The sequence below is a fragment of the Pistacia vera genome, unplaced genomic scaffold (genome assembly GCF_008641045.1).
Source record: "Pistacia vera cultivar Batoury unplaced genomic scaffold, PisVer_v2 Contig584, whole genome shotgun sequence".
NCBI lineage: Eukaryota > Viridiplantae > Streptophyta > Magnoliopsida > Sapindales > Anacardiaceae > Pistacia > Pistacia vera.
The window spans coordinates 107,479-179,567 of record NW_022196428.1 but is presented as its reverse complement, the minus strand read 5'-3'; the positions used below and the strand labels follow the sequence as shown (position 1 = coordinate 179,567).

Sequence of the window (72,089 nt, the reverse complement as noted above, 5' to 3'; positions counted from 1 at the left end):
CTTATAAGACTAGGTGTTTGCACAATAGGAGTTTGAGTAAACATGAAACTCGTAGTGTTAATCCATATAGGAGTTGGAGTACTAGTTCATGTAAGACTATTAATCTTGGATGAACTAAGATATGTATGAGACTTAGAGTCCTATAGAGTAGGATCTCTTGTAGGACTAAGAGTCCTACTTGGTGAAACATCCTCATGAGACTCAGAGTTTTGTGGAGTGAGGAGTCTTCATGGATTTGGACTCTTGAGGAGTTTGACTCCTAATCAGACTCGAAGTCATGAATGGGCGTTGAGCCTAACTCTTAGATGGGCTTGAAGGATAGTGTGGCCCAAAATGTTTAGGTAGCCTAATTCATGGAGTGAGCTTAGCATGGGGCCAACTTGGGGCCGCCATTTAGGCTCTGAAGTGGAGCCATTTTACGAGATGGGCTTTCTTATGTGGCCAACCATAGTTGCGCTTTTAGCATGAACCCAACCAAAGTTGGGTTGAGGCATGGACCGGTAATATGGGACCAACGGAAGTTGGGTCGAGGCACGAGGCCGTCTATTGATGGTCTTCGAGGAGGAGTCAAGTACTATTGGGCCTATCAGAGGTCCAATACGATTTTTTGCCCAAATAGGTAGTATATATACAGTTAACTCCTTTGAAGGCAAGTAACTAACCTAGTTTGTTATTCCTAACCTTTTCTCAATTGAAGTGTATATCCAATTCAATATGCTTTGCTTTTCCATGAAGCTATGAATTTAGAGTAAAGGAAATGGAACTCTTATTATCACATGAAATTGTTGGTGTACAAATTAATTAAATCCAAGCTAAGCTTTCCCAGAACTAATCAATCCGTCAAATTTCAATAGCAATTTGTGCCAAAGATTAGTACTCTTTTCGGTATTTGATCTAACTATGGTTGGATTACGACCGAACATAGCACAATAGCCACCAACACATTTTTTGTCCTCAATGTCACTAGCCCAATCCATATATGAAAAAGCTTCAATTTCAATATTTCTACCATTAGTAATACTTAGTCCATAATCTAAGGTTCCTTTTAGATACCTCAACACCCTTTTGCAATTTTGCCAATGGACTTAAATAGGTTCCAACATAAATTGACTCAATTTGTTAACTAAAAAGCTCACTTTAGACCTAGTTAAAATAACATCCTACAATGCACTAATTACACTTTTATAGGTTATTTCATTTGCAAGAGATCTCTCTTCTCCTTTAACTAATTTGTGCCCTAAAACATGAGTATGGGGCAAGGCTTGCTCCATTTGTGTTGTTTTGAGTTCATCTAGAATGTACTTAGATTGAGACAAATGCAAACATCCTTGGCTTCTGTGAGCCTCAATACTTGAAAGTAAGATATAAAACCTAACTCCTTCAATGCAAATTAAATACTAAATTTAGAGATAACTTCATGAACTAATTTTCCATTACTCCTTGTGATGAGTATGTCATCTGCATAAAGAAGGAGAATGATGACTTGATTATCTTTATGCAATATGAATATAGAAGGATCAAGTTTTGAATTGTAGAAACCCCACAGCAACAAAGCTTCCTTGAACTTTTGGAACCAAGCTCTAGGAGCTTGTTTTAAGCCATAGGGGACCTTCTTCACATATCAGAATTCTCAACACTTATAAATCCTTCTAGTTGATCCATAAGCATTGCTTCTTTCAAGTCCTCATTAAAAAAAGCATTGTTGACATCCAATTGCTTTACATCCCACTTACACATCATGGCAGGCTAAGCATAATTCTAATTGTTGTNATAGTGTAACTACTCCTCCTCGCCCGTCGACATCCATCCGATTGCGTCCTCATCTAGAACCTGCAAAAACATAGAAAAACAACGGGGTGAACAAAATAATGCTTAGTAAGTAAATCCTCTACTCGTCTATCCCCGTAACTCTTTCTCTTAATTCTTTCCTTACTCTCTTCTCTTCTCTTCTCATTTTTGTTCTCTTTCTGTTTCTGTTTCTCATACTCTTTTCTATATACTCTCTAGTACATGTCACGGCCTCATCTTACCGGAGGCACGGCTAGGGACTCAACCCACTCTTCGTGACTCTACTCATTTTCTCTTTCTGTTCTTTCTATTTCTCTGTTTTCCCATTCTACTCATGGGAATGTCACGGCCTCATCTTACTGGAGGCATGGCCGGGAACTCTCTTGCTCTACATGACTTCTACTCATTTCTATACCGATCGGATTTGGTTATGCATGGATTCAGAACTTTGGCCATGTGAGTGTATATTCTTTCTCTCTATCTCTCGAATGTCACGTCCCCTTCTTACCGGAGGCACGTCTGGAACCTCATGTTCCACTCTTCGTGACGGTCATGGCCTCATCTGACCGGAGGCACGGCTGGCGATCACATGTCTTTTCTCTACACTTGTAAACAATAACACAATAAGACCTTAACACCTTTATAGCTAAATTTCACATCTAAAATAAAGGTCCTTACCTTAGGATGCTTTAGATCACCTCTCTACCCAAAAACTACTCAAAAGCCCTTTAAAATCCTTGAAGGATTGGATGGAAAGTTGAGAGAAAAGGATGAATGAGTATGGCGGTGGAAGAAGAAGAATGAAGGGTTTCTAAAGTTAAATCCTTAATATCTCATATTTTCTCCACTCTTTCCCATTTTATCCTTACTCTTTCTTAGGAATTCCACCTTTGCCCTTTTAATTCTTTGTAAATGCACCCCCATTTAAACTATTCTCCATGCAATTTCCTTGCATTTCACTCCCCACTTTTCCTACTAATTAGGGGTAGAATGGTCATTGTGCCCCAAAGGAAGAATTCTCTAGAAATTTATTAAATTTTTCAACTGACCCATCGCCGCGGCGGCAAAGAACTTCCCGTCGCCCCGACGAAAACTTATAGAAACAACTCACAACTCTCAAGCCAACATCGCCGCGGCGAAGACTGAATTTAAAAAATTCACGAAGTCTCAACCAAAATTAGGGCAAACACTTAACCAAATCAACTCACCAATCCAACTAAGGGCCAACCAATGGAAAATAACAACATGCAAGCTCAAATGAGAACAAATCAATAAACGTTCAAGCAATACAACACAATTGAACTACATACCTCAAGTGGGGCGTTACATGAGTATGTCATCTACATAAACAAGGAGAATGATGACTTGATTATCTTTATGCAATATGAATATAGAAGGATCAAGTTTTGAATTGTAGAAACCCTACAGCAACAAAGCTTCCTTGAACTTTTGGAACCAAGCTCTAGGAGATTGTTTTAAGCCATAGGGGACCTTCTTCACATATAAGAATTCTCAACACTTATAAATCCTTCTAGTTGATCCATAAGCATTGCTTCTTTCAACTCCTCATTAACAAAAGCATTGTTGACATCCAATTGCTTTACATCCCACTTACACATCATGGCAGGCTAAGCATAATTCTAATTGTTCTAGACTTAACCACGGGAATAAACGTCTTAAAATAATTGATCATGGGAGTTTGTAGGAACCCTCTTGCAACAAGCACTTACATATACTACCATTTGGGTAGTGTGACACCTTGAAAACCCACTGTTAGAGTCATGAAAGTGACTCTATTTTGGTGATAAAAATACCCCATGTGTGATTAAATTGAAGTATATTGAGACAATTAAAGAATTTATGAATTTATTCACGAAAATCGCTTTCTAATATTTTTCTTATGAATTTAACGTGTTTGGAATGATTTTGGAAAGTATATGAATTGATATTAGGTTGTGGTTTATGGATTAAGGGTGATTTTGTCTCATTTATGCTGTTTAGGGGGTAAAATGTCATGTTTTAAGGGGCTGATTTTGTCACTTTTCAATTATACAGGGACCAAACTGATATTTTGCAATTTATTCTATAAAAGAAAACCGCAGTTCGCGTGAACAGGGGGGCTGTTCATCATCTTTTCCGGAGACCCTTCGTCTTCCATTTCCGGCGACCTCCAGCGACTCTTCGGCTTCCTCGTGCGCAGATCATCGTCGTCCCATCATCCCGAAGCACCACCGCGAATCACAGAACGCAATCGCGGCGTTTCGTCTTCCACCACTATGACTGTTCGTCTTCCAGGCCAATTTTGACCGTTTTTCGGGGACGTTTCAGCTCCCCAAGGGTCGATGTCCCTTCTCCATGGCCGGATCTACACTTCCCTAGCTTCAGCCGCCGCAAAAATCGCCAGAATTCGTGATTTTGCTATCACGCCTCTTCATCTTCCAGGCCAGATCCTGCTCATTTCTGATGACTTCTCACCTCCTCAGGACCTGATCAGAACTCCCCATCACCAGAGCTTTCCATCGGTACCTTTGAATCCCATTTCCGCCACCGTTTTCTGGAAGACCCGCCAGAAAATTAATGTTTTCCGGCAAAGTGCAGCTATTCATATTTCGGGCTATCCGTTGGTCGTTTTCGCCCCTTCTTCGCATCATATCGCTGTCAGTTACCTCCTCTCCGCCATGGTCAGCTTCGTTTCCACCGTTTCGGCCTCCGTCATCACCACCATGAGCGGCTAAGTTCCCGGTTGTCTGTTACGGCATAGGCAAGATCGGGATTGACCTTCGACTCTCCTCATCAACTCTCGACTAGTTGGATGAGCCGATAATAGGACAATTTGGTAGTATTGTCCTTCGGATTATATTGTGTTTGTTTCATGTTTGATTTCGATACTGTAATATGATTGGACATAACTTGTGATGAATATGCTGTCCATATGATTTAATGTTTTCATAGAACTTGCTGAATGTAACGTTGGTTTGGAATAATTAAATAATGAATATGCTTTTCATTACTTCGCATCGATTGTGAATTGAGTTGTGTTCGGATTTATTTAATCTACTATTGTTGCGTTTATTGTGAAGTTGGTTGATTGGATATTAGTGTTGACAAATTGTATTTGTTAATCACGTACCAATAGTGGTTTTGCCTTGTAGCGTTTATCGACGTTCAATGATAGTCTTTGACCAATCGAACTTGAGTGATCGGGTGGACAGGATAGATTATACCTAGAGTGTCGGGAAGCCATTTCATTGATTTACCTTGCCTTGTAGGTTTAGGGGATCGTAGAGGTTGGAGGAGAATTGTGTGAGTCGGTCTCGTGTCGAACCAAAACTAACGGCAACATTTTTATTATAAAGTCTTTATTAGTTTAATTGCACTATTTTATTATGCATTTAGTCTATTAGTTTCTTTAATCAATTGCTAATTTCATTTCCGCTACTTAAAATACATTAGGTTGTTAGTCTTGCTCCCTGTGGATTTGATCTGCTTACCGCTAACTACGTATTAGGTTTAATTTTGGTAACGTGACGACTGTCTAACAAAATTTTGGCGCCGTTGCCGGGAGCAACGTGCTTTTGACTTGTGTGTTTGGGTAGCTTGAGTTTTTGTTTCTGGGTTGTTTAGTTTTATAGTCTTTGTTGTTTTGTTTTGTTATTTCTTTGTATATTACTTTTTTGGGTGAATTGTTTAATTTTTGTGTTCTGTGTAGTTTGTCTCTTTGCATGTTAGTTAATTATTTTCTTTTTAGGTTGTTTGCGTAATTTCATCTTTACATTGTTTTATTTTATTTTCATTGGAAAGTTTATTTGCTTTGTTTTGTTTTGTAGGAAAATTGCAATCGGGAAAACGCTTCAGCGTGTCGTGAGCATGAAGATCCTGCATGTCCCGATTGTGAAATTCTCTTACCTTGATTTTTTTTTTTTTTTATTCTAGGATTTTTTTTTTGTTCTTAGTATAAAATTCTTTTAGGTTGCATTGATAATTTAGTTTGATTAAACATATTTGTTGTGTAAATTTCGTTGGGTATAGTTTCGTTAGATTTTAGATTTGTTTTAGTTTTGTTTTGTGGCTTAGTAAAATTTGTTTTCTTAGGTTTGCATTTAGTTAATTTTCCTTGACATTATTGCTACGCTGTGTGTTAGCCTTTTGTGTTTTATTGGTGAATGGTAAACTAGAAGGTCTTGTAACGAAGAGTTATTACCTTGAATCTTGAAATTGAACGCACTTAAGAAGAATGAAAACAAGCACGTAGGATGGCTGACCAAGATGAACCCGCACATGTGCCCCGCCAACATTTCGCACCCACCACATACACTTCAGCCTCATGTATCCGTATCCCCAATGTTTAGACACACAACACTATGAGGTCAAAACTAGTGTCATCCAATGTTGCCAATTATTATGGGAATTTAAAATGAGGAGTCATACAACACTTAGATGAATTTTTAGAGGTTTGCTCCATAGTTAGACTTCAACATGTGAATGAAGATGTCGTGGCGCATATTTTGTTCCCATTTCACTTAAGGAACGAGCCAAACAGTGGCTCAATTCTTGTCTTAGACATGGAGTATACAAGCAGTGGAAGTATGCCACCGATTATTTTAGGGAGACCTTTTCTAGCAACGGCAAATGCTTGCATTAACTGTAGATCAGGAGAGATGGAAGTGTCTTTTGGAATAGGAAACTGAGACTTAATGTGTTTAATGCTGGTTTTGGACGATGCATGAGGACGATAATGAGTGTTTCATAGTTGTGCATTGATAGTCTAGTGGAGGCTCACGCCCCGCAGATGTTATGTGATGATGTAATTTACACTTTTATGAATCCATTTGTGAGGAGATATCTAGCTTGAGTGTCGTGTCTGAGATTCAGGAGGTTAGTGCGTATATAGCTAGGTCACCCACTCTAGAGTGTCGACCTTGGAACAGCAAGTATGAACCCTTACCACCTTGTCTAAGACGACACAACCGAGGTCAATTAGTCTCCACCAGTCTTAGAGTTGAAAGCCTTGCTGATACTCTAAAGTATATTTTCCTAGGACCCAACAGACCTTACCCATGATCATTGCCACCAACTTAGATAGTGAGCGAGAGGAGAGATGTGGCGATCTTGACAACACATAAAGAAGCAATCGGTTAGTCGGTAGCCGATTTGCGAGGGATTAGCCCTTCTTTGTGCATGCATCGCATATTTTGTGAGGAGAATGCTAAACCCATGCATGAAGCTCAAAGAAGGTTAAACCCGAACATGAAGGAGGTGGTGAAGCAAGAAGTGATCAAATGGCTTGATGCGAGTATCATTTACCCTATATCCGATAGCTAATGGGTAGTCCAACCCATGGTTGTACCTAAGAAGAGTGGCCTCACCGTTGTTGAAAATGAAAAAGGTGAGCGTATTCCTACCCGTACTCCCACAGGATGGAGAGTTTGCATTGACTATAGGAAGCTCAACCAGCCACTAGGAAGATCATTTCCCGCTCCCATTATTGACCAAATCCTAGGAAAAACTTGCAGGGCAAGTTTCATTGTTTTCTGGATGGCTATTCCGAATATACCAAGTACCTTGCCCCTGAAGACCAGGAAAAGACCACATTTACATGTCCTTTGGACGTTGCCTTTCATCGCATGCCCTTCGGGTTGTGCAATGCACCGACAACGTTTCAAAGGTGCATGTTATCAATATTTTCTGACATGGGTGGGTCATTCCTTGAAGTCTGCATGGATGATTTTTCGTGTTTTGCATCTTTTGATGATTTCTCTAAAAACTTGAGTTGGTGTTAAAACGTTGCAAAGAGACAAATCTTGTTCTTAGTTGGGAAAAGAGCCTTTCATGGTTCAAGAAGGAATTGTCTTAGGTCATGTAGTTTCCAAGGAGGGATAGCAGGGATAAGGCAAAGGTAGAATTGATTTCTCAACTACCACCGCCTTCGTCGGTCAAACAAATTAGATCTTTCTTAGGCCATGCAGGATTTATAGGCATTTCATCCAGAATTTTAGCAAATCTCCAAGCCTTTGTGTGATTTGCTGCTAAAGATGTCCATTTGTTTTTTATGACTCTTGTATGATTGCTTTTACCATTTTGAAGGAAGCATTGACCACTGCACCCATCATGCAACCTCCTAATTGGAACCTACCTTTTGAAGTGATGTGTGACGCGTCGGACTATGCCATTGGTGCAGTCCTGGCCAACGGGGGAATAAAAAGCCTGTTGTGATCTACTGTGCAAGCAAGACCCTCTCCGATGCTCATGTAATTACACCACTACGGAGAAAGAGTTCTTACAGTAGTGTTTCCCTTGATAAGTTCGGTCTTATCTTCTTGGGTCTAGGATAGTTGTCTTTACAGACCACGTTGCAGTTAGGTATTTTTAGCCAGAAACACTAAGCCTAGACTAATTCGATGGATTTTGTTTTTGCAAGAGTTTGATCTAGAATCAAAGATAAAAAGGTAGTGATAATGTGGTCGCCAACCACTTGTCTAGACTCTTTCGAGTATGTCCATGGTCAATGTTTGAATGAATCTTTCCCGGATGAGTAATGTTTGCGATCTCCCAATCCAAAGCACCTTGGTATGCCATATAGTCAATTACTTGGTCGTAGGACAATTACCATTAGGGTGGTACCAACTCAGAAAGATCATTTCTTTGCAACCTCAAACATTATTTTTGGGAAGACCCGACCTTTTCAGGGTGTGGTACAGACCAGATAGTTTAGGAATATGTTCCCGACCACGAGTTTAGTGGTGTACTTGCATTTTGTCATTCTTATGCTTGTGGTAGTCATTATAATGGCAGAGGACCGTTTAAAGGTCCTCCAGTGTGGTTTATATGGCCCTCTCTTTTTCGTGATGCATTCTTTTATTGTCATGCTTGTACTTCATGTCAAAAAGTAGGAATATTGGTAGACGATATGTGCCCTGAATCCTATTTTGATTGTGAAGTGTTTGATGTGTGGGTATTGATTCATGGGTCCATTTCCCTTATCTTTTTGCTTTGAATATACTTGCTTGTAGTAGATTATGTGTCTAAATGGGTAGAAGCCATTGCCACTAGGACCAATGATCATAAGGTGGTCGTCAACTTTGTTCAATCGCACATCTTTAGCCATTTCGGTCATCCGTGTGCCATCATCAGTGATGGTCTCACATTTCACCAATAGGCACTTTAGCACTATTGAAAAAGTACTCAATCACCCATCGAGTTGCACACCTTATCACCCTCAAACTAGTGGACAAGTGGAACGTGCTAATAGGAAATTAAGAACTCTTAGAGAAAATGGTACGGCCCGATCGTAAGGATTGGTCAATGCGTCTGAATGATGCACTTTGGGCCTATCGAACTGCATATCGTACCCCATTGGCATGTTTCCCCTATCGGTTATCTTTGGGAAACATGTCATTTTACCTGAGAACTTGAACATAGAGCATATTGGGCCACAAGAAAATTCAACTTTGATATGACCATAGCGGTGACCATAGGAAACTCTTACTTCGGAGTTAGTGAGCTAAGACACGAAGCTTATGAGAACTCTCGCATCTCTAAGAGAAAATAAAGCTTTTCACAATAACACATGTTAGGAACATTCCTCCTAATCAAAAGTGTGGCTCTTTACTCTAAGCTCGTCTCTTCCAGGGAAGCTTCGGTCACAATGGGATGGCCCTTTTATTGTTCTTAATGTTTTCCCTCACGGAGCTGTTGAAATCCGAAACCCAAAAACGGGACAAGTTTTTAAAGTGTAATGACCAAAGCTTAAACCTTATGTCGATGACATTAATGATGGAAGGTGATTGAGATGTTTTCTTATTAGAACCATATTAGCCATGTCAGTGCACTGAGTCTGGCTGAAGGCTTTAAACTAGCGCTTGTGGGAGGCAACACCACCTTTGTAAATATGTTTTACTGCTTTTATGTTTGTGTTGTTTTTGTGCTTCGCAGGATCGTCAGGTTTGGAAACTCATTAACTAGTCCAAGGCTACGCTTATGCATGCTCCACAAACTCTGTGATGACAACCCCACCATTGTTCCTGAGGTTGTATCTCTCCACCTTATATGCTATTATTGTTAGATTTCTTATTCTCAATATGTTGGAGGATTTTAATATTATTGATCATATTGCCTTGAGATCATTTGATGCTAAGTTGGGGAGGATATTTGTAGTTGTGGGTCATTGAGGATAATGACATTTTAAGTTGAGGAGTGTTGATTGATTTTATATTTGTGAAGTGTTGTTGATGATGCTTTTGTGGAGATTGTGATAGCTTTGTGAAGTGTTGTTGATGAGACTTTTGTGGAGACTGTCTTAAATTTTTGTGGCATGATGATGTTGTTTTTTTTCTTGAAAAATGTTGAATCTTACTCTTGTAAGTCCAAAAGTGGTTAAAGTGAACTAAAGCAAGTTATTTTTAATTTTTTCATGAATCTTGCATAATCACCATTTTGAAGCAATTGAGGTGCTAGTTGAAAGGTTTTGTGAGGTTTGTGAAATTTTTTTTTGTTGCAACATGTTTTTAAACATTGAACATTGGTTCTGTTTTGCGCTAGGTTTGTCCATAATTGTGGTTAAAACCGTTTTGTGTAAATGTCATGTGTTTTAGTGTTTATGCAAGTCTCCCACATACTTTACATGCCCATGGAGCAAAGTTTCATTTTATCTTGCGTGTGTAAGTGCTTAATGTGCTTGATGTTGGTTTGATTTGTAGCCTAGTTGACTCGAGTGATTACGCTCGAGGGGTGTTCTACACCTAATCCCTTAAAGCTATCTAGCTTGGGAGCGGTTGGCCTAAAGCTCGTTACATGGGTCATCTAGAAAGCTTAAGAAATCATTACATAGATCATGAGCTTTTATAAAAAAAAAAAAAGAATAAAGAAATAAAGTCTTGACGTACCTAGTTGTTCGGGTGATAAGTTCAGGATTTTTCACATCATGTGCCATAGCCCTTGGTTTAGAGCATTGACCTAAAGCCCATTACATGGACCTTCCAGAAAGCTTAAGAATTAAGATTAAAAAAAAAAAAAAAAAAATACAAGTGATGAATGAAAAAATATAGTCAAAATCTTGTGTGGAAAATGAGCATTGTGTTGCAGTATATAAGTTGGGGACTTTGCATGGCATTTTAACTTTGTGATATGAATATGAAATGTGTGTTGAGAAGCTTGAATGGAGATAGCAAATCTTGACAGAAACTTTAGTTCATTATTTAGGATTGGTGTTGTTTGCTTGTTATGTTCAAATTCTTCACTTTACCTTTTGATGAATATCTTTGTTTGATGAATATGTTGTGTATGATTTTGTGAGAATGTTGAAAGAGTTCTTTTACTTTACGTCGAGTGAGCAAGAGTAAGTTAGGGATGTGTTAGGGTCATGAAAGGACTCATTTTGGTGATAAAATACCCCATGTGTGATTAAATTGAAGTATATTAACAATAAAAAATTTATGATTTATTCACGAAAATCGCTTTCTAATATTTTTCTTATGAATTAACGTGTTTGGAATGATTTTGGAAAGTATATGAGTTGATATTAGGTTTGGTTTATGGATCAGGGTGATTTTGTCCTATTTATACTGTTTAGGGGTAAATGTCATATTTTAGGGCTGATTTTGTCACTTTTCAATTATGTAGGGACCAAACTAATATTTTCAATTTGTTCTATAAAAAAACTGCAGTTCGCGTGAACAAAGGTGTTCGTCATCTTTTCTGGCGACCCTTTGTCTCCATTTCCGGTGACCTCCGGGGACTCTTCGGCTTCCTCGTGCGCAGATCGTCGTCGTCCCATTGTCCCGACCACCACCGCAATCACGGAATGCAACCACGACATTTCGTCTTCACCACCGTGACTATTCATCTTCCAGGCCAGTTTTGGCCATTTTCCGGTGACATTCAGCTCCCCAAGGGTCGATCTCTTCCCCACGGCCGGATCTACACTTCCCTAGCTTCAACCGCCGCGAAAACCACTGGAATCTGCGATTTTTCCGCCATGCCTCTTCATCTTCTAGGCCAGATCCTGCTCATTTCTGACGACTTCTCACCTCCTCAGACCTGATCTGAACTCCCCATCACCAGAGCTTTCCATCGGTACTTCGGATCCATTTCCGCCACCATTTTCTGAAGACCCGTTGAAAATTAATGTTTTCCGGCGAAGTGTGGCTGTTCATTCCGGGCTGTCCGTGTGTCTTTTTGCCCCTTCTTCCACTCAATTCATTGTCGGTTACCTCCTCTCTGCCATGGTCAGCTTCGTTTCTACCGTTTCGGCCTCCGTCATCACCACCATGAGTGGCTAAGTTCTCAGTCGTCTGTTACGGCATAGGCGAGATCGGGATTGACTCCATGACTCTCCTCATCAGCTCATCTGACGTTGGATGAGCCCGATAATAGGACATTTGGTAGTATTAGCTTTGTATTATATTTGTTTTCGTTTCAGTTTGATTTCGATACTTTAATATGATTTGAGCATAACTTGTGATGAATATTGCTGTCTTTATGATTTATGTTTTCATAGAACTTGCTGAATGATAAACGTTGGTTTGAATAATTAAATGATGAATTGCTTTTCATTACTTCGCATCGATTGTAATTGAGTTGTGTTCGGATTTTTTAACTTCTACTATTGTTGCGTTTATTGTGAGTTGGTTGATTGATATTACTGTTGACAATTGTATTTGTTAATCACGTACCAACTAGTGGGTTTTGCTTGTAGCGTTTATCGACGTTCAATGATAGTCTTGACCAATCGAACTTGAGTGATCGGGTGAGACAGGATAGATTATACCTAGAGTGTCGGGAAGCCATTTCATTGATTTACCTTGCCTTGTAGGTTTAGGGGATCGTAGAGGTTGGAGGAGAATTGTGTGAGTCGGTCTCGTGTCGAACCAAAACCGTAACGGCAACATTTTTTTTATAAAGTCTTTATTAGTTTTAATTGCACTATTTCATTATTTGCATTTAGTCTATTTAGTTTCTTTAATCAATTGCTAATTTCATTCCGCTACTTAAAATACATTAGGTTGTAGTCTTGCTCCCTGTGGATTCGATCCTGCTACTGCTACCTACTTATTTAGGTTTATTTTGTGACCGTGACGACTGTTCTAACACCCCACTGACTTCATAGCGGATTTCTAGAAAAAGATGTTTTGGATAAGAGCATTATACTCTTCTATCATTGCTTTTCTCCAATGAGAGCTGTAAGGGCTTATTCAATTATGGTATGTAGGGTTGTGAAAGAGGAATCATGAGTGACAAATATATGAGCCTAAAAACACCTCTTTTCATAGGTAATCATAGGATGACCATTAGGGACAGTAAGGGTTGTGTTTCTGATAAAGAAGAGTAATAGTTAGGCCTTCACTACAGGATGAGCTGGGGAAAGGAGAAACAAATTCGTATTAGCAAGATTTCTTAAGAAAAGAGAGAGAGAGAGTTGTTCTCAAAGTGTGTGTTATGTCAATGATGTTTGAAGTTTATATAAATGAATTAAGGACTGATGAAAATTTGTTGGCTTACCTAAATTCAAACATCAATATTAAAATTAGCAGTTAGTCTATAACCCTGATTTATACTAAAAAAAAAATTCATAACGTGTATATATGCACAATTACCAAATATCTAATAACTGCATGCTTCCTTATTGAAGAACTTCGCGCATAAGCATTTCTTGTAGAAATCATTATTACTTTTTTTTTTTTTTTTTTTTTTTTTTTTTTTTTTTTTTTTTTTTTTTTTACTTTAATCAAGCCAAACTACGAGTGATCGGGTCTGGGTACCCGCCAAAATCCCATGGAATCAAAACCTATTGATTCGATTCCTAAATGTCTGAACCGAAACCTAAGATACAGGTGCTGGTTATTCACAAAAAAACAAATAAACCCTATGCAAATTACAATACACCCTCATTTGTTTACAAAAATACAAATACAACCCTACAATGACATCTTCTTAGGCCAACTGGCTAATTTCAACATCGTCGATCGCCCTTGACACAACCAACACACTCCAATTAGCCCCACAACAAAACCCTTATCACCCCCCACCTAATTGCACCCACATCGTCAGCCTTTGCCCACATTTTTGGTCTTTCAAGCTTTTTCGGTTGATCGTGGTGCCAGAAATCGCCTCCGACCCCACCAATCACTCACCAGTGTCCCCCCGCCAAAACCCCTAACCCCGCCTACCACTAGCCCATCGATCATCGTCATCACCTCCTTAAGGTTTGAACTATTTCGTGCCTTTCCAGCCTAATTCTAATCGATCGGCACCAGAAATCATCCCTGACACCACCAACTGAACCATTGGCATCCCCCCTCAAATTCCACCAATTGACCCCGGTTACTAGTTTCCGATTCCAATTCCTGAAGTGGTGGAACACAGGGTCGGTTCCAGTTAGGAACCGAACCCCGGGTACCCATCAATTCTATCATTTTGACTTTTATAATGATCAAACTATTGGCAGAGTTGAGTGGAGTAATAAAAAGAATATTGACCATAAATTGTCAGCTATTCAAATGCATGCTAGATTCAAATACTAATGATGAATATTTTACTTCTTAGATTTAAAATTTTAGTTTTAAAGAAATATTTACAAGGCTACAAAAACTAATATCTCAAGATTGACCTTGGTTGTGTGCAATTCTAGACGAAGTATTTTCTAACACATACAGAATACATGCACGAAATTATGAATGATCTCATTGATTCAATAATGCACTTAACATGTTAATTTGTCTATCATCTCCAGAGCACACAACACATAAAGGTTAAAAGACGTGAATACTAGTCTAGATACTCTTAACTGTTAAGAGTTACTTAAACTTTTTCTAAAATGATTTCAACATATAAAATAACCAAAAATGTCACTCTTTTATCAGTAGAATATAATACCTAAGAGTTTAATTTGTAGAGTTAAAACTTGTAGATTACTAACTATAAGTCGTAGCAAGAATAACTAAAATTTAGTTTGTTTTTAATGAACCAACATCAAACTATGTCCTTTTATCTTTGATTTGTATGTTTTTTCCAATTAAGGAGTGGTTCTCTTCATGTCAAGTCAAGGTTTTGAATGGTTCCTTCCTACTAAGCTACTTAGCTTCTTCAATGTTCGATCAATTATCGGTTTCTTGCAGAGCTTCAATCTATTTTCTTATATCTTTTTTAGATCCATAGAAAAAATGATGGAACTGAACGAATAAAGAGATATGAAAACCAAAATAACAGTAAACACACACACCCAAATAGTAAAAAGAAATAACATACGCGCGATTTTACACTGGTTCACCCAATTAACAGGCTACGTCCAGCTAAGTCAATATATTGATATACTGTCTCACCTCTCTCGTTTATAATGAATGTAGTTTGCCCTATTGTTTACTATCATTCATTACAAGAGAGTGATAATGTTGAAGTAGTCAACAACTCCAATGTGAACTATGTCCTAGTTGTATAATTAACATGAGAGTTGTTATATTAAGATTTTTTGTCGTCTCTTCAACTAGAGCTACTTTCATTTTATGACATATATATAGTAAAATTCTATATATGACATCGGGTTTTTTCTTTAAAACCGTTGTGGGAAAGGCTGAAGCGGTGTCGTTTTTTGGGTATTAAAGTGATGCCGTTTTGAGCAAAGGGTGAATTGATACTGATCGTTTGATAAATCAAGATCCAATAGCTACAACAAGTCTTCTCGATCAACAGTAAAAAGCACACCTAAAGTCAGAATTTCAGCTATTTATCTCTCTTTCTTCTATGTCGATCACAATGGTCTATTAGGGTTTTCCTCCAATTTGCGATTGAATCTTATAACTGTTTTGAGTGATTGGTTTTAGATCATTCGGTGTGGTTGAACACATAGATCATTAGGGATTCCAAGGAGAGTCTCTAGGTTAGTTACAAGATTATTGAGGTCTGAAAGGTTATTGTACCAAGTGTGAATCAGTATTGAATTTTGATCAATAATTGCATGAGCTCAACGTGGACAAATCTTGAGCAAGTGAACCATGGTAATTCTTGATATTCTTGTGTGTGTGTGTGTTTTCTTGACTTTTGTGTGCAATTGTTAGAGTTTGATTCTGGATTTTCCATAACAAAAACAATTATATATTATATATATATATATTATATATATAATATATATATTATATATTACAGAAAAAAAAGGACAACAAAATGAGAAACACAAAACATATGAAAACAATTCTTTCAATCAAACTGAGGAATTTATCTTTTTTTTTTTTTTTTTTCTTTTTTAATTAATAGCGTTTTATGACGGCTCACATGACTTCCTGATCTCCCCTTGATTGCCAGTAAGAACTTGTACTGCTCCCAACTTAATCATGGCCTCACCAAATTTAGAATTAAATCATATCCACCGCTATGCATCCACAGTAGCTTTGGTTAATGAATCCAAAGCTAGATCCTGATCTATTTGGAGAATCCCTCTATGAAATTGAATTTGCTTGTAGTAAGATTGTCACAAATGGAGCACTTCTTAAATTCTGGTCAAGAGTACGACACTAAAATCGCCTGAATTTTGAGGACAGCAGCGTCTCAACGTATGAAGTAATGATAAATCCATGGAAGGGTCAGGTTTCCTAGTGTTTTGTAATTGTAGAGACGATCCTGGAAGAGAAAACAATGTGCTACCCCAATAGTATGACCACTTGTGTGCATGAAATTATATATAACAAATATTAATTACTTGGACATTATCCAATTAAGTAATTTATGTTTGAATATATACGTGAACAGTTAATATATAATGACCTATAACCAAGAAGACACCATGTCTGTAACGTCGAGTCCTTCTCAGCAAATACCGCAATCGACTGAGAAACTGCAATATAGCAGGTGGGAGTCTCACGTTTTTGGCAAGAGATTCAAAACCATCCCTCTTCCTATTTCCACATTGTATCGCTCCCTCCACTCTGCATGAACAAAAGCGTATCAGTTTCGAATTACTAGAACATTTTGTAAGTCCTGGTTTAGATAATCTTTAATTGAAATAGTTGCATACAATAAACCTGTTCTATAGTTAATGGTAGGATCAAACATTTTATATTATGAGGAGGTTATAATTTAATAAAAGTGTAGTTACAAAAATTAATGATTTGATTTCTTATTTTATAATTCACGTTTTATTATTATGTATTAGGATTTCAATTCATTGTTTTAGTAGTTATTGCCATAATTAGACAAGATAAATGAAATATCTTGAAGATAATAGTACGGAAATACAAAAAGTTCTAGCTAAAAGTTCTAAAATGCTTCAAAAGCAAGAAATATTTTGACTTCAACAAGAAATATTCATGCTAGAGAGTTATTACGTACCCGCAAATTAAAAGATGTGGTAACAACTCTAAAGTATAAATCATATCTCAAACAACTTTAAATAAATATTTTATTTCATCTTAAACCTTTTGCAACATTGTATATATATTATTGTAATATACAGATAATAATACTATGTGACAACAATTTTTTTAATACGAGAATTAGAAATTATACTATTATAATATGGTTTAAATAGAGTATGCGAAACCAAAATAACAGTAAATATATAAACACAACAGTAAAGAAAAAAGTAATACTCATGATTTATCCTGGTTCACCCAATTAACAAGCTATGTCCAGCAGAGTCAATATATTACTATTATCTCACCTTTCTCGTTTACAATGAATGAATTTGACATATTGTTTGCTATAACTCATTACAAGAAAAAGTGTTTTTATATACTAGGTTTAAAAGATTAAACACTTATATAAGGATTCATATTCCTAATGCGTCTCGTATCCTTAATACTGAAGTAGTCAATAACTCTACCAGAGTTTATTCTTATTTTAATTATCCAAAGTTAGGATTGAAATTTTTTATGACATAAAGGTTTCTTATATAGAACATTATTATAGAAAGGTTTATTGAATATACAAAGGCAGGACTAGATATAACTTGAAGGGAGAGCCGCCCTCCTGAACTTTATTAAAATTTCCGCAGTTATAATTATAAGGTTAGATAAACATTTTGGTTATTTTGTTTCATTATTCGATTAACTCTTTGACCCTCTACATTAGAAAAAGATTAAACATATATAAGATAATACTAGATACATTAAATAGAAGTATCATCAATCTAAAATATTAATGGTTAACATTTCAATTTGGAGTGGTGTCTTTATCCCTTATTCTTCATCTTATAAAAGCCCTTTCTAAACATACCCGAGTTATATTTAAATAGTAACACAACAATTTACCTACCCTGTGCAATTATAATTTTTATATATATCGTAGAGGGAAATATTAAAAATAATAATAACAACTGAAAGAAAAACGTTGAGGTTATAAGGATGTTTTTTATTTTCTTACCAAGTAAACAACTCTCTGTTGCCATGGCAATGATATCCGCACAGGAGACGACTCCAGGGCAAATTGTCTCCATGCATATTTAGCTGCGTCAATGACCTTGTAACCCCTCACGCTCAAATTTGGAGGTGCAGTTTTCTCACTTGAGTCCCCATCCAGAAAAATCGAAGCATCACTTCCCTTTTTAACCAGAATTAAAATGAACTGATGCATCACACTTAAATGAAATGCTAATGCAGGAAAGAAGAGAACGTACATTGACAAGCAGTCATGAAACTGCATCCGAATAAGGGCGGGTGCAATAGTTGGGTCACTGAAGAACTTCGCCGTCACCGCAGCTCTAACAATAGACTCAACATCTGTAAACCGACATTTTCCTCTATAAAATCCGACCTCAAGTGCTCCATGGCAGCGCTCTTGAAGTTACCAAAAGGGAGAACGACATCCCCGGTTTGGCGAAATGACACTTTTCCACCCGTCAAGTTTCAAAATGACACTTTCCCATCCTCCGTCAGGTTCTGTTACTGTTTTCCGTTTTAAAGGAGGATAATATACTCAATCTACATCAAGCCACAAAAATCAAAACCACGTCCAGTAAAGGTGACTTTGAAATTAAAAAAAAAAAAAGAACACAAAGTTGTGTGCCTTTTCTCCCTGTTCTATCATAACTATCTCTCTCTCTCTCTCTCTCTCTCTCTCTCTCTCTCTCTCTGTGCTCTCTAAAACTGAAACTACTGCGACCTAGGTTCTGTGTAACTCTCTACTCTCTAAAACTGAAGTGTTTTCTCCTCATAACCCTTTCTTCTGCTCATCGTACCTGGTAAGGATACACATATTGGCTTCTTTTTCTTTTTCTTTTGTTTTTGTTTTAGGTAATCTTCTTCTTTTATTTTTGTTTTAGGTTAAAATAAAATTGTTGTGTGTTTTTGGTTTTGTTCTTGTGTTATTTTACAAGATAACAATGTTGTGTTATTTTAATTTTATTAAATTGAAATATTTAAGTTTGTAATACCATTGATTGAAAATTGTGATCATCTTCACTTGTCTTTCGTTTGAAGACTAATATATTACCTTCAAAGTTGTTCAAAGAGCTTTAATTTGCTTGTCTTTCAAGACTTTAAATATATTTACTTAATGACTTATCTAGAACCGATGATTAATTGTCTAGAAAACATATAGGATATTGGGATAATTTGGTGCGACCTGTTTTGAGTGTTTGAGAAAGAGCTAAAAAGAGCGGAGTTGGTTTCTTGATGAAGAAAAGGGTGACGGGACGTGAAGATTTTTGAGAAGTAGGGAAAGTGGGCTATAGGTTATAGACGGTAGGAAATAGTACAGTTTGATGAGATTTGACTTGAAATGTATTAATTATTTTTGTTTTCTCTTTGTCTCATTTGTGCAAAATTGGAGGTAATTTACCATGTATGATTATGTCCGGTTTTCTTTAATAACATATTGAAGAAACCTGGTTCAGTAGAGATATACCAACGAAACATTAATATTTATGTACCACAAATTTTGCCTTGTTTGATGGTTTTTTTTTATATTCTTTATTGAATTGATGGTTATTTTGATGGAATCAGTCGTAAATTTTATCTTGTTTGATGGTTATTTTGATGGGATAGGTTGCAAATTTTACCTTATTTGGTAGTTACTTTGATATTCTCCATTTGAATTGATAGTTATTTTAATGGGATTAGTTACAAATTTTGCCTTGTTTGACAATTACTTTGATGTTCTATGTTTAATGGACAAAATATTAAAGAATGGTATATTTTTTTTGCGTACTTATTATTCTAGCGATGATTTTAAGTATAGAGCTGATGTTAGAAAGATAGAGACATCATGAAGGCAAGAAGATTGAAGTATTCTAAGAATTTATAATTTTGGTAGCAAAAATTATTTCCAGGACAACTTTTGGAAGCAATTAGTTAGAAGAGGAAAATATATTTAACATGTTGACAAGCTTGAGTGTAATCATCGCCAAAAATCATTATAAAATTAAATCTCCTGATCTATAAGGTAAAGCTTCCTTTCGATAATTTTTGTAATTTGTTGTTACTTGGTTTTACACTTTTGCTTCTTTATTAATTCCACAGTACTATTTTTTTTTTATCTTTGCACTAAGTTTGTAAAACATGTTTTCTTTGTATTAAAATCTCTATCCTTATTGGGTTCAATTGAAAAAATTTTCTTATATATACATGCATTACAATTTTACAATTTGTATTCTTATATTTCTGATATTAGTAATGCTAATACATAATTTTATTTGGGTTTAAATTTACAAATTTTAAATATAAATGCAAGTTTAGGGTTGCAGCAATTATAAGGACGAATTAAATTGGTAATTCTACAGGTTTTAAATATGTCATGGCTCTGGTCGGAAAAGACCAGATCTACAGCCACATTTGGCCATCGACGGCCAAAAAAAGCCAGATCTACCCGTCGTTAGTGGTCAACGACGGCCAACTCTTGGCTGCCATTGACCGTCAACGACGACCATTTTTTTCACCGTCGCTGACAGCCAGATCGGCGCATTAACAACGATTTTCGGCCTGTAGTATGCAGTTGTGACAGATTTCGACCACCACCGACGGTGGTTGCCAGAATCTGGCAACTATGAATGGGTGGTGGTGTTTTTGTTAATTTATAAAAATTTTGGTTGGAGGTGTTTTTGTCAATTAACAAACTTAGGGGGGTTTAAAGTTTCTTAATTTAAGATATGATTTTGAAAATAGGAAACAAAGTGTATTTGTATTTGGAATATGGATAGAATAGTGATAAATAGGGAAACAAACGGACTTATTTCATTTTGCTATCTTTTCAGTGTTAATTATGGGTATATCAATTATTTTTTTCACAGATAAAGGTGCAATAGGAAATTGAAAGATTTTGTTGAAATTGTTCAATTGGAAATTCCCAAAAAACTAGTCATAGGGTCTTCCCTCAATTGGAGCAATAGGACCATTATGCTCATTATTAAACTTGTCGAAGAGATGAAACAGAATCAAAATTTATATTTTTTTATCAAAGGTTGGATCGATCATCAAAAGAAGAATTGGACAAAAAATAAAACTTCCTTCTCAGAGAAGCAAACAAAAGACTATCATAATTCATAAAAATTCTTGTAGAATCGAGAATGAAGTTTTCATTCATGTCATTATATTAGTAAGGGCAATTTAATCTTCTAACTTGCTAAATCAATATTCCTTGACTTAAACAATCTCTATTTATGAGGTTTTTGATGATTTGTAACTTGCAATCTTTAGTTAGAGTCTTTTTATGTTACTTTAATTAAAACCCTTTATTAATTAAAACAAGAGAGAGATTATGGCCACAGAGGAGCCGACCAGTTTGGTGAATCAAACTCCAATATGAAGAAATAAAAATGTATACTTTCAGTGTTTCATTTATTTAGATTGATGGATTAATTAATTCCCTTCATATTGTTTATAGAACTAGTTGGAGACTAAACTATCCTCGAATATTTATAGCTTCATTTACAAATTTCATTTTATTTCCCCACTTCATCCATTCTCTTCCGTCTCACAAACTAACTAAAAAGTAACGCTTTTCTATTTTTGAACAGAAAAAGCACAAGAAAGATATCAACTCAAAAATACAACAGAATTAAGGTGAAGAGATACAATTGGAAGAGAACTCTTAAAACGTACTTTTACATTTCATTTCTTAAAACACTGAGGATTTGTTTTTTCTCACTTAACACTTGCTAGATTTAAGAGAAATTCCCTTGTACAACCATACCACTAATCTAAATGTAGGAAATAATTATTAACATGCGGAAGCATAAAATTGTAAATACCTCACATCTAGCATTGTATAACAAGATCAATGCAATGCTTCATAATGTCCTTTTCCTTTCTCACTGTGAAAATCTAATACAAGATTGACTACATTTTACACTAATTGCACCAACATTCTGAAACCCAGCCCAGCTAGTTTGATCGGTCAGACCAACACCCGGGGCCTTCTCCGGGTAAGGTTACCCCTACCCACTGTTTTAAAATCCCTAACATGACTGCTGACCACTTCTGGCCATTTTCCAATGCCTCCTTCCCCTTCCCCCCCTCCCACTCACCCCACCCTCACTTGATCGCTGCCTAACCCTTGGTGTTAATAATGTGAGAACCATGAAGAGGTGGCATAAAATGTTGATTGGAAGCATGTAAACAAGACATGCATGTAAAGATATGGATTAATAGGATTAAAAAAAACGCAAATAAAGCATAAAAACATTATACCTTCTCCTAGTGTTTAGGTTTGATGAAGCCAAGATTCAAAAGTATGAATCCTCCACACTTTAACACCACCTTGAGAGAATGAGAGAGTGGCCGAACCTAAGAGAGAGAGAGAGAGCTTGTTTTTCTTTTGAGTGAACAAAATGAACCCTTAACCTAAAATGCAACCATTTGCATTTATATATATTTTGTAATTAGTTGTTTTTTACTTGCATGCTCCAATAAAATCTTATTCTAAAAGGAGCCCAAGCATTTATTAATTTGCCCTTTGAATAATCAATATTATTAAAGGGCCCATGTAAACTAAACTAGTTTACATTAACAACCCATAAGTTTATCCTTTTGCCCTTTAACTATTAAAAGGTTATTTTAGTTCATCTCATTTATCTTAACGCTTTAAGATATAATAATTAAATACAATTAATTATTGCTTGACCATTTTAACATTTAAAATGTTACAAATAATTTTCTATGTAACTATTACCATAGAAATCCTATCATTACCCTCGGAAGGTGCTAGCCCTCTTCGGATAATCATTTCTTTCTCTTATCCTTCTCTAACTTCTCAAGGCTATTGGTGTGACCATGTAGGTCCACTGTGGATTAGCCGTGAGCCGGTTCTAGATGAATCTGGGAACCTGTCTGGAGGCCCAACGACTATGGTAAACATCTAGCAATGTGCCATAGTCCCCAAACCACGACAAAGAAATACTTCATCGAACACTTTTCAGATCATATGTACCATGCAGGTAAAGTCCCTCCATTGATATATCCTGATCGAGTACGGATTCATGGAACGTCAAAATCCTAAAATCGATCTTCTACCGAATCGTCGATCAATATGTCCGGAACTTGTCATCACGAACTTGCTTTCGTATGACTAATAATAGACTTTGGCCAGAGATTCTGATTTCCGACATTTATCGACGTTCGTCCAGGAACTTGAATCCGAATGGAGTCAACAGTACTCTTGATCTTATATCGGAGTCAATGGATCCCTTCTTGACCATCGTTTGCTTCCGCATATGAACAACGCATGACCAAATAGGCTTTATCATATGAAACATGACTAGTCTCGTACTTATACACCATATGAACCATACGCATCCGTATTAGATCCGACCACAATGTCTCAGGTCAAAGGACTACGTCGTGCACTGATATAACCAAACGATAAATCATTGACTACATGCTTTTTCAAGTGATTTGTCGTTATTCAGTCACGTTTGAAAAACAGTTCACCAACCACTAATCCATACTAATGCCCTAGTGACATGACTATCATCATCATCCGTACTTATATCAACTCATGATATCTTTCGGAAGCATCCAATATGCCTACTATGAAATATAGTTGCCCAAATTATATTGCTTCCGTAGGGAACCTTTTGATAATTTCATTTACCGATTAAATGAATATCTGGACAATTCATATACATACTTTATTTTAAATGCATGATTGAATAAAGGAAGCAATTTATATATATGAATTGAAGAAATCTTTCTTCTATTATTTATGATATATATTGATACAAGACAAAATGCTCTGAAACCGACAACACGAGTGATTTCTATGGCATACACTAACAAATAACGGTAGGAATCTAGGTGGGGCAAAACATTGAGCACTTCGTGTGCGTTGATAAAGGAGAAGCAAATTGTTGTTACCAGCAAGGGAAACAACCTAGAAAACAAACCCAAATAAGCACCAAACAATGAAAGACCAAATCAATTTAAAAAGTTATCAAGTTAAAACCAATTCAGCTGGAAAAACCAACCCAATCGTGGCGGTATACGTGAGTCACAGCTGGTGAATGGAGGCCTACCAAGTGCTAGGGTTAGAGAGGTTTTATAGAGTAGAGGTCGGTGGTTCAGATGGTGGTGTCAGATTGAATTTTGGTAGCTAAAATTTGGCCTAGAAAAGGGAAACCCTAATTGTCCGATCATATCACAAGGGTGTGTTTGCTGGATTTCAAGCCTGTAGGGACTGATGTGTATTTATTAGGGGCATGTTTGCTAGATTTCAAACTTGTTGGATCACTTGTGAATTTGTCGATCATATTGTTCAGGCCAGTCAACCTAGGACCTAGCCCCTTGGCTAAATGACACCCCAGGTCAAGTATCAGAACACTGCATGGCACCAGCTTCTCTCAAGAATCACACAACAGATAAAACCTATAGAGAATAATATCTTGAGTGTGAGTTTATGTCGATTGATTTATCGCTCAGTTTAATTGGTACACAAGATTATATTTAACAATGTCGAAGTTAATTAACTTATGTATTTACTATTAAACAGTTACTAAATAACCTTCTATAAGTTTTTTTTTTTATATAACTTCCTTTTATGAGACAACTGGGTTGTGCACTTATGGGTGCAAGCCTTTTGGGGCAACCCAAAATCCAACATCTCCCACTCACACATAGTGTACAATACTATAAATTTTTTTCCTCAAATCTATTCATGTAAATGAGACCATTCAAACAAGTGAATCGGTCATGTGACTGCCGAGAACACTTGCATGTGGGAGCTTTATACTAAAACCTCAAAATAGAGTCAACATAGAGACATCAACCCTCAAAGAAATAATAGTGTCTTAAAATGTCTTAGATATATCTAATCACATCAGTTCAAGTATCCTCCAATCCCTTTGAAAGCGATACTTAACTCATGGGTTTAGCAATGTATGCACACTTATATTGCATACTACGTAATGCAACTTAAGTGCAAATATAAAGCCAAAGATATACTTAATGGTGTCACATTATGCCACCCTATCTATTATAAAAGGAACAATATTTTGGACTCCCTGACTAGGTGAACGCCACCACAAGATAACTGTAATGCTTTCAAACTTGAGTCTATTCCTGTGAGAGCTAGGGTTTGTGAGAATCAGTTGATAGTAAAGAAGAAGAAGCAAAAATGAATTTGGCTATCTGATTTGTGTATTAAACTAACTAACTGAAATCAATACAAGAATAAGTTTTATAACTAATTTTACAGACATGAAACAACACCACTTTGAAGCTGAATACTCAGCTTCTTACTTGCTCAAAACGAGTATGCTTTGGACTATCGTATATCCTCAAAAAATCACCATTGAACTTTGATCTTAACAGCCCCTGTCAAGCTAAACTGTGTTAACAGTTTTGCTTGTCAAGAATAAGGTGACAAACGAATACAACAATAGAATACAATTACAAAAAAATGAGATTGTAAACAAGTCTCTGTCCAACACAACATTCATCATCTAGTAAGACTACCCCTGTCAAATGCAGCATTCATCAATCTAAAAAAAAAACAATCCCTGTCAAATGCAGCATTCGTCAGCTAGAAACAACCCTGCTTTTGTCAATCATTCGATGCAGTAACACTGTATAGTATTTTCCCTGCTCTTGCAGACCATTTATGCAGTAATGCAGTAGTGAACTCAGTAAGCTAGTAAGCTGCAATTCTGTAAAATCAGTGTCGCTAAACAACACAATTCTGTAAAATTAGTGTAGCTAAACAACACAATCTTCAGAGAGTTGTACTTAGTCATATACCAAGGAACTTTCTTAACTAGTCAGCCTTTATGGTATCATGTGTGATAACATTCAATTTCTATTTTAGAGTAAGAAACTGAGTGATTAACAGCGCTTTAGTCAATATGTTAGCGATTTGTAATTTGAATGGAACATATTGGACTGCAAGTTTCTTAGCAAGGACCTACTTCCAGATATAATGTGTATTAATCTCAATATGTTTGGTCCTGGCATGGAAGACAAGATTAGCAATCAAGGCCCTTGCACTAATGTTATCACACCAAATCACTGGAGGCTTGTTAATTTTCAAGTTCAATTCACCAAATAAACTTTGTAGCCAAGCCACCTCAGTGGCAGTTTGCGCCAAGGCTCTATACTCGACTTTGGTAAAGGATAAAGCAATCACTTTCTATTTCTTTGAACACCATTGAATCAGGTTTGGTCCTAAGTATATGTAACACCCGTTTGTGGACCTGCGATCTGCAATATTATTGCCCCAATCAGCATCTGAATAGCACTCAACATCCAAGGCAACTGCTAATTTAAAGCTCAGACCTTGTGTAATAGTTCCTTTAAGATATTGCAAGATGCGTTTACATGCTTGCCACTGCAGATCAATGGGATTCTAAAGAAATTGGCTGAGTTTATTGACTGAAAAACTAATATCAGGTTTGGTTAGGACAAGATATTGTAAAGCTCCTATGGTGCTCCTATATAGACTTGGATTTGTAAAGGGTGGAATGTCTTCAAGGAACAACTTGGTACCAAACACCATTGGTGTGGAGCAAGGATTAGCTTCCAGCATGTTGGTTTTGCGTAGCAAATATGTGGCATACTTAGTTTGCTTAAGATGTATGCACCTGAGAAAATAGTGAACTGACCCAAGTGTTTTTAAAGCAAATTTGTCATTGAGTTCTTGCACTAGCGAATGAATGAAAGTAGAATCAGAACCAATGAGGAGAATGTCATCCACATAAATCAAAACGTAGGTGATTTGATGTTGCTCTTTATGGATAAACAGACTGGAGTCTGAGATGGAATTATGGAAGCCTTTACTGACCAAAGCTTCCTTCAACTTTTCAAACTAGGGGTGATGAGCCTATTTAAGTCCATATAATGCCTTATTCAACTTGCAAACATGAGAGGCTTTATACTGATCAATGAATCCAGAGGGTTGTTCCATGTAAACAGTTTCATAGAGGTCACCATTTAGGAAAGCATTGTTGACATCTACTTGTTGGATATCCCAAGCGTAGCCAAGGTAAGTATAATTCTTATTGTAGAAGGTTTTACAACCTAACTAAATGTCTCCAAGTAATCTAGTCCAGTAGTTTGCTGAAATCCCTTCACAACTAACCTTGCTTTGTACTCCTGAAGAGTTCCATTAGCATTAAATTTGGTTTGAAATACCCACTTATTACCTACAATGTGCATTTTTGAAGTGTGAGGGACAAGAGTCCATGTATTATTATCTATCAAAGCATTGTACTCAGTTTGCATAGCTTTTTTCCATTTTGGACTGCTAAGTTCTTTAGTAACTATTGCTGGTTCTAGAACAACAGTAAAGGCAGTAGGACATATGGCTTTGTTTCTTGCTTTTGCTTTGGTCAACATAGGATGTACATTAAGGTTTATTGTTGCCAAGTTTTATGCATTAGTAGGAGACTTTGATGGGAAAAGATCAACTACAAGTGGACATGTTGAGATAGATTGATTGGAGGGAATAGTTTGGGGTGAATGAATAAAAGTTGAGGTAGCAGGTGATGTTGCTGTAGGTGTAGAGTGGATAGATGGAGGTAGTGTAGTAATGTTTTGAGTAAAAGGTGATACAAGAGTAGGTAAACGTGATGTAGGCAAGGTAGGTGAGGTAGGAGATGCAGGTTAAGTGTACGAAATCATGTAAGTAATAAAGTGTAAGAATACGAATGTCGAATCCAAGGGAATTACTATTATCAATTACCAATTTAAATTATCCTATTACTATTTGATTAATCCAAATTGTATCAAGGAAAACCTAAATAAAAAAAAAAATTGAAATTAAAAGAGAATTGAAAAGAAAACAATTAAAATAAATCTTTAGGTTTAAAGCAAAATTACTAGACCTAGGGCATAGATTTCATACCAACTCTTATTCATATATATTGATCACTTATGCAAATTTTATTAAGCTCTTCCCAAAGGTCAAACTCCCTAAATTTCCAATAAATTTCTCTCGAACAATTATCGAATTAACTTCTAATTACTAACCTGAATTATCTCTAATCAAATTTAAATAATTGGAGATCATTACGCTTTATGGAGTTTACCAGAACCTCACAAGTCTCGGTAACCTATCTCTAGTGTTCACTCAACCTATGGTATTCCTACCCTAAACCAACTAAGTATCATCTGTCAATCTCACTTAATCCATTAATTCATCCAATTCTTGGGCCCTTAAGAATCAAAAGCATTAGGCATAATAATAAAACTTAGGAAGAAATCTTAATAAAAATCAACATAAATAAATCAACACATAATCAAGAGATTGGGCTACATCTTAGCCCTAGAAAATAAAGTTAGCTTATAATAAACATGAAAGAAATAATCATCTTTATTAAAATAATCAACATGAGTTTGTAACAAAGAAACAAGAAGAACTTCCCTATGTTGTGAATCAAAGCTCCAGAAATTCTGACACTTTTCTTCTCTATAGGCATTCCTTCTCTTATTCTCCCCAAAGAATCCCCAAAATAATGCTAAAAGACTTCTATTTATATCCCACAAGGGTTAGGGTTTTATTTTCCTTAATTCTATTTAGTTTAGGATTCTTAACCCTATCTTCCTAATAAAAAACGAAAGAAAAATTCCAAACTGTTGTGACTGTGCCCCAGCACTATGCTACAGTGTGGTCAATTTTGGACAAAGTGTGTTGTAGCATAGTGCTGCGGCACAGTGATAAGTTCTTCTTCTTTAGTTCAAATCTTGCCTCATTCCTCAACACTCCAGAGATGGTGATTTTTGAGCATGATAACAAGAATCTAGAGAAGTGGTAAACATATTAAATGTAGCCCTTTGAATCAGATTTCTAATAATCAAAGAATTGTCTTAATTCAAGGTCTACAGCTCGAGTTATTATCAAAACACTGAGGCATGCTCAACCTATAGCGTAATCCAGAATCTCCTCTTTATTTCAAAGCTCCATAACTTCTCCAATTCAACTCCGATTCTTGATCCGTTTGTTTCTACTCATCACTCACTCCGTTGCCAATATGATTCTTCATCTAAGCACAACATTTAGCACTAATAACCTAAAAAACACTCAAACACACCTGTGATCCCATAAAAGACAATTATGAAAATACTAAGCAACTTTACTAAATAAAGCCTAATTTCTCACAAATAATCCCCATAAACCACTAAGTAAATGTGTATTTTCAAGCTCTTATCATAGGTTGAACATTTGTAGAAGAGGAAAACTCTTTTGAAGAAAGTTGCTTGGCTGCTGGTGAAATGGAGTCAGTATCAAAGCTCTTTATTGCAAGAGAGATAGGAGGCCATACAGATACAAAAGGAAGGTGAGCAGAGGGGACAGTAGTGGACTGATCTATGGGACAATTATGTGTCTGTGCTAAAGTTAAGGATGATAATAGTGGAGAGGGAACAAAACCAGTGGAAAATGGGAAATCAAGTTCATTAAACTTAACACTAGGAGTAACTATGATTTTTCCATCAGAGGTAAGACATTTATAATATTTGTGAACTAAACTATACCCTACAAAGACACATTTAGAGGAGTGGAAACTAAATTTGTGTTTGTTGAACATTCGAACAAAAGGGAAATAGGCACAGCCAAATATTTTGAGTATGGAATAGACAAGAACTTTGTTGAACAACAATTGATAAGGAGAGATGTTACTTGTAACGGAAGATGGCATACGATTAATGAGAAATGCAACAGTTTCAAAGGCAAGCCACCAAAAGTGTAATGGCATGGATGCACGAGCTAACAAAGTTAGATCGGTTTCAACAATGTGCCTATGTTTTTGTTCACTACGACCATTTTGTTGATGCACATGGGAGCGTGAATATCGATACTGAATTCCTTTAACAATTAGATATGACACAAGACCCTTGTATTCACCTCCTTGATCTGATTGGAGGCATTTCAATTTACAATTAAATTGTCTTTCAGCCAAATGATGAAATGGAATAAAGACAAACTTGACCTCAGCTTTTGTTCGGAGTGGAAATAACTAGGTGAACCTAATGAAATCATCCAAGAAATGCACATAATATCGAAAGCCTTCAGTAGAGACTAGAGAGGCAGGGCCCCATATGTCATTATGCACAAGCTCAAGAGGAATAGTAGCTCCTCAGTTAGACATGGGAAATGAATTATGATGCATTTCGCCTAAGTGACAGGCATCACAAAAAGGTACAGGTAAGGATGGTTTAGTGACAAGTGATTCATGTTTGATCATACTGTTTAAATTTTATCCAATGTTGCTAAATGGGGGTGGCCTAAACGCATATGCCAAGTCATAGCATCAATTCTACGTGTATTTAAAACATTGACATATGCATTCTTGTTAACATAATTGATTGTAAGACATGACCATCAATAGTTTTAGTAGCATAAATAAAAGTGTCTTTTATTATCATGCACACAAGCAGTGGTACAAGACACATCAAACTTACATACAATGTGTCTTTTATTATCATGCAAACAACCAATGGTATAAGACGCATCAAATTCACATACAGTAGTGTTTTGCAATCTGTGATTATTGATATTACAACTCGAAGAACTAAAAAAAATGTCATCAGCAAGAGAAACATTATATGAGCAATTCGAAGATAATGTTTTTAAGTGTGAGAAAGAAGGAGAGTTGGATGGAAGAATCAGTTGGTAGAGGCCTGCTTTAAGCTCTCCTTACAGTAGGGGTGCTCTGGTGACTTTGTCCGTAACAACACAGCAATCTGCATTAAACTCAACAACAACATGGTTATCCTTGGTAAATTTAGATATACTAAGTAAATTTTGGTTATTCTAGGCACACAAAGAACATGTTTTAAATGCAAGCATTTAGTTTGTAAGGTACTAGGTAAGGAAGTAAAGCTAGTATGTGTTTGTGTAGAAACTCACCACTTCCTACTTGGAGTTGATCAAATCCATCATAATCTTTGCTGATGCTTAACTAAGACAAATCAGAGGTAACATGGTCTATTGCGTCAGAGTCCATGTACCATATAGGGTCTTATGGAGTGGATGTTGAAGCTGTGCAAACTGACAAGCCAATATTCTGGTTTGCCGTATTAGTTTGAGCATCAAAAAAGGCCAAATTCGAAGCAAATAAAGCTGAGCTAGAAGGCTGACCAAAGTTGTGAACTGAATTCATATTTTGACCAGCATAAGGAGCCTGGACGGATGACTGAGGTGCCATGTTCAGGTTGTTGGAAACACCAGAATTATGATATGGTTGTGACATCAGAATATTTCCAAAACGTTGTTGTACTGGAGGTGGAACATTTGAAGAACTGACAACATGCATGTAGTTTTGACTTTGATGACTGGGAACATTAAACCCACCAGGACTATTATACGAGTTGCTAGGATATACTCTGCCACTGTCAGGTTGACCAGACCCATTATACATATTTGAGGAACTGATGATTCCAAGTGGTTACATACTGACATTATTATAAGAACCTTGATATCCAAGACTTTGTACAATGCTACTATAGGATTGCATATTACCATTATTGTAAAAGCCTTGTGCTCCAGAACTTGGCATATTACCACAATAGGCTGAGTTGTACCTATGATAACACTGGACAACAATATGTCCAGTTTATTGCACACTTGGCAGACAGGTTTACCTTTGCCATTATTTCTTCCATGACCTTTGCCAAAACTATTGAACTGGGCAAGTTTGTAAGAGCCAAAATTACCATAATTGGGTCCAAAGAAATTGTTAAACTCTAAGAAACCTTGCTAACCCATTTCAGCACCAAAACTAGAATGTCCTATTTGTTCAGCATCAACAGGATAGACATCTTGCAAATTATAATTTCCCATTGTGTTTTATGATGGACTAAAGTTGTGATGTGTATTAATATGATTAGCAGATATGTACTGATTATTATTATGTGTAGAAGTAGAGTTAACATTGACTATAGCTGCAGTATGAGTAGAGTTGCTGTGAAACTCAACAGAATTAAATTATTCCAGCCTTATTTCATACTTCTGTAAAAGATATTGTGCTTCCTGCAACGACAACGAATCAGTTCTAGATTCTAACCACGATGTAAGATTGACTACCACCGCGTCGTACTTAGGTCCTGGCCCATCTAAAACAAACTGAAGTAAATCCTCTTTAGAGACAATTTGGCCACTGGCTGATAAACTGTCAACTATCCCTTTCATTTTCCTAATATAACCACTGATACTAAGATTATCTTTACTTGTGTTTTGAAGCAATTTTTTTAGGTGAAGTGCACGAGCTTCAGAATCAGTTATGAATTCTTTTTCCAGTGCAAACCAGTTATTAGCAGCATATTGACACTTAGAAACAACTCTAAACATATTTTTGGAGATATAAGTCAACAGCCAATTTACAAGAAATTTATCATTTCGTTTCGATAAGGTATAGGCTGGATTAAATTTTTCTCTTGTAACCAATTCATCAGCTTGATTATTAGCAACATTTTTAGCATTATCACATTTTTCCAGTATCAAAGGAGTAGGACAAGGTACTAAACCTGTTAAGTGATCCTCTAACTCATGAGCTCCTACAACAAACAACACTTGAGATCGCTAGAATCTGTCGTTGTCTCTAATGAGTTTCGGATTGATAACTTGGAGGCTGGAGGAAATTGTTGAAGGAGCAAAATTGACTGAACTATTGATTGAATTGTTCAGCATTCTGTCTATGTTGCTTGCTAATTGCGAGCTTTCATTGTTGTCTGCCATTGACGTTAATCAAGGTTGCTTTGATACCATGTGAGAGCTGTTGGAGTTGTCGACTACTTCAGCGCCCCCGAGCCCGTAGGCGGTTTTGGGCTTTTCCATGTATAACCTCTGTAGGATTTCTTTTAAGTTATTAATTCCTTTTTGGGTTGGGCTTAGGAATAGGAATCCTTGTAAAACTAGGTTTAATCTCTTAAACCTAGTATATAAACATACTTTTCTCTTGTTATGAGAGAAAGAGCAATTCATTCATTGTAAACGAGAAAGGTGAGGCATATTGAAATAATATTGACTCAGCTGGACGTAACCTACATTGGGTGAACCAGGGTAAATCGCGCGTATTATTTTTTCTTTGTTTACTGTTTGATTTGTTTTACTATTATATTTTGTTCCTGTTGTTGTCTCTATTTCGTTCAAGAGCTAAGGTTTGTGAGAATCGATTGACAGTAAATAAGAAGAAGCAAAAACGAATTTGGCTATCTGATTTATGTATTGAACTAACTAACTGAAATCAGTACAGGAATCAGTTTTATAACTGATTTTACAGACATGAAACGACACCACTTTGAAGCTGAATAGTGAATACTCAGCTTCTTACTTGCTCAAAATGACAGTGCTTTGGACTGTCATATATCCTCAAAACGTCACCGTTTGAACTTTAATCCTAACAATTCCTAGCCTTCCAAATCAAATGGACAACAATAACAGTCGAAGAAACTAATCTACCAAAATGAGAATTTCATTTTAGAATTCTTTTCTCATAAATTCATTCAATAAACTATCAACAAATTCATTAATTTTTTTTTCTCCTTTCGAGGGATCATTAAATGCCTCGTCCATAACTCCACCAATGTCTCCATTCCTTGGTTGAGATTGCCTAGCAATCACCGTGATGACATCTTCAAGATACATTTTTTTTAATCTCTTTAATTATTTTAAGAGATTTATTAATTTTTAAAAAAAAATTAGGTATTTTAGCTTTTTTACACTCTCTTTAATTACAATTCTAATACAAATCTTTACTATATATGTTTACAAAAAGACAAATCATTAAAAAAAACTCTTATATAACTTTTCGAAGGAATAAATCAAGTGGTGATTTGAATGAGTTTACCATTATGTGGGTTGTGGGTTTTATTATTTCATTTATACATTTATGTTTTCAAATAAATATATCGAAAGTGGTTTTATTTTCACTTTTTCAAAACCCTATATTTTGACAAGCATGTGAATCGTGTTTTCATTTCTAAATATTTCATCATCTTTTAATAATTTCACTCAACAAAAAAACAAATTTATAAAAGAATACACCCAAAATTTCCTTTAATATTCTTTAACTAGCAACCAAATTCCAGCAAAACAAAATTAGTGTACAAATTAACCAAATATTTGGATTTTAGAAATGATATCACAATTTGTTTTTCCTTTTCTATACTCAAGAAACAAGAATGAAAAAGAAAAAAAAGTAACTTTTTTGTTAAATGAGAATATTTTACTTTTACTTCTATTTCAGAACTGGAGTCCTTTGTTACATGAATGAGATACCGCCATGGCTCATAAGTGGTGGGCGGTTCCTAAAATTTAATAATATGGGCTAGGTAACTGCGGCTCCGTTTATATTGTTAATAGCATTTAATCAAATAAAATAAGATTCTGAGAACGTGTAAAACCCTCTTCCAGTCAGGTATCCTCTGAATATCCCTTAATGAGAAGTCCGAGGATACATATTTGAAGAACGAGTTGTATTTAGAAAAAATATGTGTAAAGATAATAATAATAATATCCAAAACATGCATATAAAATGTCACGCAGGATCCAAATTTATAATTTCAAAAACTTTAAGAATTTATCCAGAAATTATACAATCAAAACATATTTATAGGGTGGAAGCTTCCAAAGGTGTTTCACAAACATTTATCATTTACATTATTTACATCAAGATGACAATAAATCATCTCCCCTCACGTATAGCCCCGCTATCTCTAGCATATTTCGCTTCTGTTCTACCTCAAAGCAATCATAATGATGGTGAGCACTAATCGCTCAGTAAAGAATAATGTATTTCATTCTAAATGTGCTATTTGACTTTTATTTAAACATATTTGTTAACATATCACTTATCTTTTACATCTAAGTATACTTCCTTTCCCCTTCTCCCACCTCCCCCCCCCCCCCCCCCCCCCCCCCCCGACCTTTTTTTTTTTCTAATTCATTTGCTTTTCATGATTTTATCTCATGGCTATATAAACATCAATGCATACACATACAAATAAGTATATAAACATAGTACACACACATTACATGTCATGATATAACATCTAAATATCAACTAACTTGAGTATAAATCATCTCATGATGTAAATAACATCATAACTCATGTAATGCACTAAATGCATATGAGCATTAACGTGTAGCCAATCAGACTTTTCTTAGTGTCTTAAGCACTTCATATCATCTAGCCTCAAATTCATCTAGAGCTCATATCATCGGGAGGCGTGCTTACGTTATTTAGCTCTAAAGCATATATCATCTTTCCTCAACCGTATATGAGATATGCTTACCGTTTTCCATCATGTCTATATGCATCTCTAACATCTTATGGCATGTAAATACATTTAGTGAGCTTAATACTTTTATTCATCTATGAATTTCAATCCATTTACATTACCTCTTACTCACATTCATCACTTAAACATGTATTACGTGCATCTTCATGCCATTTCATAACATTAATCATGCTTGACATCATGACCATGTATATCTTCAAAGATTATCTACCTAATGGGTAAGCATTAGTACATGGCTTAATCACGTCTATATAATCAATTCATAATCATAAGAATTAATTATGTTAAATCTTAAACTTTAATTTTAATAACTAGAAGCTTATACTTCAGGCCATTTTCCATCCATTTGATAAATGAATTGGCTCTTAGCCTAAACATAAAAGTTGTAGGCTATGTCTTAAATTTCTATGTTTAAGAATCATCTCATTTCGTTTTTTATAACTCAAGTTGTCGAAATACTGAAGCATGTTTAACATAACCCCTACTTATCAAATCCGAATTTTGATATTAACTATGCCACATCAATTCCTATTGACAATAAACCAATAGGTCAACTTATGGATCAAATAAACCTCCCTTTAATAGTCTTTAACATATTAAGAAGTGTAAAATCTCTTTCCCATAATCATCCATTATTGTTATAAAATTGTAAGCTAATGCAAATAACACATCAACACTTCTAATAGCAACCATTTAACACCAGGTGGCCTCCAATACTACAAGTTTTCCACAATCAACATCCACACTTCATTTTCTTCAATCAACATAACAACTCATAAAACAGAAATAGCAATAACTTCATGTATAATGAATTCAAGGCAATAAAAGAATAATGAGTTCAACTACACTTGCCATCAACTAATTCTATGCCTTAAAGCCTAATTTAAGGTTTCATTAAAATCTACAAACCCTAGCATAATTCCTAAAGTCATGGGAGGTTCTTCCTTACCTTTTTGAAGAATTCCTCCAACAAATCATTTGCCTTTGTCCTCTTCATACCTTAATCCTACATATTAACATTTACCTGAACATCTACTTCAAATCTTCAAATCACATCAAAACTAGGGTTTTTAATCCTTACCTTAAACCTTCAACTTGAAGATCCAAGGCTCCTATCTTGTTCTCCTTGAAAAATTATGTACAATCCTTTAAAACTTAGAGAGAGAAAGCTTCTTTCATGAAAGATTTGAGAGAAAATGAAGGTTGACGAAATGCTCCCACCCTTGGCTTGAAGGAATTTCCTCTCTTATATAAATATTTCATTATTTTTCGAAATTATGCTATTGGCCCAATTATTTTAATTGTATAACTCATAAGTCCTTAATTCTTCATATAAGGGCATTTTGGTCATTTCGCACTAAACATAATTATTACTTAATTAATGTCATTAAATGCAATTAAGCCTACTCATCCTTGACTTTTTCAATGCTTATCCATAGGCAAAATGACTATTTTGCCCCTAATACCTTTCTATGGATAATTGATTCATACCGTTCTAAATGAATTGACTATTTTGCCCTTAGTTAAATTTTATGCTTTTTAACATAAAATTAACATCTAAAGGACTATTTTGAGTTAGGAACATTCCTTTGATATCTTGGGTATTACAGAATGTGTTTCGTAATTTTTGGATTATTTTCCAAAAATATTTAGATTATTTTAACACCCTATATTTGTTAATTTAACTAATTACCCTACACAATAAAAGTTAATAAATTAACAAAAACACCCCTACCTACCCAACTATTGTCTACAGCCAGCCACCACCATCGAACGATGGTCGGCATTGCCCAAATGGCACACGACCAACTAGATTTAGCCGGTCGTGCACCGATATGGCATTTTTTAACTAGATCCACCATGGCTCTGGCTGAAAACTACCAAATCTACGGCCAATGATCTGGCCGTTGACGATTGTCATATCTTGGTTGTCGTTTAGCTATCAACGACAACTAAGATATGGTTGTCATCAACGGTCATATCTTTGACCATAGATTTGGCCAGAAATGACCAGATCGGTGCATGACCAACCAAATCCAGCCAGTCGTGCACAAATCTAGTGATTTCCAGCCACCGTCCGATGGTGGTGGCCGAGGTGGGTGGGTGGGTGGGTGGGTGGGGGTGTTTTTGTTAATCTATAAACTTTAATTGAGAAAGGTAATTGTTAAATATTTTAAATTGAATAGAATAGGATTAGATTTTGAAGAATATTAAAACAAACACGTTTTTCATTTTTTAGGATAGGATAGGATAGTGGAATACGATGGGGTGAGAAAAGTGAAACAAATGGAGCCTATCATATTTATAATAACTTGTGACGAATTCAAAGCTGAGAAGAGGAGAAGCCTTGGAAGACTATATATAAAACTCAAGACTGAAGAAGCGAAGAGAGTTTGTCTTTTGCATCGACCCACCCAGTTGTGTACTTACACACGCACTTGCACTTAATGAAGGAAAATGCTACACCTACAATCTCTCCTCACAAAATTTCTCTCATAACCTCGACGTGATAGCTCGTAATTGGTCAGTTCGTAATAGATCCCACCTGATAAATTACGGTTGACCAATTGTGAGTTATCACATCAAGGTTGTGAGAGAAAGTTTTGTGAGAAGAGGTTATGGGTGTAGTATTACTTTTAATGACAACACCTCGAAGCTCGATCGGTTTTAGTGAATGTGTAGATAAGGTTAATAGAATGCGACAATTAAATTAATTTTATATATACAATATAGAGAAAGAAAGATTCTGACGGCCTGTCTCTTGTTGCACAACACTTGACATATTTGGTTCATATATATCTATTGTGTAGACCAATTTCAAGTTCACGGAGCAGTAAATGAATGGGGAAAAAGATCTCCGTGTGGGGACGATGGTAAAAATTCTGACATACTTCAATTTCAATTATATCAACCAAATTTCATGACCCCTAGTTTCTTTGTTCATCAACATTATGTGTTTATATGGGTTTACTTGATACTTCACTAGAGAGCAAATGACTTGTAATGGACAATTATCATGCACTAAAATATTAACTACCAAGTTCAAGGTTTAATTACTTTAGCAAAGATAAAATAAAAGTTTGAAAATAACTAATAACTGATAAGAGTAATACTACTTTCACAACCTTTTTATATAAACTTTCTTTCACAAACTTATGTGGTAAAAGATGATTGAGTGATTTTAAAATTTAAATAAACTTTCACCCAATCATCTTTTGTCACATAAGTTTGTGTAAAAAAATTATGGGTGTAGTATTATTAAACTGATAATATTCTTTCCTTTTACTTCTCTTTCCTTTATTGAAATCCTTGTTAAATGGAAAATGAATAATATAATCTTTAAATAAGCTAATATTACGAAAGGGGTGAGAACTTTTAATAGTTAAAATTTTTTCTTTAACCGTGAATTCAACGCAGTCCAATAGTGTAAAAGTTGCTAAGGTACCAAAGAAAATAAATACCTCCAAGTCTTTTCTCACATCCATTGGATTACAAAATATGCATGGTCAAGGATTTGCGTTTCCATTTAAGTCAAAATTTTAATTTAAAAGATCTCATCCCCTTCGATCATGAATCCATTTTCCTTTAACTAAAAACGATACCTAAAAGCGTATTTTTAATTTGTTGATGCTTGATTTTGACACCAACTAATCACAAGTGGGAAATGCTGAGCTGACTCAGAAGACACACGTGTATATGAGGGTATTTGATTAAAGAGTGAAGAACAATGTTTAAAGTGGTTCGGATGCTTAAATAAGCGAATCCTACGTCCACTGGTATTGTATTAATATATGAGATCAGATCGCGTTCAGCAAGCTAATTTATAGCTTAGAGAATACAAGTGAATACACAAGAGAGAGAGAGAGAGAGAGAGAGAGAGAGAGAAAGAAAGAAGAGAGAGAGAGAGAATGTACGCTATTTCAGAGACAAATTAGCTAATCCCCCAAACGAGAGAGGAGCCCTCTATTTATAGTGGGGTGAATTGAGGTAATGATTACTGAATCTGTGAGTGGGTCAGATTGTCATGCAAATCCTTATTTGTGTCCCATTGCTCACCTGCTTGAGTGATTTCCTCGACTTGTGTAGGGATTGGACACGTGGAACGTTTCTAGCCTTTCCCCACTTTGGCGCATATCCACTACACTGGCAGGAGCATGCCACTTGCGTCAGCATGCAACGTGGCTGCGTCTGAACGGCTTCAGAACCTACCTAAGCTCTGACTGCCCACGCAAACAAACTTTGGTGTTAACCCTACTTTTTTAGGCATAACAGAAGTCTCCTAGTTTTTAAGGTTTGAGGATCGAACCTTGAAAACTACACAATTATGCCTTGACTTGATGCGTGTTGAATGGACTATGGTCGATCCAACCTGGTTGCAAAGAGGTCGTGGAAACATTTTCATGCAAACAACTTGAAATGATCTTCCTTAAGGTCCGCGACCTGTTCTAGGCCTTATTCAATGCCATAACAATGATTCTGGTCTTCAACCAAAGTTCACAACATGAGTATACTTGGAGAATTTTCGTTGAAAACAGTCATGTCGCTTCGCAATTGACATGCGACGAAGACAAAGAGTCACATCGCTTCGTGACTGACACATGACGAAGAGTGTTTTATGTAACAACCTCTTCAGATGTTATTCGTTGTACTTTTGTAGCTGATACATTTAATGAAATGCCTTTTGCTCTGATAGACGTGTCTTATGCGCAATAAGTGTCAGTTATGCATATTAAAAGCAAGCCATGCTGAAACGACATTCCCCATCAAAGCATTAAATGCGGATGTGACCGCATTTAATGTGGAGGAGGGAAACATGCTATCGCTTGAGTGTTTCAACAGAAAAGAAACGACGATTTGGTTTCTCGAAGCGTGGCAGTCACTCTTCTTCATTGATTAGCGACACGTGGTCACGATTAATGGTGAGAAGTGACTTCCGCTCAAACGTCGTTTGACTTTGTGAAAACCAAACGCCATTTCCTTCACTATAAAACCTCAAACTCACCTCTGGTAATGTCACAATACTCACTTCTTTAGAGGGAGCAAGAAACTTTCGTAAGCCTTGATTTTCCGTCTTTCAGACTGGTGCGCACTTGACACTTAGAGCATGAGGATCAGTCTTCATACTCAAGAGATAAGGATGGTTCCTCTGCCATTTTATTTCTTTTTTGGTTTTTGATGGTTGCCATGTGATGACAGGGTTTGCCGGTAGTTGATCGGAGATGAAATCTTCTCCTAGGGTCTGAGCCATTGGGGGTGGCTCCTAAGAATTCTTTTAGGGTTTTTTCTAGGGTTTAGGGAGGAAACATTTATTTTTTCCTCCAGGTCATCGTACGAAATAGTGTACGACAACTGAGTGATTCCTACATGTCACTTTTTTCAGACTGTAGTAGAATAGACCCCTCAACAACTAGGACATATGAGGGAACCAGCTCGCCGCTGCAGGATGCTCCAGTAGGCCCCTCTCAGGAGATTCTGTTGGTAATCACTGCCGAGGAGATTCAGAAGGTGGTAGACCAATACGCCCTCAGCTTAGAAGTCTTCCAGCATAGAACATACACAGCTCGGAGTCCGCCAGAAGGAATGGCTGTGATCTCCATATCTTTAAGAATGGGGGGTTAATCCCTTTTCCACCCTTTCGTTAGGTCGGTCCTAGATCACTTCGGGATCGCACCGCTATAGCTTACGCCGAATGCGTTTATGATAGTCATGGCTATGTATATCGCATGCGGTGAAAACAGTTTGGGTGAGCTAACCGCACTAGAGCTTGGTTGCTCGTATATCCTGAAGAAGAGTAAGGACAAAGATTCCTTCTGTCTCTCGAAATGACCTACAATCGAAGCGAGAATACATAGCTATCCCAGCAATCTTGGGGCATACGAGATGAAGTTTTTCTTCTTTCGATATGATGGCATTTACCAATTTCAGGAGCCGAGTAGGTTCTCCTTTCTTTGAGTTCGCGAATTTCTTTTTAGTCTTCCCTAATGAGCTTTTGGCTTCTTCGCAGTTAACAAGACGACTAGGTTATCGGCTCTCGAGGATCTTGACAGAATCACTGCTTTTGGGTTTTTTCCCGAAGAGAGTCGTGACACAAGACTGCTTGTGACAACCGCAAATTTGTGGAAATACAATTTCTTCAATCTCGAGGCGACCTTAGAGACCATACCGAGTAAACACCATAACCTTAGCTTGTTCTTTTTAACTTTGCATGTAGCGAACTGTTTTACTAACAATGTTCCCATGCAGCAACCATGCCTCCTAAAGTGCCCAAGTCACCGCGATCAAGACAGTTCACCTTCCCCCGAGTAAACATCATCAGACCAGCTGAAGCGACTCCCAATGGTCCCCCCGTCAGAGGGACACCGGTGGGTGCTCCGGCTAGACCTGCAAGCATTCCCTAGCCTTCGGCTGGTCGCCCGAAGCATAAGACTATGGCCCAAAAGTCCAAGAAGCGAAAGCAACTTCGGGCCGAAGAGTCAGAGTCCGAACCAGAGGGCCTAGGCGTTCAACCCGAAAGGTCATAGCCTTACTAAGTACTCCACTCGGGAGGGCCTCCCAGGGCTACGACTGGCATCTCTATTGCTCTAGGGGGCGCAAATGAGGCAGAGAGAGCCCACAGATCTTGGAAGGAGATCGGGCAAGGAACCAGCGGGCGAGACGCTACCTGCTGCAGGCATGGGCACGAACACACCCGTACTGGACTTGATGGGGCAACTTTCGGATCATCTACAGCCGGTGGTTTTTACCCTGCTAGAGTGCAGGCTCACGGAGGTGTTCAAGAAGTTCGTGGCTTCCAACCCCGTGGACCTAATGTCCACATCCTTACAAAACCTGAGCCAGGTAAAACGAGTTATCCTCGGCAAAGACTTTACATTTACTCTTTTCAGTAGAAAGGAAACTATACTGAAAAGAAACTAACTTTTTACTCTCTTCGTTCACAGCCCTTGCTCTCAATGCACTTGTCCCTACAGAAGGTTCAGTTGGGAGCTACTAAGGGGTTGGTCGAGCAGAGAGAAGAGAATGTGTAGCTTAAACGAGACTTAGAAGCCGCTGAAGCAGAGAAAGACTTATCCACAGTTTTGGCGAATTAGTACCTGAATGAAAGGAATGTTGCTCTTCGCACGTTGGACTATCAGAAGGCCGAGCTAGAGAAGCAAGGAGAGGAACTAAAGGAGCTCCAAAGGATGATGGCCAGACTCACCACGGAGGTTGGCAAGACAAAAATGGAGCTACAAATGAACTTCGAGCGGGCCTTACGAGCAGAGCAGGAAAGGACAAAACTATAGGAGACCACCGAAAAGCAGAGGTAGGCGCTTGAGATCGAACTCCAATTCAACCAGAGTCTTATCACTTCACTGACCGAAGAGATGTAGCGACAAGAGTTGGAGATCGAGAAGAGAGTTGCTGAATGGGCAATTCAGTCCATCTATGCCCTACAGCCGAAGAATCCTACCATCAATCTGACCGACCTCCCAGACGAATACCAGGACATCGTCACCTCCATCGCATGGATTAAGGATGAGGAGGCAGCGAAGGCAGCCCGAAGACCTAGCCCGGAAGAGCATCCAGAGTATGTCCCAAAAGAGCTCGCGGCCGGCCAAGTGCTTGGCGACCAGCCTGAGGACACTGAGGTCGCGCCTCCAAGACCTAGGGATGAAGGCCAATGATTGCCTTTGCTTTTCTACTGCCCTTCGTATGCTCACTTTTTTGTACTTTTTATCATAATAAATAAATACATCACTTTCTAAATCTTTTGTAAGTACTTATAATTTTTCGTACCCCACAAACGTTACACATGAGTTCGCATTCTAACTGTTTACAATAGCATTTGTACAAATAATATCTATGCGAACAGAATTGTGTATATGCGGAGAAAAATGAGTTCGAAATTTACCGATAATATGAGCGGAGATGCTCAGCATTCCAAGCTCGCGATGCTTCGAAACCGTTTAGCCTTTTCAGGTGATAAGTCCTTGGTCTTATCACTTTGGCGATGCGGGACGGGCCTTCCCAATTCGGCCCCAATACTTCCTTTAAGACGAGATCGTCGACCTGGAAGTCTCTTCTTCCAACTTTAGAGTCGAAGAACCTTTTCGTATGCTGCTGATAGGCTGCTATTCTTAACTGAGCTTTGCTACGATGTTCTTCAACTAAATCTAGACTTACGCGCATAAGCGCCTCATTGTCTGCTTTGTTGAACAGGTCTCTCTGAAGTGAACCAATTGCTACCTTCACAGAGATCATTGCTTTGCAGCCATATGCTAGCGAGAAGGGTGTTTCTGAGGTAGAGGTTCTCGGAGTTGTCCTATATACCTATAGGACTTCAGGGAGGTCATCAGCCCAATTTTCCTTGGCTGTGCCAAGTTTGGCCTTTGGAGTGTGCTTGATGGTTTTGTTGATAGCTTCAACCTGACCATTTGCTTATGGTCTTGTGACTAAGGTAAATTTCTTATGGATACCCAACTCATCCCAAAACTACTTGAACTGCTTCCCGTTGTCAGAGATGAGGGTATGAGGAATCCCATAGTGGCACACAATGTTCTTGAAGATGAAATCCTTGAGCTTTTTGGTTGTGATCGCAGCCAATGGCTCTGCTTCGACCCACTTGGTGAAGTAGTCTACCGCGACCACTGCATACTTGACTCTCCATTTACCAACTAACATGGGTTCGATGAGGTCAATTCCCCATATGGAGAATGGCCAGGGGCTGGACATGGTTATCAGCTGGTGGGAAGGAGCTCGCGGTATGTACGCGAATTGCTGGCACTTGTCACACGTTTTAACAAAGTTGTAGGTGTCTTCTTGAATCAAGGGCTAGTAATACCCTTGACAAACAACTTTGTTAGCGAGAGTTCGTGCGGCCGTGTGATTACCACAGATCTCTTCATGTATCTCCCTCATGATATAGTCTGCTCCTTTATCGGTTACATATCGAGAAGAAGGGTGCTAAACCCTCGCTTGTACAGCTAATCTCCTATAAGTGTGTAACGAGCAGCTCTGGTTTGCAGGGTTCTTGCCTCGACCTTGTCGTTGGGCAAGGTCTCATCTCGAAGATACTGAATGATAGGGGTCATCTAGGAGACTGACTTGGTCACATTCACAGCCTGTTCGGGCGAGCTGATACTAGAGGCCTCTATGAACTGAACAGAAATGCTCTCTGGCACATCTGAGTCCAATGATGAGGCTATTTTTGTCAAGGCATCCGCGACATAATTGTTGTCTCTAGGAATATGCGTGATCTTGAAGTGCTTAAACGGCTCGAGTGCAGCCTTAGCGTTCTTCAAATAACCAATCATGTTTTCTTCCTTGGCCTGATACTCCCCCAAAATCTGGTTAACAACCAGCATGGATTCGATATGGATACTGATCGTGGTTGATCCCATTTCTCTTGCCAACCGCAATCCAGCAAGTAAAGCTTCATACTCGGCCTCATTATTGGTCGTTTTGAACTCAAAACGGAGAATGCCATGAATGCGAGTCCCTTCGGGACTTAGGAGGAGAAGGTCTGCCCCAGCCCTTTTTCTGTTCGATGACCCATCAACATAGAGGCTCTAGGTCGATAGGTTCTGAATAGTTTCCCGGGTGACTTCGCTGGCTTGTTGCTTAGAATCCTTCATCGGATGATATGAGAATTCTGAGATGAAATTGGCAATAGCCTGCTCTTTGATGGTTGCTTTCGGTCTGTACTGCAGATCAAACTGACTTAGTTTCATAGCCCACTTGAGCAATTTACCCGATGCCTTTGGCTTTCAGAGGACTTGCTTGAGTGGGTAGCTGGTCATTACATGGATTGTGTAGGCGTGAAAGTAAGGTCGTAACTTTCTGGAGGCGATCAGCAGGGCATAAGCCAGTCGCTCCATCTCTAGATATCGCATCTCGGCATCCAGCAGACGCTTGCTTGCATAATATACCGGCCATTGGACCATGTCTTCCTCTCGAATTAGAGCTGCACTGACCACATACTGAGAGACGGACAGATACAGGAGGAGAATTTCTTGTAGGAGAGGCTTGGATAGAAGAGGTGGCTTTCTGAGGTGCTCTTTAATGCTTTGGAATGCCTGCTCGCATTTGAGAGTCCACTCAAACTTCTTATTGGCCTAGAGTATATTGAAGAATGGCAAGCAGCGATATGTTGCTCTCGATATGAAGTGATTGAGTGTCGTTATTCACCTATTAAGACTCTAAACCTGTTTTCAGTTGGTCGGGCTTTTCATGTCGAGGAGAGCTTGGATTTTCTCGGGGTTGATCTCTATTCCCCCCCGTTAACCATTTACCCTAGAAATTTTCCTAAGGATACTCCGAATGAGCATTTGAGAGGATTGAGCTTCATTCTGTACTTCCAGACAATGCCAAACATCTCAGCGAGATGCGCTATGTGATCTGAAGCGACATGCAATTTGACCAGCATGTCATCAACATAGACTTCCATCGACTTTCCGATCTGCTCAGAAAACATTCGGTTAACTAGTCGCTGGTAGGTAGCTCCAGCATTTTTTAGGTCGAAGGGCATAACCCTGTAGTAATATAGCCCCCGATCTGTAACAAATGAGGTATGCTCTTCGTCCGATGCGTACATCAGAATCTGATTGTATCCCGAGTATGTGTCCATAAAACTCAGCAGCTCGTGCCTGGGGGTGGCATCAACGAGCTGGTCGATCCTTGGTAGGGGAAAGTTGTCTTTAGGACATGCTTTGTTGAGGTCGGTGAAGTCAACGCAGGTCCGCCATTTGCCGTTGGGCTTCTTTACCAAAACCGGGTTGGCAACCCAGCATGGGTAGAGTGCCTCTCGGATGGATCCATTTTGAAAGAGATGATCTACCTCAAGTTTCAAGGCAACATATCATTTCGGATCCATTGCTTTTCTCTTCTGGTGGACTAGCTTGGCTTTACTATCGATGTTCAGAGCATGGCAAAGGATATTTGGCCTGATCCTGACCACGTCGGCATGTGTCCATGTGAACACATCGATATTTTCTTTAACGAAGCTAGTCAGGTCGATGGTGAGCTGGGGATTGAGATTGCTTCCAATTCTCAACACTCGGCTCAACTCGCTTTGATCAACTGACACTTCAGACAGGTCCTCAACTGGCCCACTGGAAGGGCCTTCCTAGATATAAGGATCCAAATTATCCTCCACTAGACCAGGCTATGGTTCGATCCGACTGATCGCCATTGTCTGTTCGGGAATGCCACGTGGAATGTCTTTTCCCCTACACATCATTTGCACTGTCCTTACATAGCAGTTGCGAGACGCGCGCTAAGATCCACTTACTTCCCCTATCTCCGTCGGGGTGGTGAACTTTATTTTGAGATGGTAAATTGAAATGACTGCTTTGAACTTTCTCAGTAGAGGTCACCCGAGGATGCATTGAAAACGGATGGGCAGTCCACTACTACGAACTCAGTGATCTTGGTCACCTCGTCAGAGTCACCCAATGTGACTGGGAGTGAGATCGTCCCCTTAGGGATCAGGTGATCCCCGGTGAAACCATAGCAGGATAGAGGCGGGCTTCAGGTTGGCCTCATCCAGTTTCATTCTTTCGAAAGCTCGCTGGAACAGGATGTTCACAGCGTTTCTGTTATCCACTAACATTTTGTGGACGTTGCAACACCCTATATGGGGCGTGATTGCGAGAGCATCGTCATAGGGATGATGCAATTGGACTGCGTCTTTTTCGGAGAAGGTGATTTCCTCCTCCCTGCGAACCTTTGATGGTTGTGACGTCGTGTTCATTACATGGATGGGGTAGTGATGGGCTATGTGAGCATACCTCTCTTGGCCACCTCGCGAATTCCCTCTGAGGTATGGTCCCCCAAAGATTATCCCTACACTACAGATACCCTTGAGACCACGGCGCTTCTTACCCAGTTCCTCCTTATTTTTCTCCTGCACGGGAGCAAAGTCATCAACATACTCTTTGAAGTGCCCCTACTTAATGAGGTCTTTAATTGCTTGCTTAAGGGCCCGACGCTCATCGGTGTGATGCCCGTTATCCCTATGATAGTGACAATACTTCTTACTGTTTCTGGCCGAAAAGGGATTTTTCATAAGCTTAGGCTCCCCAAGCAAGCCGGTCTCTTCTGACTTATCAAGAATAGTAGAGACCGATGCATTCAGAGGAGTGTACTAACTCTTTTCGCGATTGCAATGAGGAACTGGGGCATAAGATTTCTTGGGCTCATATCATTGCTTCTTTCCTTTCTGTTGATCGTCATTGGCCCACCTACGATCAGCCCTCCTATTTTCCCCCCAGCCAGGTGCACTACCCGAAAGGTCAGGGTCGTGGCGGTGCTCGGAGTTCTCGATATGGAGGTATTTTTCTGTAAGGCTATAAAAGCGGGTGAGGGAAATATCGTCCTCAGATTGCAGCTCTTTCCACAGATCCGTTTGTGGACAAACTCCCACGATGATGAGAGTCCAAACGGACTCTTCGGGAGTGTGAGCTACTTTATGGAGCTCCCGATGGAACCTGTCAATATAGGATTAGAGGGGCTTATCCCTCTCTTGCCTTATGTTGCTAAGATAGCCCAAAGGCATTGAGAACTTCCTGTTCGCCTAGAAGTGTCTCAGAAATGTCGAGCTCATCTGAGGCCACGAGCTGACTGATCCTGCTAGGAGTGACCTGAACCATCGCTTGCCATGAGAAGTAAGAGTTACTACCAAGCAATGGCATTTTGCCAAGTCAGAGACTTGGTGGAGTTCCATCAGGTTGTTGAATTCGTATAGATGATCCTTCGGATCAGAATTTCCATCAAATGCTCGCATATCAGGCATTCTGAATCTGAATGGGAGAAGGGCAGCTAACACGGCTGGAGAAAATGGAAACACCTCTGCAACCTACCCTTGCTTATTTCACTAAGCCTTTAACAGATCTAGGGCTGGCTGTAGTTCCTCAATCTGAGGCAGCAAAGCCATCTGGGGATCGTTTTTCGCAACGCAGGTTCTACCCTCACGGTTGCAGTTGAGGAAAAACCGTAGGTCAGATTCCTCCTCACCTCAGCCAGTAATTCCAGCCGCTCTTGACACACGCTGGCTAGAGTCATGTGATGGCGTTGGATGGTTTGGGGAACCTTCCTAACCTCCGTGGTGGTGCGAATTGACTCGTAGACGGTGGGAACTTCCCGCATGATGATGATCAGAGTCTTCATTTTGGCGATAATGGGAATCTCCCTGCCTTGCACTTTTGTGGGAGTGCTCGTGCGGCGTGGCACGGGACAGCACAGGCCGTGACATGTCATCGAGTCTTTACGCCATGGGTATTCTACCTAGAGTGCGATCGGTGTTCGCTGGTCACTCGGAGCCTCTAGGCCCTTTGTTTGCCACTTGCTTTCCCTTTCTTCGACGCGTTGCAGTGCGCGTGGCATGGGCTATTGCCCTTTTCCGCGCTTTCATGTGACCTACAGGCGTTTTTTGGCAGTGGCAGCACCTCATTTGATTCGGGTGGCATGACCCAATCCAACTGGTCTAGCCTTTGGCTGACCATTTGGAGAGTATTGTTGAATCTCTCCAAGTAGCTCATGACGGCTGAGTCAAGCTGCGAGCTTGAAGGGATATCCCCCATGGTGTTTTGCAGGACTGAGGGCACCTCGGGAGAAGTGTCCTCTTGTACCTGAGGGATCTCCTCATCACCATGATTGGTTCACTTAGACTCAAATCGGCGAGCCATTTGCTGTTGTAGGACTAGTTAGTCAAAGATTCTCCTGATGAAGAACAAGTACTAAATCAGGCCCTCCTTCTAACGTCAAACTGTTAATGCTTGATTTTGACACCAACTAATCACACGTGGGAAATACTGAGCTGACTCAGAAGACACACGTGTATATGGGGGGTATTTGATTAAAGAGTGAAGAACAATGTTTAAAGTGGTTCGGATGCTTAAATAAGTGAATCCTACGTCCACTGGTATTGTATTAATATATGAGATCAGGTCACGTTCAGCGAGCTGATTTATAGCTTAGAGAATACAAGTGAATACACAAGAGAGAGAGAGAGAGAGAGAGAGAGAGAGAGAGAGAGAATGTATGCTATTTCAGAGACAAATTAGCTAATCCCCCAAACGGGAGAGGAGCCCTCTATTTATAATGGGGTGAATTGAGGTAATGATTACTGAATCTGTGAGTTGGTCAGATTGCTGTGCAAATCCTTCTTTATGTCCCGTTGCTCACCTGCTCGAGTGATTTCCTCGACTTGTGCAGGGATTGGACACGTGGAACGTTTCCAGCCTTTCGCCACTGTGGCACATATCCACTACACTGGCAGGAGCATGCCGCTTGCGTCAGCATGCTACGTGGCTACGTCTGAACGGCTGTAGAACCTACCTAAGCTCTGACTGCCCACGCTGGCAAAGCTTAGCGTTAGCCCTACTTTTTCAGGCATAACATAATTATTGTAATTTTCACTATTATATTTTGTTAGAGAGTTGATGGTAAGATAGTCATAAACCTTCTGGAATGCTTCATAATGTCCTTTTCCTTTTGAGTCTAATAATCTCACTGTGAAAATCTAAAACAAGATTGACTATATTTTACACAAATCACGGTAGTACACAAGATTATATTTAACTTATGTATTTACTGTTAAACAGTTACTAAATAATTGTCTGTAAGTTTTTTGATATAACTTCCTTTTATGAGCTAATTGGGTTGTGTACTTAAGGGTGCAAGCAAAACCCAACATCTCCCAATCACACATAGTGCACTATACTATCAAATTTCTTTCTAAAATCTGTTCATGTAAATGAGACCATTCATACAAGCCAATCGATCATACGACTGCCGAGAACACTTGCATGTGGGAGCTTTAAAATAGAGTCAGCATAGAGACATCAACCCTCAAAGAAATAATATAGTGTCTCGAAATGCGTCAGATATATCTAATCACATCAGTTCAAGTATCCTCTAATCCCTCTGAGAGCGATACTTAACTCATGGGTTTAGCAATGTATGCACACTTATATTGCATACCACTTAATGCAACTTAAGTTGTTAACTGTAAATATAAAGCCAAGATGTACTTAATGGTATCACACTATTCCATCCCCATCTATCATAAAAGCAAAAAAAAAAAAAAAATTGGACTCCCTCACTAGGCGAACTCCACCACAAGATAACTGCAATGCTTTCAAACTTGAGCTTATTCCTAGCCTTCCAAATCAAATGGACAACACTAACAGTTGAAGAAACTAATCTACCAAATGAGAATTTCATTTTAGAATTCTTTTCTCATAAATTCATTCAATAAACTATCTATAAATTCATTAAATTTTTTTTTTTTCCTTTCGAGGGATCATAAAATGCCTCATCCGTAACTCCACCAATGTCTCCATTCATTGGTTGAGATTGGCTAGCTATCACCGTGATGACATCTTCAAGACAATTTTTTTTTTTTTTAATTTCTTTAACTTTTTTATGAGATTTATTAATTTTTATAAACAAAAACTTAGGTATTTTAGTTTTTTAGTTATTCTTTCTAAAAGCCACATGTTAGTAATTAATTGAACCATGTTGAACAGAGTGAAAACCAGTGTAAAGAGAGAAATTTAGGGGAAAATTTCGATTGCATTGAGTAACACTATTCACTGTGTTTATATTACAACTAACTTCATAGCTAACTCAAGTTATAATAGACATTGAACTAACTCTTTTAACTAAAGTTACATATTTACATTATATATAAACTAATACAGTAGACTAGCTACTTTAACAACCCCACATACCCACCCCCAACTTGTGTAATAACTTGGAGTGAAGATTGTTTCCAAGTGCTTTAGCCAGCAAATAAGCTAGATGTTCTGCAAAAGGAATGTAAGCAGTTTTGATAAGGCCAAGCTTGAGTTGTTCTCTGATAATGTGACAATCTATATCAATGTGTTTTGTCCTCTCATGAAACATGGGATTGGATGCAACATGGTTTGCAGCTTGGTTGTCACAATGAAGATGAATGGGTAGCATCTTTGACTTTGAAAAACCAAGTTCTATAAGGAGTAGCACCAGCCAAAGAAGTTCACACACAGTAGAAGCCATTGCCATATACTCTGACTCTGAAGATGATTTATAAATGGTTGCCTGCCTCTTAGATTTCTAGGATATTAAGGTCTTTCCAAGGAAAATACAATATCCGGTCACTGATTTTCTTGCCATGAGACAAGATGCCCAATCAGAATCAAAAAAGGTCAATAAGTCCATATTATTATCTGCAAGAAAAAATAGACCCAAACTTAGAGCTAACTTTATGTGTTTAACCACTTTAAGAGCTACACTCATATGGGACTACTTGGGTTCATACATGAATTAAATTAACAAATTGACAGGAAAACTCAAGTTTGGTTGAGTCGTGCATAAATACAGTAGCTTTCCCACCAACCTTTGATAGGTACTTGGATCAGGAAGCAATGGATCATTTTCAATAGGGAAGAGGTCATCATAGGCAATAGAAGTAAGCTTTAAAGTAGAGCCCATTGGAACTGCTGATGGTTTGGAACCAAACATACCAGATTTTGATATTAACTCTAATGCATATTTCCTTTGACACAAGCTTATCCCTTTAGAAGATCTAGCAACCTCAAAACCCAAAAAATACCTTAGCAAACCCAAATCCTTCAGCTTGAAGTTAGAATGTAGGAGTTGTTTAGTTTGACGAATCATCTCTACATTGTTCCCTATGATAACTATAGCATCCACATACACTAATAGCAGTATAGCACCACAATATGAGAATTAACTTTTTTAATGAACAAGGAGTAATCTGATTTTGATTGGCAAAAACCACCAGCAAGTAAAGCTTGTGTAAGCTTGTAATTCCAAGCTCTAGAAGCTTGCTTATACCCATAAAGGGATCTGTGAAACCTACAAAGTATATTCTTCCACCCCCCCTCCCTCCCTCTCTGTAAATCCCCTTGTAGAAATGCATTATCTACATTCATTTGATAAAGAGGCCAACCATGCACAGAGGCTGAGGAAAAATGGTTCTAACAGTCACCATTTTGACGATAGGAGAAAAGGTTTCTACATAATCCACCCCAGCTTGTTGAGTATTCCCTTAGCCACTAATCAAGCCTTGTACCTCTCTAAAGAGCCATTAGTCTTATACTTCAACTTATATACCCATTTACAACCTATGGGAGTCTTACCATGGGGTAAAAGGACTAGAGACCAGGTTTGATTTTGTTCTAAGGCCTATATCTCTTTTTGCATTGTAGCTACCCAATTGGGATCCTAGGAAGCTAAAGAAAAAGAGGTAGGTTCCATTACGAGAGATCGTGAAGAAGGCTCTATGGTAATAGGGGATTTCAAGATAGAATAATTGCAGATCATATGGTCTGTAGCTCTAGTATCTATGATCCAAACATCATTATTCAAACAAGAAAAATAAACATTAACAGCACTCGGGAGCTAGTAGCTGGAGGTGTGTTTTCTTTTCCCAAAAGCTGAAGAATTTGATTGTATTGGTCAAATGTCAGAACAAGACCAATTGAGGCACTAACATTTACAACATCTGATAACTCTGAAGCTGAATTCTATGTTTGTAATTGATTAGTAGAAACCTTTGCTTTAGATGTCTTGCCTTTTGTGAACTAGTAGTCCGCAGCATAGCCATTCAATTTATAGCAACTTTCCCATTTATGACTAGGCAAATGGCAATACTCACATTCAACATAAGGCTTCTTACCCTTATACCTCTGGCCTTGATTCTGACTCTTGCTATTATTCTGAGCATAGAGCACGGTTGAGACCTCCAAATTAACATTCATACCAATTAGAATTTTCTGACTTTCGTCCTAATTTACTATTGAGTATGCTTGTTTAACACTTGGTAAATGATTCATCAACAAAATTTGACTTCTAACCATAGAATATGAGTCATTTAAGCCCATCAAAAATTGTAACAGCTTTTATTGATTAAGGTGCTCGAGAAATGCCTTGGCAGAGATGTTGTCTAGAGTAGGTAAGCTTACCAATGAATTTAACTCATCCCAAAGAGACTTAAGCTTGTTATAATAGACAAGCACTGTGTTTGTTCCTTGCGTGAGATTGACAATTTCTCGGTGGAGACCAAAAATTCTAGTTCCATTGACCTTATGATATTGCTCTTTCAAGTTTTGTCAAACTTGTGAAGCATCAATCAAGTAGACAATGCCATTGAAGATTTCCTGTGACACCGAATTGAAAATCCAAGCAAGTACTAAGGAATTGCATCTTTCCCACCATGGTACTAACCTAGAGTGAACAAACAACTTTGTGCATGTTCCATTAACAAAACCAATTTGTTCTTTGCACACAAAGAAACAGTCATCGCCCTACTCCATATTCCATAATTTTCAGTACCTACCAGCTGCTCAGAAACAAGAACAGAACCTGGTGTATCTAAGGGATGAATATAAAGAGGAGAATTGGAATCAATCAAAGGAACAACAGACTCTTCAATTGAACTTGCCATTATCGACGAAGCTGAAAACTTTGGAGAATTTGAGCTAAAATTGAAGAAGCTAAAGAATTTTGAGTTGCTTCGAGCTTAATTGGAATGAAATTGGGAGTTTGATTGATTGAATTTTAGATCAAATTGTGGAAGAATTGTTGCTATAATACCATGTTGAAGAGAGTGAAAACCATTGTAAAGAGAGAAATTTGGGGGGAAAATTCGTATTGCATTGAGTAACACTATTCACTGTTTTTGTATTACAGCTAACTCAAGTTAATAACTAACTCAAGTTATAACAAACTCTTTCAACTAAAGTTACATATTTACATTATATATAAACTAATACAGTAGACTAGCTACTTTAACAAACCAAATCATATTAGCTTTTTTTTTTTTTAAGGTAACTGAGGTATCCCAAGCCCACATTAAAGCCTGTCTAATCCTCAAGGCCACAAAACATCCTATAAACCCAATAGACCAAGGTAATTTCATAAATGTGGTAGGTACCTCTTCTGCAACTTGAATACAAGACCCCTTAAGTATAGGGGACCCCAATGGCTAAAGGGTATGTTATCTGGCCACAAGGGAAGAGGTAATCATATTAGCTTTTTACACTCTCTTTAATTACAATTCTAATACAAATCTTTACTATATAAGTATATATGTTTAAAAAAAGACAAATCATTCAAAATACTCTTATAAAACTTTTCGAGAGAAATAAATCAAAGTGGTGATTTGATCATTTGATCGAGTTTACCATTCTGTGGGTTGTGGGTTTTATTCTTTTCATTTATACATTTATGTTTTCAGATAAATATATCAAAAGTGCTTTTATTTTCACTTTTTCAAAACACTATAGGCTCCGTTTGGTTCATTATTCTGATAGTTTTTAGAATAATCTTTTAAAAAAAGTTAAATTGGGCAGGTATTACGATGTAGGATTTGGAAATTAATAAAAATATCCCTAATGTTTGTTTATTTACTAAACACCCCTATAATAAAATATTTAAAGTTAACAAAAACACCCCCAACCCACCCATTAAATACGGACAACCGGCCACCACCGTCTGAGGGTGGCCGGAGTATTTTAGGAATTTCTAAAAAAAATATTTGGGGGTGTTTATTTAAATTAATAAATTTAAGAGGTTTAAAATAAATTGAAAAATATAGAATAATATTTTGGGAATAATGAAATTTTACTATTTAACTTTTTTGGGAATACTAATAATAGCATTCCCAAAAGTGAACCAAACGAAGCCTATCTTTCTGAATATTTGATCATTTTTTAATAATTTCACTCAACACAAAAAATATATATAAAAGAATACACCCGAAACTTCCTTTAATTTTCTTTAACTAACAACCAAATTCCAACAAAACAAAATTAGTCTACATATTAACCAAATATTTGGATTTTGGAAATGAAATCTTATTTTTCCTTTTCTATACTCAAGAAACAAGAAAGAAAAAGAAAAAACGCAACTTTTGTTAAATGAGAATATTTTACTTTTACTTCTATTCCAGAACTGGAATCTTTTGTTACATGAATGAGAACACTTTACCAATCTAGCACACTCCTTCAAGTCAAAATTCCTTATACTTCTCTTTCCTTTGTTGAAATACTTGTCAAATGGCAAATGCATATTAATTAATCTTTAAATCAGGTAATATTACGAAAGGGAGCAGAACTTCTAATAGTAAATTTTTACTGAAACTTTTCAACCGTGAATTCAACGCACTCCATAGTGTAAAAGTTCTAGGTAGCAAAGAAAATAAATACCCCCAAGTCTTTTCTCACTCCTTTGGATTGCAAAATATGCATGGTCAGGATTTGTGTCTCCATTTAAGTCAAAATTTTAAGTTAAAAGATCTCATCCCTTAGATCATGAACTCATTTTCCTTAACTAAAAACGATACTAAAAACATATTTTTTATTATTGTAATTTTCACTATTTATTTGTTGGAGAGTTGATGGAATATGTCATAAACGCTGGTCCATTGTTTGTGTAGTCCTCTTTCAGGCAAGTTTGGTGGTTCCTTTGAATTGTAAATCTGTGTCTATTCTGCGGGTTTTGTTTTGCTGGCTGCTTGGGCTTGTCCAAGGAATTTAACTTTGCAGAGGTTCTCCTCTTGGATCCCGTTCCTTTATTCTTTCCCCCCCACACCCCCCGCCCCACCCCTCCCCACCCCCCCCCCCCCCCCCCCCCCAAAAAAAAAAAAAAAAAAAAAAAAAAAAAAACCTTATGCGAATTATGCTTTGTGTCGATATATTTACTTTCTTAGACCAGCAACCGAACACCGACTGAATAAAATTAGCAGTCTCATATAAATCGAATATTTTAATTTTAGAAATCAAATCCACATACGTTTCTCCATTTGCAATTATTCGATTAATTACTAAATCACTACAGGTACTGATGCAAGATTTAAGTTTAATGTTTTGTTGGTTTGCAACAACTACTAGCAAGTGTACTATTCTCAATAAATAATATAACAAAATACAGTTATCATATCTAAGGGATTGCGTAAACAAGTACTGAAATATTAATTAGTGTTAACTTTATCTAGATAATCAAACCTGGAATGGTGATCTTTAAAACTGAAAATATTAAATCTGAAATATTAGAAACAAATTGCAGTAAAACTAAAATTAAGAATTCAATGAGAGAAAACGGCTAAGACTTCAGGCTCATCTATAACTCTTTTGCACCCCTCAATTTACTATGGTCAATGAATTTATTAATTAATGTGACAACGGGATTTCCTAGGTTAACCAATTCTTTCTCAAGCAATATTAATTCTACTTCTATTTCACAACCTAATATCTTTATATAGATTTAATGAAATAGATGAACATTAAGCTTTGTGAAATCCTCTGCTTTCAGCACAGTTAATCCTGCCAAAAAAAACTATGAAATCCTGCCTATGACTATTGCATGTATCAATTCATATATCTCTATATCCAATTAATCCATGGCCTATATTACTAGAGCACTCATGTGATATCTCCTCTCGGTCTCAATCACACAAAACAATTCTATCAGAAATTGATCAAGTTCCTAATAGCATTAAGCACATAATATAAACTCATCATTACAAAAATAATTCACTGACCAAAGAGTAAAAGATTGATCACAAATCCATAGATAGACTAACCCTAGTCTTAGCCTGAGAAAATTAGTTCATAATAAAAGAAACAAGAATAGAATCCAAGAAATAAATCATATTGAAAAAGTAAAAACAAACTCTTTGATGAATTTTGTTCTTGATTCTCCTTTCTCTTTTGTTACACAATAATCTCTCTCCAAGAATTGTTAAAATTCGGCCTCCCTAAGGAGTAATCTTAATAACCCTTAAATACCCAAAAGAGTCCTAAGTGAAAAAGGAAAGAAAAATTAATAAAAACCTTAAAAGTGTCCGACACGGCCCTGGCTGTGTCCAAATGTATGTCACCACAGCCTAGGCCATGGTGTTTTCTGTCCTCGTTATTTTATTTTCATTCAACCACCACGGCCGTGGTGAACCACCAAGGCAAGCCCATGGCCTTCAAATTTGTCAGCTAATCGCAATTTCTTCAAGCTTTGAGTTCCAATTTTATTCCAATGCTCCAATCTATTCAATTAACGCTTGAAAATTACAAAATTCTCCAAATCAATAGCTAACCATTCATATTTCAAACTTAACAAAAACTAACATAAAAGCACAGAAAACAAATAAAAAATTAATTAGAAGGCTATAAAAACAAACCTAAAAACACTAAATTTATGCAACTTATCATTAAAAAGAGAAAGGAACGTCTCTCTTCCTCCACGTAAAAAGTGATAACATTTTTTTTTAGTTTACTTTATCAATCCACAACATTCCTTAAAATCTATTATATTTACATTAAATAGTTGTTACTTGAAAATATTCTCTTTCCTTACTACAAGTATTAATGGCGTTCGTTAGACTTTTGTAGGGAAGATACGCCGAAACTTCCTGTTAAGATTCACACGAAAAACATCGATTCAAGAAGCTCGAGCAAAGTGTAATATATATTGAAGGCAAGGCTTTTATTAACCACCGCTTGCGAATACTGAAATATGGGCTTCACAAAACTCGGATTCTTCTTTTTATTGCTCTTCTTTCATCAACTTCATCTTCTTCTTGCATATCAACGTTCTAACAATACTCAGTTGGATACAGGTAATTTCATTAACTATCTTTTCTTTTCTTTTAGTTTTATTATTGCTGTTTTTCAATCATAATTCCTACCCCCTGTTGAATCAAAATCTAATTTAAAACAATCTCTGTGTTCTTGGTTGGAGATTCTAGATGATAACAATTAGTTTATAGTTTTTTCTACAAATTAAATCTCTAATTATTTATGTATTCTTCTTGAGATAATAATAAATAAACGGTTGGAATTTGAAAAGATCAAGGCTTTTTTTTTTTCTTTTCTTCTATTGGTAAAACCAAAAAAAAAAAAAAAACTGGGATTGGCTTGATGGTCAAGGAAATTTGTTACCTTCCTTAATTTCTTGAGTTTTTAGAGTCACTTACCACATTATAATTTTTCCACAATATGACTTATTGTTTTTTTGGGTTTGTAGGGTATTCAAAGAACTTAAGTTCCACAATATGACTTACTGTTTTTTTAGGTTTGTAGGGTATTCAAAGAATTTAAGAGATTAATTGAGGTGAGTATAAGTGAGCTAAACACCACATTACCAAAAAAAAAAAAAAAAAAAAAAAAAAAATCCCGAGAATATTAAAAAGAAAATAAAAGATGAATGAATCATTCTATCCAACAGGATTTTTACTCCAAGTCGCAGACATTCCTTGCGTGTAGATGCAGCATAGAAGCTTTGAGTGAAACTATTTTTCTTTACTCAATCGGTCGTGCTAATCTGTCATACAAAGATTGGCCGGCAAAAGTAGAATCATAGAATTGTCGGGCCCTATTGTTTTTATTTATTTATTTTTATGTTACTCATTGATGAACTTAGCATGATAACTTACTTTGTAGAGTTTAAACAGCGACAGAATGCTAGTGAAAAAGGAAACCCACAAAAATTTACGTCGAAAGAGGGAGTGATGGTATCTGTTAATAGGCGCGGAGGTGGAGGAGGAGGTCATGGAGGTGGAGCAGGAGGTCATGGAGCTGGTGGGCATGGAAACGGAGGTGGTCACGGTGAAGGAGGAAACGATGGCCAAGTGGGCGGTGGAGCTGTGATTCCTCTCTATGCAGCTGGTGCCGGTGGCTACCACGGCCGCCGCCACCATGGTTCCAACACTGCTAGCCCCGGTTACTGTGGCCTGAGTTATTTGGTTTTCTCTGTTTTTATTTCTATTATTTTTTTTGTATATTTTATATAGGGCTATAATTGGAATTCAGTGTGATTATAATGCAAATATATTCAGATTTTCACATGTTTTTGCAGTTTAACTTTGCATTTTCGAGCTAATAGTTTTCAACAGGATCATCTAATTTAATCAAATTCTTAGTATTTTTATTGATAATTATAGTATTATAAGTTAATTAATTAATATAGATTGTTTCGTTAGGTATATAACTTCAACAGAATGAAGGCAAATTGAATCCGGTTGGATTTAAATGAAGGGAAAACGACATTTTTCCACCCAAGGTTTGGCGAAACAATACTATTCCACCCATTAAGTTTCAAAATAATACTTTCCTACCTTTCGTCAGGTTTTGTTAGTATTTTCTACTAGATGTACAAACAAATCTTACAAAGATTCGTGTACAAACTGATGTGTCATAAAATGAATAGAATAGTGAATATAAAAAGTCAAACTCCTCATATTCACTCTTCCATTTATTTTGTGTCATATCAGTTTGTACACAAATCTTTGGAAAACTTGTTTATACATGTAGCATTACTCTTTCTGTTAATATTTGACTAAAAAACATAAATACCTTTAAATAATTTATTATAAATTAAAATTTAGTTAAACAAAGTCTTTACTCAAGTGTAAAGATACATTTTTTTCATTTGTTTATTTAATTAATTAGGAATATTAACTATTAAGATTTTCCATGTTAATTAGTGAAAATGAAAAACATTATATTAATAGATTATTGAATAATAGTGATGAGATATTTATGATATTTTAAATAAATAAATAACTAAATAAATATTAAGGTTATTTAACTTTAAACAATTCTATAGCATTAATCTTAACTTTTTAGTTGGGGTTAACTATTTTTTCTTTTTTGACTTTTTAATATCTTACTTTTTGGCTAATTCAAAAATAACAAAAAATTTATAAAGTCAAATATTTAAGGGTATTTTCATCTTTTCAGTCAAATATTAACATAAAACATAACAGAACTTGACGAATGGTGGAAAAATATCATTTTAAAACTTGACAGGTAAAAAAGTATCGTTTTGCCAAACCTTGGGTGGAAAAATATCGTTTTCCTTTAAATGAATTGGACTTGTTTCTTTGTTAAAAAAAAAATAATAATAAAAAAAAAAAAATCATCTTTTTTAAGGGTAAAATTGAAATCTGACATCTTCTTGATTGGGTTATCATATGAGATCTAGTATTCAATTTCTTTACATTTTTACCCTCTTCACTCAAACATTTAGGGAAAAAAAAATTATTTCTTATTTTTAGATAGTTAAAATAACTCTTATATATATATATACTATTCATTTTTAATTATTTTTTATAAAATATAATTAGTTAATTTATTTGTTAGTTTAAGAAATCTTAATATTTAAGTTTTAACGCTAATTTGGAGAAATTTAAAAACAAAAATTCTAATGCTCCAGTGAAGGCACTCTAACGCTAGAATTACTTTAGTGTTAAAGTTGCTAGAATGAAGACATAAAAATCGTGTAGAGGTAAAAATTAATACAAGATAAAAATCGTGTAAAGGTAAAGATTAAACAAAAGTGGATGTGTGAAGAAATGAATTTGTAACGTAAAAATGAATTCATTTTATTGAATTGAATTGAAAGATACAGAGGTTACAACTTATATACAGGAGCTTCATCACTTTATCTTGTAACAAACTACAACTAACTGAAACAAATTCTTAACTAATTATCAAACTAATTCCTAACTAATTAACCAACTAATAACTAGCTTAACAAACTAATTATTAAGTGTTAGGATTAGTTGAGAGCCCCTCGCAAGCTGGAGAATGGATAGACAACATTCCCAACTTGAGAAGTAATGCTTGAAACGGAGCACGAGCGAGAGACTTGGTGAAGAGATCAGCTAATTGATCTGAAGAAGAACAAGGCATGAGATGTATCAGACCTGTTTTAACCTTCTCACGCACAATATGACAGTCTATCTCTATGTGTTTGGTACGTTCATGGAAGGTTGGATTTGCAGCAATATGAAGTGCAGATTTATTGTCGCAAAAAATCAGAGCAGGATGAGGATGCGGTACATGAAGGTCTCGGAGCAGATAAGCAAGCCACTAGAGCTCACAAGTGACAGGAGCTAAAGCACGATATTTGCTTCTGACGAAGAGCGGGACACCGTGGGCTGCTTCTTAGCACACCAACTAATCAGAGATGAACCAAGAAAGGTTCAGAAACCAATGATTGACCTCCTGGTATCCAGACAGCTAGCCCAATCGGAATCACTGAAAGCTTTCAGTGTTAATGAAGAAGAGGCAGAGAAAAAAATACCAAGAGCAGGGCAGTTCTTGAGATAACGTAGGACACAATGCGCAGCTTGTAAATACAAAGAAGTGGGCTTGTCCATATATTGACTAAGCTGTTGTACATCAAAAGATATGTCAGGACGTGTAGAGGTGAGATACAACAAACGACCAACTAAACTCCGATACATAGAACTGTCTTCTAGAGGAACACCAGCATCTTTTGTTAGCTTTGAAGAAGTGTCAAGGGGTGTCTTAGCAAGTTTGGATTCCAGAAAACCAGTATCAGCCAAGATATCAAGGGCATATTTACGCTGAGATAACACAAGGCCTTTAGTTGTGTGAGCCACCTCTAAGCCAAGAAAAAACTTAAGATCACCAAGATCTTTGATTTTGAACGTGGCATCTAAATAATTCTTAACAACATCAATCTCATGCAAATCATTTCCAACCAAAATAACATCATCTACGTAAACAAGTAGGACAGTAATGCTACTGGAACAATGCTTGACAAATAAAGAGTGATCAGAAGGTGATGGAGAGTAACCCATTTTAACCAAAGCAGAAGTAAACTTTGCAAACCATTGATAGCTAGCCTATTTTAGTTCATAAAGCGATTTTTGTAGCTTGCAGACTTTAGTTGGATTAGCTGATTTAAAGCCTGGAGCTAAAACCGTATAAACATCTTCATGAAGGTCACCATGAAGGAAGGAATTATTAACATCAAGCTGCTTAAGATGCTAGTTCAAGGAAGCCGCTAATGCAAGAAGTAAACGAACAGTAGTCATCTTGGCAATAGGCAAAAATGTATCGAAATAGTCCACTCCTTCAGTTTGTGTGTAGCCTTTGGCTACCAAACGCGCCTTCTAGCGCTCAATCGTTCCATCAGCTCTATGTTTGATGCGATAAACCCATTTGTAGCCTATTGGAGACTTATCAGAAGGTAGATCAGTGAGTACCCAGGTGTTATTCTGCGCAAGAGCTTGAATTTCAGCCTGCATGGCATCTTGCCAACACTTGTGTTTGATGGCTTGGCTATATGATTTTGGTTCAGAGACAGCAAATAGTGCAAGAATAAAATGCAGGTGTGAAGGAAAAAGGTTAGAATAAGAAAGAACAGAAGATAAGCGATAAGAAGAGTTACCTTGTGGAAAGACGTTGGGAGCAGATACAGCAGCCATGTTGCAATGATAATTCTGCAAGTAAGATGGTGGTTTTCTTTGACGTTCAGAGTGACACGACGGTTGTGAGGAAGAGACATTAGTATGTGTTGAAGAAGAAACATCATTAAAAGAAGGCTGAGGAGGTGTAAGATCAGATGGAAAAGAATTAGCTTGTAATAAAGGAGCAGATTGTGTTGTATGGGCAAAAGGAAAAATGTGTTCCTGAAAAGACACATTTCGAGAAACAAACATTTCCTTAGAATGAATATCTAAAAGGATAAAACCTTTAGTATTACTTTTGTAGCCAAGAAAGACACATTTGCGAGCCCTTGGATCAAACTTTGTGCGATTAGCAAGCAAGGTTGAAGCAAAACACAAACAACCAAACACACGTAAGGTTTCATAATCTGGAATGGTGTTGTAGAGCAGGTGAAAGGGAGACTGATTGTGCAGAAGAGGAGAAGGAACTCGGTTCATTAGGTACACAGCAAGAAGGATAGCATAACTCCAATAGAGTTTTGGCAAAGAGGACTGAAAAAGTAGTGAACGAGCAACATTTAATATGTGTTGGTGTTTGCGTTCAACCAAACCATTCTGCTGAGGAGTTTCAACGCATGAAGTTTGGTGAATGACTCCTTTAGATGCATAGAATTGGGGCAAAGTAAATTCACCACCATTATCAGTGCGAATGCATTTTATTTTAACACCAAATTGAGTTTCAGTCAGGTTAAAAATGGAAGGAATTAAATGCTTAACTTCAGATTTATTTTGCAACAAATAAACCCAAGTGTAACGTGTGCAATCATCAACAATGGTGAGAAAGTAACGATGTCCATGAATAGAGTAAGTGGAAAAGGGTCCCCATATATCAGCATGAATAAGATCAAAGCTTTTATTTGTTTTTGAATGACTTACAGGAAAGGGTAAACGCCTATGTTTTGCAAAATGACATACACTACAAGCTAAATTATCATTCAATTTAAGACTTGGAATAAGAGAAGATAAAAGCTTGATCCTGGAATTAGATAAGTGACCAAGTCGATAGTGCCAGAGGTCAGGAACCTTATCTGTAGATGCCAAAGAAACAAGAGAAAAAGGGGTAAAAAAAGTTGCAGGTTTATGCATTACATATAGGCCGTCAACCACCTTAGCTGAACCAATCGTCTTCCACGAGTTCACTTCCTGAATTAGACAACAAGAGTTTTGAAAGATTAGGCAACAAGGAGTGAAAGATGTAAGCTTAGTAACGGATATCAAGTTAAAAGAAAATTCAGGCACATACAAGACTTCGGTAAGGATTAATCTGTCAGAAAAGGAAACTGTGCTTGAGGTATTTGTGGTGATTTTAGCACCATTCGGTAAAGTTATGGTGATATGTTTAATACGTTTATAAGAGATAAAAGATGACAGTGAATGGGTAATGTGGTCAGTGGCACCAATGTCCAGTATTAGAGGAACAAGATGGTAAGAAATGATTACCTTGTGAAGCAGAAAAATTAGCAGAAAGATGATGGTTAGGATGAGATAAAACTTGATTTGTAGTGTGAGAAGATTTTTCCAGATTGGTAGATTGGAGTAAAGCAACCAACTGATGATATTGTTCTTGAGTTAGAGTAACACCTGAATGCTCAAGATTACCTTTTGACATGTCAGTTTGTAAAGCAGAAACTTCAGTACCTTCGGCATCATCACCAGTTACCACATTGTGAGTAGCAGAATGAACATTTCGAGGCTTGTATCCTGGAGGATATCCATGTTTCTTATAACAAGTCTCAATTGTATGGCGTGGCTTGCCACAAAAAGTGCAAAATCTATTATCATTATTACCATGACTGTTTGTAGGACCAGGGAAATTTTAGGTTGTTGTGACTTGAAATTTTGTTGATTGTTGGTCTTGTGGACAAATACCTTTGATGCCCTTAGATTCATCTGCCCTTCTTGTTGAACCACCAGAGAAAAGACTTTGTTGATGGACGGCAGTGGATCCATAAGCATGATTTGAGATCTGACTGTTGTAAATTGATCACCCAGTCCCTTGAGGAACCGAGTTACATAATCATTGTTTTGGTAAATTTTGATCTTGCTCAAAGCTCCACAAGAACATGGGACAGCACAAGTACATGAAGGTAATGGCCTGAAATTTAACAGTTCATCCTAAAGAATTTTCAATTCAGTGAAATATTCTGTTACATTCTTGTTTTCTTGCTTAAAGGCATATATTTCCTCTTGTAAGTCAGAGATTCTGAAAACATCCCCTTGAGAAAATCTTTCCCGCAAGTCATCCCATACATCTTATGCTTTATCAATCCACAAAATAGAGCTTGTTATTGAAGGAGAAAGAGAATGAGTTAACCATGACAATATCATGGTGTTACATCTTTCCCAAGCAGAGTATAAAGAATCATTACTTGAAGAAATTTTAATGGTGCCATCTACAAACTTCAATTTGTTCTTTGAGAGTAAAGCTATCTTCATAGATCTTGCCCAAGCATGGTAGTTGGTCCCATGAAGAACTGGAGACACTAAAACTGCAGCGGGATTTTCATTGGGATGAAGATAATATGGAGTAGTTGGATCTTGAGAAGGAACCACGGTTGATGCAGAGGCAGCCATTGATACAGCGGAGAAAACAGTTTGGAGTTCAAGAAAACAAAAGAGAACACGGCTCTGATACCATGTGAAGAAATGAATTTGTAACATAAAAATGAATTCGTTTTATTGAATTGAATTGAAAGATACAGAGGTTATAGCTTATATACAGGAGCTTCATCACTTTATCTTGTAACAAACTACAACTAACTAAAACAAATTCTTAACTAATTATCAAACTAATTCCTAACTAATTAACCAACTAATAACTGGCTTAACAAACTAATTATTAAGTGTTAGGATTAGTTGAGAGGATGAAAAGTTTTATCTACTAAACTAATTAAAAAAAGGGGGCGGGGGGGCAAAATGTAGTTTGTCAAAATGAAAGGGGTTTAAATTAGTTGTTTTCTTGTGTTTTATATTAGATAACTAAATTTGTTTGCCCATTTGGTTTATTCATTATAATTATATGATACATTAAACCTGTTTCTTTTTTTTTTTTTTTTTTTTTTTCCCTAATCCTTTATTGGTTTCATCCAAACCAATAGTTTTATTTTTATTCATGTCATAGTTTTGAAGAGGTAAGACGCTTGTATCTTTCTATTATTATTATTATTTTTTTTTTTTTTTAAATTTGGGTACTACACATTTTTAAAGTCTATTAATTTGGTTAAAATGTATGTTAGTCAATTGCATAACAATAACATGTTCACAAATATTCATGATATTTTCTCATTAAGTGTTGTATGTATTTTTGCCATAAGAGCTCGCAGAGAGGTAGCTTAACTCAAAAGCAAGCTCAACCTAGAGTCGATTCGATTCAGAGTAAGCACGACCTAGGTGAAGCTCGTCACAACGATCAACCCAAACAGCTATTCAACGAAATCAAAGATAAACTCTAATCTCGAATATTTCAAAAGAGATAAGATAGACATTATTGGCAGCGCACGATCGCAAAGATCATGGGATTGCAAACCAACTCTGATTGCAATGTCGAACTTATCTCTCCCCATTAATTACAAACTTGTATATAAACCTCCTCAAATAAAGAGAGAGGGGTTAGCAAATATTCATACATTCTATATTGTTCTTGTAATCACTCAAAAGCAATAAAATAACAGTAGATGTAGACTCAAGTTTTAACTTGTCGAACCACTTTTAAAATCCTTTATGTTCTTTACATTATTAGGCATTTTTTACATTCAATCGTTGGTTATCTTTAATCAAGTATACATAAGTTCTGATTCGGTCAAGGTCAATCGGTTCTCTCAAGTTAGTGCAAATTTCGTATCAACATTAACATATAAATAAACTTTTTTTTTCTTTTTTTAATCAATCATCCAATGTATATTTTATGATATATGAAGTCATAAAGTAATGTTGGGTCCATAACTTTCTCTCACAACCTCCGGTGTAGCAGCTTGTCAATGGTCAGCTCGCAAAATGGGTGTTGCCTGCTTGTATGTGTCTCACCTACTCATATATGAGCTAACCAATGGCGAGTTGCTATGTCGAAAATTGTGAGAGAAAGTTGTGAAAATGAGTTGTAAACCTAACACTATTGGAAGTCATAATATATGCATGACAATAATTAAAAAATAAATAATATCAGAGATTATAATGAGTTTATAATATAAATACTATTAGTGAGAATAGAATGTAATTCTCACCAATTCTATATTTTCTAAATTTTATTAAGATATTTGAGGAAATTAAAATAAAACAATAATATCAATATATGACACATTAATCTTTTTGTTGATGTGTTTGCCTGTTTGGTAAATCAATCTTATAATTTGAAAACTTTTAAAACTGATACAAGAAACACGGAAAAAGTTTCATATCATGTCTAAAAGAGTGGTCTTTCATGGTTGCAATTTTTTTAGTAGACAAATAGCCAGATAAATTGAGATATGAATAGTATCATTAACCTAAGTTAATTATTAGTATACAAACAACTCTGTACATTAAAACATGAATGGTATGGTTTACACGGTTAATAAAAATGGAAAAACAAACATATTACATCAATTTTGTATGATTTGAAAAACCCAAAAATTTAAAAAAAAAAAAAGTTTTGAAAATTATTCTCGTAGTAAATGAATCGCCTTTACATTAAAAATTCATTATGAATCTATAATACGAAAAATCAATAATATTTAATATAAACTAATTTCTTCACAACCCAACCAAATTTAAAAATCATGATATATCCGACGTCTAGATATATGTTGGGCCCGAATTGTTGTTAAGCCCAAATACAATCACGTGGCCCAAACTAACAAATGCCCACTTGACTTAACTGAATCGTTTCTAAAATTATTTGTACAAAAAATGCGACGTGCATGTTCAATTCCATTTGAATTTTCCAACATTTACACGTGTCCTTCAACGAAGCCAGAATAAACTCTTTATCCATATTCCTTACCCAGCCGACATCGCAATCCTATTTCATCCGTCCAAAACTCCTCTTATCTTTTAAACTCACGTCCATTACCAAAACTACCCTCCAAAACCCGACCCGCTACCTACACAAAGGAAAGAGGACATTACAGTCATTTCTAGTCCAATTCCCAAGTCCCACCGATTCTATCTCTTTCTTGCATCCCACTACGTTTTAGAATCCAAAAAGCCAGGAATATCCGTCAAATATCATGGGCAAAAAGGTAAAATGGAGCTGGACGTCTGCCTTCGTCGGAGCCGCAGCAGCCACTGTCGCGACGGCTGTCTTCAGGGCCAAGCCCAAGGATCCTACATTCCACTTAATTTCAATCAAACTCACCTCCTTTAAGCTCAAGCTACCAGTCGCCGACGCCGATCTCATCCTCACCATACACGTCACCAATCCCAACATCACTCCCATCAACTACTCTTCTACTACCATGTCCATCTTCTACGAAGGCTCACTCCTCGGCTCGGGTCCTGTGAAGGCCGGGTCGCAGCCAGCTCGGTCCTGCCAGCTGCTCCAAATCCCGGCTCGGCTGGACGGGCTTGAGCTCACACATCACGCCGCTAAGTTTTTCGGTGACGTGGCGAAGAGAGAGATGGTGCTTGATGCTAAGGTGGATATTGCGGGTATGGCGAAGGTGTTGTGGTGGGATCATAAGTTTAAGGTACACGTGGACAGTCATGTGACGGTAGATCCAGTATTTCTTGACATAATCGATCAAGAAAATAAATCCCAATTAGAGCTTTTCCTTGGTTGAGAATTGTATTGCATTAAAATTGTATGTTGGATTAGGGCTTGTTTAATGGGTAATTGAAACTTTAATCCAAGGAATTAAATTAAATTTGTGGGAATGATATGATGACTGATGTTCTTCATGTCCAAATCCATGGTCAACCTATTTCTATCCATTTATTGAAGAGTATATATGGATAACATTCTTTCTAGACTTAATTGTGATTAATAAATTAGGGTATCTTCTGTACAGATCAAATTATATCATCATTTAGATTCGAGATTCAGCCAAAGTAAAATATTTAGGCAGGAGAGAGGAGGAAAATATTATTTATTAAAAATTTAAAGAGTATCAATTTGAAGGAATGTAATGGAAGTTTGATGTTCAATTCTATGTAATGTAATTTAATTTTTTTTTAAAAAAAACAAAACAAATTAAATTGCATTGCATAGAATTGTATTTAAATTATGTAATTGATCAACCAATTATCGATTAACAACAAATAAATAGTATTGCATTTGTTTGTAAAATTGGATTGACAATATATTATAAAATTTAAAAGATCTATTTCATTTACCGGACACAAAAAATATATATAATATATACGTCTAACACTTTAGGGGTACTATTGTCTTTTCATTTTGGGTTTTCTTCTTTTCTTTTTTTTTCGTCTCTCTTCGCCCTCTTTTCCCCTTTCCTTTTCTCTTAGAACACATTTTTTATTTAAATTTAGGTTGAATTAATCACTTTTTTTATTCATGAATTTTGTGATTTTTTTTTTCATAAAAGATAAACAATGTCCAGTCGCTCAGCAAAGACTCTTCCACAAGAGATCATCATTGACATACTGTTACGACTCCCCGTCAAATCCCTATGTCGATTCAGGTGCGTATCCAAGCCATGGCTTGCTTTAATCAACGATCCTCACTTTGTCACCTCACACCTCCGCCACAATAATACCCACAAACTCATTCTCGCTTCTCACTCACTTTACTCTGTAAACCATGAAGCGACACCCATCGATGAAGAAGTGGTTGCTGTAAAGCTTGATTTTCCGTTGAAATCGATTCCCAGAAATGACCAAGTTCAAATCTTTGGCTCTTGCAATGGGTTGTTGTGTATAATGCCTGTGCCTAAAGTTTTCTTTTTGTTCAATCCTGCAACCAGAGAGGCCAAGAGAATTCCGGAGTTTCAGTTGACTAGTTTAAATTATAGTAGTATACATGGGTTTGGTTATTCTGAAGTCATTGATGATTATAAGCTTGTGAAAGTGATTGTTCCATCAATTGTGTGTGTGTTTTCGCTGAGAACCGGGTCTTGGAGAAGGGTCAAAGATTGTCATTATTTATATCCGGTTGGTGCTTCGGGTACGCCACTTAATGGGGCAATTCATTGGGTTTTGACTAGGCCTGGTGATGGTGTTGCTAATGTGGTAGTTGCTGCGTTTGATTTGGTGGAGGAGGTTTTTAAAGACATTTCGCTACCTGAAGCTTTGAGAGACTTTGGATTGTTTTCGCTCGCGACTGGGGTTCTTGGAGGGTGTCTGTGTGTGTTGCATCATCATGGGGACCTTAGAAGAGAATTTTGGGTTATGAAAGAGTATGGTGTAGAGAAATCTTGGACGAAAGTTTTAATGCAACAACCGTATCATGTGTTGAGGCCGTTATGCATGTGGAAGAATTGTAAAATGTTGTTGGCTGTGAATGAGCAGCAGCTAGTCCTTTGTAATCGGAGAGATGGTTCATGTAAAGATTTTGTGGTTTTTGACATGCCGCTTCTGTTTGATGCTGATATTTATGTGGAGAGCCTTGTCTCACCCAATTATGGGAATAGGAATTGAGATTTGTTAATGGAAGGTAATATCAGTTGAACTCCATCTATGCTTGTCTTATTTATGCTCTACTTTGTCATAGCTTTAGTGTCTGTGTTTATTAAATAAAATTGTCCTTTGGTTATGCAATTTAGTGGTGTATCTACTGTGTTGCTGCAATTGTTCTTATTATAACAAATTTTTAAGATTTGTTTTACGGTTAGACTTTACTTCAATGATGAAGAATTTTGTTGTTGAATTACTTGATTTATTGATGGATATCATGAATTTGATAATTAATGAAACAAAATTGGATCATGGTTCAGTTTTGTCATATTGTCCATATGCGAAGCTATTGTGAAAACCATATTTCTTGCAATCATATTTCATTTCATTCTTAGGTGCTTCCAACTTTCTTTCTCCCCCTGTTTTCCTCATTTTTGTTATCAACGGGAAATTGTAAATCAACAGCGGGAAATTGTTATCAGGGACATGGCCAGACTGATCTGACAATATAGTTTATATTTTATCGCCATTTCGGCATGTACTAACTTTGCCAAAATGGGAACAAGAAACAGAAATTGGCTTGTTCTAATTTGTTCTGGTAACCACAGCAAACCAATGTTATATCCATACGGAAATAGATAGATGATTCCAAAAAAAATTTAATGAGAACATTCCAATATTTCTTTGTGCATAGCAAACCAAATGTATTATATCTATGCAATTAGATATATGTAAAAATTTGGGTCTGCAAATTTCATAGTTATAAGTTACATGATCAGTAGCTGTTGCGTAGGAGGGATGATAAATTTCTAAATGTCCTAATCTTCACTGGATTCACAGTTATGCTACAGTATTTTGCATTAGAAGCTTCGTATTATTTTCCTGGGAAATAAATGGGTTCGTAAGGTATATCTGCTATTATCTCTCTTTGTTCTTGCAACCTGGATATCAAGTGGTGATTTGCAAAGTCTGCCTTTTGTCGAGAGAAAACTTGGAGTTCTGGATCTAGGCTACAGGGCATGGTGACACTATTTTAACTTGAGGACTTAAAAACTTGTATCACCTAGGACTTGTTTTGTTCTGATGCTAGATCTTGACATTGGTGGGTGGCTACTATGTAATTTTTATAACAATTTCAAATGAACTTACATTGGTTTGCACGTTAATATATTCTTTGAATGTTAAAAAATTCATCTTTATGATATCTATGTACCGTTGCCATTTCACACTTAACTGCTACCTGTGGTGCTGACCATCTATTTCTTCATAGTTGCTTGCTTTTAAGCTTAAATTACTACCTTCAGAGGGTATATATGAATGAAAACAGGGTAGGATGATTAATAAGTTTCTGTCAATTGTACATACTGAGCAAGACCCACCATTTTTTTTTGTTTAATCATTATTGCATATGAGATGATTAAATGTTCAAATTTCAAATCTCAGTTTGAAGTTTGTTTGGATATTTATTCTATAAACATCTATTCAATGATTATCCAACTTGTTTGTAGAGAAAATTTACTTTTATATTAATTAGTACTCAAAACAAAATAGGAGTGTTTATGGTATCTACTATAAATTTAATTAAAAAGGATAGTGCATTTGCAAAATTTGAAGTGCAAACTGCAAAGCGACAAAGAATGAAGGGAATAATATCAATTGATAGGACTTTTGGCTAGGAACTGGAAATCAATTTGCTCTGCCTGTAATGAGTTTGGATGTGGTCAGAGTCATTATCTTGGAATTGAGCTTTGCTTTAGTTTTTGTACATGTTAAATTATCAAGTATATTTCCAAGAATAAAGATTCCGGCAGTTTGTGGTGGTATGTATGAATTTGTACATTGATATAGGATAGTATATGCCA

General features: G+C 36.8%; 3 protein-coding genes and 1 pseudogene across 3 annotated transcripts in view; 3 read left to right on the top strand and 1 right to left on the bottom strand.

Moving 5' to 3' along the window:
* Nucleotides 1-16,036: 16,036 nt before the first annotated feature.
* Nucleotides 16,037-27,533, bottom strand: LOC116109607 (annotated as a pseudogene).
* Nucleotides 27,534-57,764: 30,231 nt separating this feature from the next.
* LOC116109614 (glycine-rich cell wall structural protein-like) lies at nucleotides 57,765-59,262 on the top strand. The gene is made up of 2 exons (XM_031395846.1): nucleotides 57,765-58,035; nucleotides 58,859-59,262. The coding sequence occupies exons 1-2, from the start codon at nucleotides 57,933-57,935 to the stop codon at nucleotides 59,206-59,208; spliced, it is 453 nt and encodes a 150-aa protein (XP_031251706.1). The 5' UTR covers nucleotides 57,765-57,932; the 3' UTR covers nucleotides 59,209-59,262.
* An 8,556-nt stretch (nucleotides 59,263-67,818) lies between these two features.
* LOC116109613 lies at nucleotides 67,819-68,529 on the top strand. The gene has a single exon (XM_031395845.1). The coding sequence runs from the start codon at nucleotides 67,884-67,886 to the stop codon at nucleotides 68,433-68,435; it is 552 nt and encodes a 183-aa protein (XP_031251705.1). The 5' UTR covers nucleotides 67,819-67,883; the 3' UTR covers nucleotides 68,436-68,529.
* A 615-nt stretch (nucleotides 68,530-69,144) lies between these two features.
* LOC116109615 (F-box/kelch-repeat protein At3g06240-like) overlaps nucleotides 69,145-72,089 on the top strand; it is a 3,108-nt gene continuing 163 nt past the window's right edge. The window contains exon 1 of the mRNA XM_031395847.1: nucleotides 69,145-70,267. Within this exon, the coding sequence (XP_031251707.1) occupies nucleotides 69,208-70,251 (1,044 nt within the window). The 5' untranslated portion in view covers nucleotides 69,145-69,207 and the 3' untranslated portion in view covers nucleotides 70,252-70,267. The remainder of the gene's footprint in view (nucleotides 70,268-72,089) is intronic.

Bases quoted from the DNA above. Each gene is read 5' to 3' on its own strand.
- LOC116109613 (XM_031395845.1), top strand. From the start codon at position 67,884: ATGGGCAAAAAGGTAAAATGGAGCTGGACGTCTGCCTTCGTCGGAGCC.
- LOC116109614 (XM_031395846.1), top strand. From the start codon at position 57,933: ATGGGCTTCACAAAACTCGGATTCTTCTTTTTATTGCTCTTCTTTCAT. The intron at 58,036-58,858 runs GTAATTTCATTA...CTTACTTTGTAG, and splicing joins CAATACTCAGTTGGATACAG to AGTTTAAACAGCGACAGAAT.